At 36.7% G+C, this 68,740-nt stretch overlaps 2 protein-coding genes and 1 pseudogene across 2 annotated transcripts; 1 reads left to right on the top strand and 2 right to left on the bottom strand.

Annotated features, from left to right (window-relative positions):
* Nucleotides 1-22,139: 22,139 nt before the first annotated feature.
* LOC104748632 (uncharacterized) lies at nt 22,140-24,568 on the bottom strand (annotated as a pseudogene).
* A 6,282-nt stretch (nt 24,569-30,850) lies between these two features.
* LOC147926790 (uncharacterized) lies at nt 30,851-33,067 on the top strand. The gene has a single exon (XM_087489566.1). It carries the CDS (start codon nt 31,136-31,138, stop codon nt 32,900-32,902), a length of 1,767 nt encoding a protein of 588 aa, XP_087345692.1. The 5' UTR covers nt 30,851-31,135; the 3' UTR covers nt 32,903-33,067.
* Nucleotides 33,068-35,310: 2,243 nt separating this feature from the next.
* Nucleotides 35,311-39,899, bottom strand: LOC104747252 (DNA replication licensing factor MCM5). Its single transcript, XM_087488738.1, has 18 exons — nt 39,490-39,899; nt 39,064-39,207; nt 38,794-38,973; nt 38,609-38,707; nt 38,386-38,522; nt 38,185-38,290; nt 37,726-37,860; nt 37,562-37,639; nt 37,257-37,361; nt 37,047-37,138; nt 36,827-36,959; nt 36,643-36,738; nt 36,417-36,508; nt 36,239-36,329; nt 36,036-36,145; nt 35,829-35,958; nt 35,649-35,750; nt 35,311-35,569 (listed from the first exon to the last, which is right to left on the bottom strand). The coding sequence occupies exons 1-18, from the start codon at nt 39,757-39,759 to the stop codon at nt 35,486-35,488; spliced, it is 2,184 nt and encodes a 727-aa protein (XP_087344864.1). The 5' UTR covers nt 39,760-39,899; the 3' UTR covers nt 35,311-35,485.
* Nucleotides 39,900-68,740: the final 28,841 nt, after the last annotated feature.

Below are 68,740 nucleotides of genomic sequence, written 5' to 3'. Positions count from 1 at the left end.
ATCGAAATAACGACTGATTTATATTAATATGAAGGTACAACATAAATGAAATTAAAAAAAAAAAACAAAAAACACAAAATCATAGTTCATAGTTCATAGTTCATATAGAAGACGACATGAAAGTACAATGAAAATCACTTTTTGAAACCGACGTCATCTGGGCCAAATTCTTCAAACATATTGACCAAATCATTCCAATCTATGCTAGTCAGCATCTCGGGTTTATTGCCACCACTCGCCCATATCCTCTTGAGAGCATGCATCTGGGATCTGAATAACGTTCTAGCCACCAAAATTAAACTGCGTCCAGACCGTTAAAGTATGCTTTGGATCCCACATGTATTTACGATACAATTAAAGGAAAGAAACGATAAGAGTACAGAATAATATCAATATGGTGATTTGTTTTAGTGATCTTACCGCGAGGAGGAGAAACCACCGTCTCTTAAAGTGGAAGGGAATCAAGCGGTACGTCGGCCACGCATGGTGCCAGTTGTGTTGAAGTATTCCTCCAATCGCGATAGAGAGAACGTGAAGGAACTTGAACCACGTAACAGTGATTTTGTCAACCCAGGAACCCATACCAGGGTTTAGAACCGAAATATTCTCCCGACCATTGGCGCAAATGATCACTTCGTCATCTCTAAAAAACTATCCATCGATATGAGGAACAACTTCCATGTCGATAGGAATACGAAAGGTAGACAGATCTGTGATTTAGGAGAAGATAAAGAGAAACGAAAAATGAAATGAAAGAGATGAAAGAGAGTCAGAAATGTGAATGATGAGAATATAAAGGAAAAACAATAGGAAAACGAAAGGTCACGTCTATTATTAGGTTAACTTATGGTTTCCCGCCAAAATATCACTTTACGGCTAAGTTATAATATTTACGAAAAAATGAAAAGTCATGTGACGGCTGAGTTATTGAAACGACCGACCTTTTTTTTTTTTTTAATAAATAATAATAATAAATATAATATAATAAATAGAACTACAACTAGTGGTCCCATACCCACTAGCCACCTAACCACAATCACAAACATCAGCGGAAATAACAATACCAACATAATATCCAATAATACTCCAATAAAAACCAATAACCATAACCATCAACAATAATCAATCCAAACAACAAGGAACAAGGAACCAGCAACCTAGCAATGTTTCTAATGACCCAACTCTAGCAACCTAGCAATGCCAGACAACATCCAATCGAGTCCCTAGAACATCCTCCTCTTCATTGCCTTGATTCCACGATCACACTTTGCCTTTACCTGCACCACAAACACAAATTGAGATGCATGAGTATTTGATAAACACTCAGTGAGGTAATCCTCCCATCTACTGGGCTATACACACAAGCAATAAGATCTCTACATGCCACAAACAACAACCAATAAAACAAACCAGGCAATATACAAAGCATGCGACGTCCATCGTAACTGAACAAGGGGTGTCGACCGACACCAGATGGTGTCGATCGATACTGAACATCTGGTGTCGACCGACACCAAACTGGTGTCGACCGACACCCTGCCCGACACTCCCGGAAACCCTAGTTTGCATCGACCGACACCTCCACATGGCATAGTTCGACACTCGCTAAAATCCCGAGCCGTCCTCGCGTTGGTGTCGACCGACACCCCAACTGGTGTCGACCGACACCGATGCCGAGCAGCGATTTCCCTCGATCAGAAACTCCGAATCTCGCCTACAAGCTTCTCCAATCCGCTCCTTGCACTCCCAGAAGCCAAACCCAGCCCAGACAGCAACGAAATATCATAGAGAACTCAAAGAAACAACCACATAAGCACCAAATCACATAGAATCTAGAGATCTTAGCTTAGATAAGCCATGGTCATGCACTCACCTCTTTGCAGGAAGTTTCTGACCAATAAGGACGAATTCCCTCACTCCTAGCAAGCTTTTAACACCTTCCCAGCCTTAGATCTCCCAAGAACAGCAAGAAAATCTCCCAAAAACTCCCAGGAACTCAAGAACAAAGCTTTCCTCCTCTTTCTCTCTGTTTTTGACAAAAGCGGCCAAGAGAGGAGAAAAACTCGAGCTCCCTCCTTAAAAACCCGAGCTAGGGTTTTCCCTAAACCAACTCCGCAAACCGGACAATTAAAATTGAACCGACCAAACCGGCCACAACTGGTGTCGATCGATGCCTCACTAGAAGGTGTCGATCGACACCCTTACCAAAATACCAAAAATTGGTTTGCGGGTGTTACAATTCTCCCCCACCAAACTAGATTCGTCCTCGAATCTCAAACAACCATCAGTCAAGGACTCCCGTGCAACCGTCTCCACGGCCCGCACTCCTCCGACTGATCTACAGAAGGTCACCTCTAGGCGATAGACTCACGCTCCAGGCGTCATTTGCTCTTGACTTTTTGGACTTTCCTTTACTCATAGGCCTAGACCTTGAGTTTCATCGGCTCATCATCAGACCTAAGTCTGCATGCCAATGTTGGCTCCTCATCAGGCCTAAGCCCGCATGCCATAATATATAAGGAAAAGCCCAAACTCGTCTCTCGGGTTGCCACCCTACAGCGCGCCCCCGGATCGTCATCCGAAGTCGATATACCAACCATACTCCCGAGCCACAAAGTCTCTGAATATAGCAGTACTAGGAGAACCTAAGTCCCCCAAGAGTCGCGAGCAAACGATTCTGAACACGTCTGAGTCCTATCCCTACCCAGGTTTCCTTCCCGTGGCTCGCGTAGAAACATCTCAATGTCCTACCAACCACATATCCCCTCACCGGGATACCTCATGACCACACAAGGATCATACACACGCCACAAGGGCCGCCACAAAGGCCAACAAAATGTCCTAACGAGGACCGCCACCAAGGCCAAAACAAATGTCCTAAAGAGGACCGCCACCAAGGCCACTCGTCCCGAAGGACCGTCACAAAGACCATCTGTCCCGAAGGACCGTCACAAAGACCGTCTGTCCCGAAGGACCGTCACAAAGACCATCTGTCCCGAAGGACCGTCACAAAGACCATCTGTCCCGAAGGACCATCACAAAGACCATCTGTCCCGAAGGACCGTCACAAAGACCATCTGTCCCGAAGGACCGTCACAAAGACCATCTGTCCCGAAGGACCGTCACAAAGACACTCTGGCTAAACAGCCCGCCACAAAGGCCAACAATTGGCTAAAAGCCCGCCACAAAGGCCACACAATTGGCTAAAAGCCCGCCACTAAGGCCACACACACTGTCTAAAAAGACCGCCACACACATGCACCCTGACTCGAAAGTCCGCCACAAAGGCCACAAAACCCCTCCGAGGCTTCCCACCGCTAAAATGGACAAATTCTAACTCCCGTAAAACTTTCCATATTTAGCACTTTCCACTTTTGGAAGCTTCCCACTTTTGGAAACTCTTTTTCCAGGAAACTTAACTTCGCAACCCCGCCTCACGGAAACTTTGTACCCCAACACCACCTCATCTTGTTACTGAGTCGCACAACCAACCACCCCAAGCGACCGAGTAACAAGAGAGATGGGCTGGAATACTCCATTCCCGCTCCAGCCACGGATTACAGATGGGACCAGGCTAAACAAGCTCAAGTCGCGGCTTGCTTCTCATACCACTTCTTGAACCTTGCCTTCATCCTTGCCTCAGTCTCCCAAGTCTGCTCCTCAACACCATCACAGTCCCACAGGACTCTCATCAAAGGAATCTTCTTCTTCCGAAGTTCCTTGATCCTCCTCTCGAGAACCCTCACTGGTCTCGCCTCCAAAGTCATGTTAGGCTGAAGATCCTCAGGAATCTTAGCCAACACCTCCTCTCCCTCGCGGAGACACTTCCGCAACATAGACACATGGAAAACCTTATGGAATGCACGCATCACTTCAGGTAACTCCAATCTATATGCCACTGGTCCAACCCGCTCAATCACTCTGAATGGACCCATATACCTCGGACTCAACTTAGTCTCTGACAATGACCTGTTCGGACCCCGCAACATAGCCTTCTTGAGGTACACTCTGTCTCCTACCTGAAACTCAAGATCTCTCCTCCTCTTATCAGCATAACTCCTCTGCCTATCCTGAGCCTCCTTCATGTTCAGCTTGAGAACCCGAATCTTCTCTGAGGTCTCCTGAACAAAACTAGCACCAAACATGCTCCTCTCCCCCACCTGAGTCCAGCATAATGGTGTACGACATGGTCTCCCATACAAAGCCTCATAAGGAGCCATCTTAATACTCGCCTGATAGCTGTTGCTGTAAGCAAACTCTACCAGGTTCAGGTGATCTGCCCAATGGCCACCCCAATCCAACACACACATCCTCAGCAAATCCTCCAGCGTCTGGATCGTCCTCTCAGACTGTCCATCTGTCTGGGGATGATAAGCTGTACTCATATGCACCTTAGTGCCCATCTCTGCCTGAAATGCCTTCCAGAACACCGAAGTGAACTTAGAATCCCTATCAGACACAATGCTCGCTGGCACCCCATGCAACCTGACAATCTCCCTCACATACTTCTTAGCCAAGACCGCTGCTCCATCAGTCTTCTTAATGGCCAGAAAATGTGCTGACTTAGTCAACCGGTCCACAATGACCCAAATAGCATCAAAGGTCCGTGACACTGGCAAACCCACCACAAAATCCATGGTGATCATATCCCACTTCCACTCAGGAATGGGTAAACTCTTCAGTAACCCGCCCAGAACCTGATGCTCAGCCTTCACTAGCTGACACACATCACACCTCGAAACCCAACTAGCCACATCCTTCTTCATCCCGACCCAATGATAGTACCTCTTGAGGTCACGGTACATCTTAGTCGCTCCTGGATGAATGGATAACTTGCTCGCATGAGCCTCTCTCAGAATCTCCTGTCTCAACTCCTCATCCTTGGGCACACACACACGACCGTGCACCAAGATAGTACCATTATCTGAGACCTGATACTCTGAATCCACATCCTTAGAGGCATTCACCAGCCCCAAATCGTTCTCCTGAGCCAACCGCACTCTACTCAGAAGATCTGCTCTATCTACTGCTTCCAAACCCAACGGTTCCTGTGAAACAGCACATAAGCTCAACGCACTGATCTCCCTACCAGAGACTCCATCTCCTGCTCCTGAGCCGAAGCTACCCTCTTCCGACTCAGAGCATCTGCAACAGTGTTAGCCTTACCAGGATGATAGGCTATCTCCAAATCATAATCCACCACAAGCTCCATCCACCGCCTCTGCCTCAAATTCAACTCAGGCTGAGTGAATATATACTTCAGGCTCTTATGATCTGTGAACACCTGCACTTTTGCACCATAAAGATAAGATCTCCAAATCTTCAGGGCAAAAACTACAGCACCCATCTCCAAATCATGAGTAGGATAGTTGCCTTCATGCACCCGCAACTGCCGCGAAGCATAGGCAATCACCTTCCCATGCTGCATCAGAACACAACCCAACCCAACTCTAGATGCATCTGTATAAACCACATAGGGTTCTCCCTGCTCAGGCAAAGCCAACACTGGCGCAGTAGTCAACATCTCCTTCAGGCTTGCAAAGCCTTCCTCACACTCTTCTGACCAGACAAAAGGAACATCCTTCCCTGTCAACTTAGTCATAGGACGTGCTCTGCTTGCAAACCCCTGCACAAATCTCCTGTAATAACCTGCCAACCCAAGAAAACTTCTGATCTCTGTGGCATTCTGCGGTCTAGGCCAATCTCTGATAGCCTGAATCTTCTCTGGATCTACAGAAACCCCCTCTGCAGAAACAATGTGACCCAGAAAGCCCATCTCACGCTGCCAGAAACTACACTTGCTCAACTTGGCAAACAACTTCTGCTTCCGCAGCTTCTCCATAACCGCCCTCAAATGCACTGCATGCTCTTCAGGACTCTTAGAATAAACCAGGATATCGTCGATGAAAATGATGATAGATACATCCAGAAACTCCTGAAACACACTGTTCATCAATCTCATAAACGCTGCTGGCGCGTTAGTCAATCCAAAAGGCATCACCACAAACTCATAGTGCCCATATCTCGTCCTGAAAGCAGTCTTCCTCACATCTGCCTCATCTATCGGTATCTGATGATAACCCGACGCCAGATCTACCTTGGAGAACCAAGTAGCACCCCTCAACTGATCCAACAACTCATCGATCCTAGGAAGAGGATACTTGTTCTTCACAGTGACCCGGTTCAAACCCCGATAATCAATACACAACCTGAAACTCCCATCCTTCTTCTTCACAAACCCCGATAACTAATACCTCCCTCTACAGTGAACTCTCAACTCATCACGTAGAGCTCTCATAAACCTCCTAACCTGAGCCTCCTCAGGCTCCATGGCTCGACCCCCATAACACAGAAGTCGACTGAACTCCAAGTCCAGCTCCCGCACTGACCGTGTCCCCTGAGACAACTGAAGGAACTGAACCTCCAACCGATCCAATGCCTCTCTCGGAAAATACTTGCGGTTGAACTCCGAAACGAAGTCAGCCCAAGTCATCTCCCGCTGCACTCTCCTAGCAGCCACAGATCTCCACCACAACTCAGCATCTCCAGTAAAAAAGTAGACCCCTATGTCCACCCAGAACTCCTCAGGACATCTCAAGGTATGGAAGTTGCGTTCCACCCTCGTCCTCCACGCATCCGCAGCAGTAGGATCCACACCTCCCGGAAACTGCTCGGTACGTAACTTACCCATCTCTGACAACATGCTGAGATAACGTGCATGAACTCCCACATCCGCAGCCACTGGCTGCCGCTCCTCCGCCACCACTGGTGGCACTACCTGAGCCTGAGCCGGCACCACAGGTGGTAACCGCTCCAACAACTGTGCTAGCATAGCCACAACGTCAGTACCAAGGACTCCACCCGCTGGGACTCCCACACCCGGGACCCTAGCATCACCGGCCACTGGAGCATCAACACCGCCCCCTCTTGCCACACTCACGGAATCCCCTGGAACATCCTGTGACTCGCCAACACCCTCAGCTGTCACGCTCTGGTCTTCGGTCTCACTAACCACTGGGGCTCTGCCCCTACCACGACCACGTCCGCGAACACGTCCGCGTCCACGACCTCGACCAGTCACAGCATCCTCTCTAACCATCTGCACTACCATGAACAGAAGGCTAAGCAAACAATTTCTAATATAACACAGAAACATAAACTCACCGTGGAATCACACACTCGGCTCGAAGAGGATGTTCTAGGACTCCATGCCACACACAATTGACTAACTCACATAATCAATCAAGACATGCAATCCCAAACATCTACAACAGAAACCTAGTGAACCCAAGCCTAGAACCGTAAGGGCTCTGATACCAAACTGAAACGACCGACCTTTTTTTTTTTTTTTTTAATAAATAATAATAATAAATATAATATAATAAATAGAACTACAACTAGTGGTCCCATACCCACTAGCCACCTAACCACAATCACAAACATCAGCGGAAATAACAATACCAACATAATATCCAATAATACTCCAATAAAAACCAATAACCATAACCATCAACAATAATCAATCCAAACAACAAGGAACAAGGAACCAGCAACCTAGCAATGTTTCTAATGACCCAACTCTAGCAACCTAGCAATGCCAGACAACATCCAATCGAGTCCCTAGAACATCCTCCTCTTCATTGCCTTGATTCCACGATCACACTTTGCCTTTACCTGCACCACAAACACAAATTGAGATGCATGAGTATTTGATAAACACTCAGTGAGGCAATCCTCCCATCTACTGGGCTATACACACAAGCAATAAGATCTCTACATGCCACAAACAACAACCAATAAAACAAACCAGGCAATATACAAAGCATGCGACATCCATCGTAACTGAACAAGGGGTGTCGACCGACACCAGATGGTGTCGATCGATACTGAACATCTGGTGTCGACCGACACCAAACTGGTGTCAACCGACACCCTGCCCGACACTCCCGGAAACCCTAGTTTGCATCGACCGACACCTCCACATGGCATCGTTTGACACTCGCTAAAATCCCGAGCCGTCCTCGCGTTGGTGTCGACCGACACCCCAACTGGTGTCGACCGACACCGATGCCGAGCAGCGATTTCCCTCGATCAGAAACTCCGAATCTCGCCTCCAAGCTTCTCCAATCCGCTCCTTGCACTCCCAGAAGCCAAACCCAGCCCAGACAGCAACGAAATATCATAGAGAACTCAAAGAAACAACCACATAAGCACCAAATCACATAGAATCTAGAGATCTTAGCTTAGATAAGTCATGGTCATGCACTCACCTCTTTTCAGGAAGTTTCTGACCAATAAGGACGAATTCCCTCACTCCTAGCAAGCTTTTAACACCTTCCCAGCCTTAGATCTCCCAAGAACAGCAAGAAAATCTCCCAAAAACTCCCAGGAACTCAAGAACAAAGCTTTCCTCCTCTTTCTCTCTGTTTTTGACAAAAGCGGCCAAGAGAGGAGAAAAACTCAAGCTCCCTCCTTAAAAACCCGAGCTAGGGTTTTCCCTAAACCAACTCCGCAAACCGGACAATTAAAATTGAACCGACCAAACCGGCCACAACTGGTGTCGATCGATGCCTCACTAGAAGGTGTCGATCGACACCCTTACCAAAATACCAAAAATTGGTTTGCGGGTGTTACAGTTATCCCCCATATATTAATAGAGAAACATTCTCTTGAAAAAGCTGATGTGTCGCCGCCAGAGAGCTTGAGACACATTTAGCTATTTACCCTTATTATGATTTATTATTTATAGCTATATGCCATTAAGTTTTTAACAAAAAAAAAACATTTTAACAAATGTGTTATTGCTAAAAACTTTATCAAATAAATTTATTAATATTAATTAAGTTTAATCTTTAAATATATTCTATATATATATATTAGAAAAAAATGATTTATTGAATTGCATGTGGGTTATTCGTGGATCTCACGAATTCAAGCGGGACGAATACAAAGACATTTTAAAATATTTAAATCTGTTGCGGGATGGCTTAGCCAACGGGTTTGACACGGTTAACAATTTTATTTAAATCATCTGGTTCATGAATTTTTTTTATTTTTTTTTTATTTTTTTTTGCGGTTTTTATCTACGGGATCACTAATTCAGTTCACATTTGATCCATATTCGTCATCATGTAAATCTAAAATTTATGGTGAAACGATTACTATTTTAAATTTTCATAAACGGAATGAATTCAAACTAATAGAAATTTGTATTATAAATGTTATACTAAATAAATATATTTACAAATGTTCAAACAAAAATTTCATCCCGTGCAACAGCATGGATTATTATCTAGTAGTGATTTATGGCTGAGTTAACACAAGAAAGAATCTAAAAGTAAATGGATGATATATATGAATTTACGGCTGAGTTATAATATTTACAGGAAAACGAAAGGTCATGTGACGGCTGAGTTATAGTGAGTTATGGCTGAGTTATCACAAGAAACAATCTGAAAGTAAATGAATGATATATATGACTTTACGGCTGAGTTATAATATTTACGGGAAAAAGGTCATGTGACGGTTGAGTTATAGTGAGTTATGGCTGAGTTATCACAAAAAACAATCTGAAAGTAAATGAATGATATATATGCCTTTACGGCTGAGTTATAATATTTACAGGAAAACGAAAGGTCATTTGACGGCTAAGTTATAGTGAGTTATGGTTGAGTTAACACAATAAACAATCTGAAAGTAAATGGATGATATATATGAATTTACGGCTGAGTTATAATATTTACAGGAAAACGAAAGGTCATGTGATGGCTGAGTTATAGTGAGTTATGGCTGAGTTATCACAACAAACAATCTGAAATATGGATGATATATATGACTTTACGGCTGAGTTATAGTAATTTATAAATCCTTAATGGCTGAGCTATCGTAATACTGGCTGATTTATATTAATATGAAACATTACAAAAAGAAATGGAAAAAAAGTTCAGTGTTCATAAAAAAGTTCAGTGTTCATAAAGAAGACTGTACATCGAAATTCACTTTTTAAAACCGATTAAGAGGAGGAGGAACCATGAACTTTTAGTTTAAACCAATCAAGAGGAGGAGGAACCACACACTGTTCAACATCGGCCTCTGCAATCTCTCTCATCTCCTCTAACCTCTTGTGCTCTGTCTCTAAGTCGACAAGTTCTCCACCCAAGATTTGATTCAGTTGGGATGGTTGAGCGTCGATTAGTTCCACTTGATGCTTGAGGGCGGTCTTATCTTCCTTCTTCTTCATATGATAATCCATCATATTCAGAATTGTTGTGTAGTGATCAATTGTCTCCGCCTCGGCCGTGACTCTCGTCTGAGTAAAAGCTTCGAACACGGCCAATAGTGCTTCCTCTTCCCACTCGAAATCTGCATTTCTTGCTGGACATTGGAACTTGCACCGGCCATGTTCATGGGTGATATTGCTTCGTCTGCCTTACGTTTTAGACGTCTACTGGAACCCTCTCCGTCCATAGCTTGGCTATCAAAATAAAAACAACCGTCACCAATTGATAGGTGCAATGATCGGAAAATATGCAATAGATTGAGAGGGGATGGAGAGGAGACTTACATATGCAATGATCGAAGGAAATGCAATATATTGATATTGGATGTAGAGGAGATTTGTAGGTGCAATATATTGTGAGGGGATTCAGAGGATATTTATAGGTGCAATGAGCGGAGAAGAAGGAAACGATACAATGAATATAGTGATGAAGATGAAGAAACCGAAACGATAAAATGAATTAAGAGAATATAAAGGAAAAAATTGGAAAACAAAAGGTCACGTCTATTATTAGGTTAACTTATGGTTTTCCGGCAAAATATTGCTTTACGGCTGAGTTATAGTTTTACGAGAAAACGAAAGGTCACGTCGATTCATGTAATGGCTGAATTATAGTGAGTTATGGCTGAGTTATCACAAGAAACAATCTGAAAGCAAACGACTGATTTATACGACTGATTATATGGCTGAGTTATAGTTTATGACGGCTGAGTTATCGTTTAGGGTATTCTCAATAATATGAAAACATATTCTTCTTTCTTTCTTTCCTGAGTCTTTCGTTCTGACAGATTCGTAATAAATTATCTAATTAAAACATCTCTCGATATCACAAAAAGTGTTGTTAGGGAAACGCGAAAAATCACTAATTATGTGTTTTCTCAAATCCACACGCATAATAAATTCATAAAGTGAGCTTTTCACAATATATTATTCAAAATAATTAAATAATTATTATTCGAATTTTAAATTTTATTTTTGTAAAAGTATTTCTCCAACAATTGACTAACATGGCTGAGTTATTGACTTAAATGTCTGACTTATATGATATTTGACGGCTGAGTTATAGTTTTACGGGAAAACAAAAGGTCTCGTCCATTCATGTGACGGCTGAGTTATATTGAATTATGGCTGAGTTATTACACAAAATAATTAGATAGGGTAAAACGAAAGTTCTCGTCGATTAGTATCTCCCTAACTATATAGCGCAAGTTTTCACATTGTGCCCAACTTGCTTACATCGCGAACATGCGTGTTGCTTCCTAGGGCGTTTATTTTTAATGGCAACTTCCAAAGATGATTTAATCATACGCTTCTTGGGCCTTCCTGGCTGGTTCACAACAATCGGAGGCAAGCACTTCTGATTATCCACAGCTTCAGGAGCAGGGAATGATTCATCTGGAGGCATGATTGAACCAGCCCATCCGTTAACCAAATCGACACTCCTAAATTTCGGATCGCACATGGATATACGAGACACATCCATATGCTCTGCAACTGCGATTGCATGGATGGTATTTTCTCGTGGTCGAAACGATGGCATATGCATGTTTTTAGATCCAAATTTACAACATGCAAAGATAATCCATATCTCACTTGCACACGTACAACATCAATCGTTAGTACCTCCATAAGTCTTGATGCGGTGACACGGTCTAGTAGGGAGTAGAACAAAAAAAACGTTTTAGGTTGAATTATGAAAACAATAATGGCTGAGTTATGAAAACAATTATGGCTGATTTATGGAACTATAATGGTTATGGCTGAGATATGGAAACAATTACGGCTGAGATATGAAAACTATTGACGACTGACTTATGTAAACTTACCTGTAACAGTTTCTCAACACCTCGAGTGAGAGTTGTTAGCTGCGATTTCGCATCCTCTCTCCGTTCAGAAAACCATCTGGTCATCATATTCCGTATCGATTCAAGCAGTTGGACTATGGGAATACTTCTAGCATTTGACAGTGCATGGTTCATTGATTCTACAATATTCGTTGTCATTAAATTGTACCTTTCACCCGGAAATGCACACGCGCCCACATTCGGACACCAGCTCGTTGGAGGTATCCATGTAGTTTGTGATGACGTGCTTCAATCTCATTGAGAGCCTCATTAAAATTAGACAGCCTAAAACACCTTGCCGCTTTTTTCACCAGAGGAAACAAATGTTTTCCTTTGAACTTCACCAAGATGTTCTTATACACATGGTAAGTGCAAATTCCAAGCGAAGCCAACGGATACCCATGACCAATCGCTTTCCCTATTGACCTATGTCTGTCGGAGATTATCGCAAGATCCTTTTCGTCAAGAATGACAACTTTGAGTTGTGTAAAAAACCAACGCCAAGACTCATCATTTTCAGTGTCGACAACAGCAAAAGCTAATGGGAAAATTTGAAAGTTACCATCCTGAGCTAGGGCTGTTAGAAGCGTCCCTTTATAACTACCATGGAGAAACGTTCTGTCGACAACAACAACTTTGCGCATGAAAGCAAACCTAGCAATACTCGCTCCAAAAGCAATAAAAACATATTTGAATCTTTCTTCATCATCTTTGAAGACGCATGACTATATCCAAATTTTCCCGTCTGAACTTGTATTTGTAATAAGGTAACTCGCTTAAACTATCCTCATAAGTTCTCTGATCGATCTGCCTTGCATTCAGCAGCGTTCGATATGCCTTCCAATAACCCATCTGTTGACACCAACAAATTAATAAATCAGCCTTAATATATAGATAACTCAGCCGATACATTCAAATAAGTCAGCCGTAAATAATCAATAAATCAGCCGTAACATGTAAATAACTTAGCCTATACATACCCATAAGTCAGCCATAAAGAATCAATATGTAAATAACTATCAATAAGCCAGTCGAAACATAGTAATTACCTTTAGACTAAATTGCTTATTGAAAATGATTCCGACACTTTTAGGTTTAACTTCCGGACCAAGATCACCAAGATAGTCCTTGTAAATATCTGCCAATACATCAGCTGTTGATTGGCGGGATCTAGTAGAACGTTCCGTCACAGAACATGTGTGTTCTGAATCGTATAATTTAACATGAAAATCCGGGTCATCCCCTTGTACAGATGCACGAACTCTCCAAAGACATCCTTCAACCCAGCACCTATAAACCACTTGTCTTGGATTTGATACTGGTATATTAAAATCGAATCCATCCCTAACTGAAATAAGTTTCACGTGATTCCTGAACTGCTTTTTGCTCTTGTATCGTTGTCCTACAGCAATTTTTAACGTTGACACCTCCAACCTAATAGCCTCCGGATTCATCTTTGATCCGGCAAAGTTATCATCTTTATGAGCTTTCTTCTGAGGAGGCGGAGTAGGTGGGTCTTCCTCTTTACTCCAAGGCTCGCCCAATACAGAAAATCTCTCGTCATCAGATGACTCACCATCGAAGTCATCGAAAACATCAAATCGTCTTGAAAATTCATCGTCTTCTTCTTTGTCAGATGCTACTTCGACATCTTCTTCTTCTTCGTTTTCTTTGTCAACGATCTTACCATAATCAAAATAATTGCCTTCAAATCCCCCACTGTACACTTCGTATGTAGATTCTACTTTCGAGTCACTGCTTGGCCGAATCATACTTCCTCTAGCTCCACTAGTTTTTTTAGACTCTTTCGCCGAAAACTCTACACAGAGACGTAGCTGATCGGTTTTCCATAGCCCCAAAAAAACATTGCAACTGTCGATCATTGGAGACAAAAACTGGTGGAGTATCATGCACCATATGTTTTGGTGACTTGTTCGAGAACATGTAGCTCAACTTTAGCTCATGGCTAAACGCGTCCAATCCGTAGTCTTCAAGAACAAGCTTCACAAGCTTGTCGTGTGTTGTGCCTCCAAATATCTGCACAACTATACACCCTCTATCGTCGGTGTTAAATACATATCTCTGTGTCTTTACCCAATTACCGGAAACAACTAGAACCAGAACTGGATCCATGAAAGAAAATGAAGAACAAGGTGAAGAAGAAGTAGAAGAACAAGGTGAAGAAAAAGTAGAAGAACAAGGTGACGAAGAAAGTGAAGAAGAAGTATAAGAACAAGTAGAAAAAGAAGGTAAATAGTTCAATTATTAACCAGTTGAAGAACAAGAGTCAAACGACGTTTTGTATTTCCGGAGAAAAAAATAATGACATGGAATGCTGACATCGATGTTGGGTCCGACGTGTCAAGTCAGCCATCAAACAATTAATAACTGAGCCTAAATAAAACTCAGCCATCAAATAAATTATAACTCAGTCACAACATGAAAAACATACAGTAATTAAAAAGCAAAATAAATTGCTGCCAAATTCAGCCGCTTCATCAACTGAAAATATGTAACTCAGCCGTATCGTTTAATAAGTCAGCCGTAACTGAATAAAATTCTAGTAATTAATCTTTTGCTACTAAGCCAGCCGTCAAATGAATGAGTTGTACGATAAGTCAGCCTATCACGGCTGAGTTATAGTTTTTAACCATAACTCAGCCGTAACAACATCTCATAAGTCAGCCGTTTTTCATAACTCAGCCAGTCGGAAAATGGTAATTCAGCTGTGTCGAAGTGATAACTCAGCCAGTCGGAAAATAGTAATTCAGCTGTGTCGTAGTGATAACTCAGCCAAAATTTTGACAACTCAACTATCGGGTGAAAACTCAGCTGTAAACACGGCTGAGTTAGAGCATAACTCAGCCAGATTTTAATAAGTCAGCCGTAACTCTTGGCTGAGTTATGCTCTAAGTCAGCCGTCCGCTCTTAGTCAAATGTTTTTTCCATAACTCAGCCGCAACATACCTATAACTCAGCCGAGACATAGTTATGGTTACACGTCACCGATTTCTGACGTGGCGTCTAACGTGGCAATGACATTTTTGTAATTACTTTTTTCCGGTAACATAAAACAAGGGTACGCTGGGTATTTTGAAAATACCAAAAATATTCTTGTAATAAAATATTTTTTTGTAGATTCTAGTAATATTACCTAAAATGTGTAACATTTGAGTAAATGACCCCTAATATTTTCAGCTTGTTTTTTGTATTAATCTAGTGTTATTACATATACATGGTCATTGTTTGTAGTTTAAGTAGTAAAATAGATAATATAGTTTAAGAATAACAATTGTAAGTTAAAATTTGATTTAGTTAATATTTGAAATAGTTTAGTTTCTGAATAAAACTTTGTATGTAAAATAATCAAAATTTGTTTTCGTCATATAACTTCTACTTATTCTAGTTTTCTCAAACCTTCGAACAGTTACATTGGGTTGTGGTTAAAATATGCATCTAAAAATTTAAATTAAAGCTTCAGTATAATAAAATTATTTATACTAAAACTCTCAGATTATATTGCATTTTGTACATATTGCATTTGTTTTTGGATACACCCCCGTAGTTTCAAATGCAAGTTATGAAATAATAATCTTTACCTTAATTGTAGTTGTTATACTTCTAAAATATCAAACGAATTTAGTTATCAAAAATTGAATTAGTTTAATATGTAATATGGTTTATATCTATATCCAAATAAAAGACTGGTAATCTTAATGGTACAATATGATTGTTAATGTAAATTTGATTTTATTCTATATTAGTTAAGTTTTAACCCGTGTTCTTGCGGACAAATATCGGTCCAACACAAAATTTTAATATATTTTTAATTTATCAGCTTAAATTACGAAACTTTGGGTGAATCTGAATTTAAGAATTCTGTTATGTAGATTAAAAAAAACTCTTAACAGAGCAGTCAGTATACATAATAACTCCCCTGGTATGGTCGATGGTAGATTTTAAGGTATATTCTTCTAATTTTTGAAATATTAACCATAATTAATTTTGGTAATCAAATCGTGAAAGAAAATATTTTTGGATTTTGTTAATATAGGATAATAAGTAATGAGATTTTCGATTTTGCAATCAATTAGGTGACTAAAATTTAATTAGGTGCAATTTGAAAGCAAATATCTTTGTAACTAAATGATATTTCTATAACTAAGAATTGCGTAGTAAATGTTTCAAAATTGTATAGTAAATTGTAGTTTTATAATTTAAAATACCCTAATTATAGTTTCCAGAATTGAAGGTTGTCGATGTCGACTAACATAACACGAATTTATGTTTGTTAGTTTCCTAAATTACAGGAACCAAACATATTCTCTTAACTACTATAGTTTTGTTTTCAAAAATTATTTAAGTTTTCATTTAGTGTTTACGATGTAAATTTAAAATAAATTACCCGATAACTCATTTATAACGTCGCATATATTTTTCACCCGAATCTGAATCCCTTAATTTCGGGTTATTTTTGCAAAACTGACCCGACCCGAAAGAACTTTTGTACTTCTCTTTTACTTATATAGGGATCGGGAACTTTTGTAATCTTCGGTGTGAGTCCAAACCGATCCATCAACTGATCTGTGTATGGCAGGTGGATTATTTACTTGGAGACAAAGCAACCCGTTGAAGTTGGCATACATGGTTGGTTACTATTTAGGATCTACTAACATGAAGACAATCATGCATTTGGAATAGAGAACCGACAAATATTTGTTATATTTTGTGTTTGTAAAAATTGTATAAAGGTTTTTATTCCTTATAAAGTAAATATAGTCTATTATAGTTTAATAATGTTACGGACATATAGATATATTAACAATACAAAAAATTATATTTATTAAAATCTAAATATATTTACAAATACATATGTAATTTATTCATGTAGTTATTTTAGCAAATTTGATTTTAATCATAGTTCATTGTATTTTTGAAAGTACACATATTTATCGTTCTTTCAAAGTCAACCCATATAATATTATTGACAAGTACTGTTAATTATTGTGAAAACACCAAAATCTATAATATGAAAGTTGGCTAACTCTCTCCCTCAGTATGCCACTTCAGCATTTTAGATAAACCTGAAGCTGACACCTAATTTAAAACAGCTAACCAATCAAAATATAACAATTAATACAGCTTAGATTTTTAAACCAATGTTAATTATTCTCGGTTCAATGTCACCTTGTCTCTACTCTGGCGGACCGAATCAAAAAAAGTAAAAAGTCTCGCTCTTCTTCTTCTTCTTCTTCACACCATATGTTTTTCTTCCTCAACCCATAGAGAGAGAGAGAGAGACAGAGAGAGTAGCGGCAGATGTGTTCACGTTATATCAGATACTCCGTGTATCACCACCAACATATCCTTTAGAATTGTCTCAAGCTGTAGCGTAAATGTAATGGATTTGCCATAATTTTCACCAAAGTAGAAATGCAATACATTTGGCGAGTTAGGCTCTCTCTCTCATCTCCTCTTTCTCTCATCTTCGGATATCTCTCTTTGATTCTCTAATTTCAGTCAATTTTCTATCACACAACCAGATAAGAAGTTTTTGAGATGGAGGTAATTTGAGTAGAAGCAAAACCAAATATTTCTCTTTTCAAGTTAGTTTCTGTGATCAAAGATTTGCACCCAACTCACAAACTTGGTGAAGATGGATTTTGACCCGTCTTATAGGTAATCCCAATTCTGACATGCAGGATCTTAAAGTTTCCTCTTTTAAGTGTATCTTTAACCATTTTGTTGTTTGTATGTGGTTTGTATTGTATTGATTTCTGATATTTTTGTGTAGCAACTCGTAATACAATAGCTTGATCCAGAGTATTGGATATGATGAGATTATGTTGAACATTGCTATGGTATATTATAGTTGAGGTTCTTTGAGGATTTTTCTATTGGGGTGTATGTAGGTAGCCTCATCAAATATTAGAAGCAACCTCACTTTCTCAATCTAAAGTCAAATTAATAACAAAACACAAAAATCTCACAAATCTTTTCAAAAGTCTCTCGATGTTGGCCCGGCTGAAGGAGGTGGCAAAATCCAAGGGTCCACTCCCAAATTCAGAGGAAACCTTTGAACAAAGAGGATCCAGAAAAAAAAATTATGTGAAAGAGGTCAAAAAAATTTAGTTCACCTATGGTCTAAAAAATATTGAGACGGGATGTTGGTTAGTGAAGTTTGTTTGTTTTTGTGAGGACTCTTGCTTATTATTTTCGAGTGGACTATACTATTTCAGATGATGTTTTTTTGTATTTGGGTGTTTTTTGTTCTGTTTTTTTTTGTTTTTTTTGGTAATTTCAGATAATTTGATGATGGTTGGACATTAATGGATTTGGATTTCTAAGCTCCCACCCAATTCCACTTTGAAGACCTCGATCAAAAATACACTTGATTCTATCTGCTACGACTTTAGTCACAAACATCTATTGGTATCCTACTACTCTTCAAATATCTATTGCAGAATATAAAACAACGGTTGAGACGACTGCTATTAAAAACACATAATTTAAAAATCTACTCAAAACATCCTATAAACAAACGTCAAAATACAAAACTACGAAACAAAAAATAAACAACACAAACTAAAACAACAACCCGCGCGTAGCGCGGGCACTCATCTAGTATATATAACAGTGTAACATTAATATTACAAAACAAAGAAATTTACTATGGGATAAATTTTGCAAATACAACAACATACATATAATATTGTAATATTTATATTAACTAACAAAAAAAGGGCAATTGACAAAAATGGCACAAATTTAGGTTTTTGTTCCAAAATTAGCACTGGCTCTTAAAAACAACAAAATTAGCACAACAACTTATTTATTCTGTAATATTTAATTATAATAGGAATAAGAAATGAAATTGGGAGAACCGAAGACTCTATCTTCCTCCGGCGAGAGAGAATCGGGGAAATGTGAATCCGGCGAGAGAGAATCGGAGAAATATCCAGCAAACAAAATTGAATTTGAAGTGGAGGTAAATCGTAACCTGAAATGAAGGAAGCAAAGGTGACATCACTGGCGAATGAAGAGCTATGGTTCAGATCTCGTCGAAGATCTTCGAGCTCTGGTTCAAGGACCAGAGAGATCTTCGAGCTCTAGTTCAGAAAAACAAGCTAGCCAAAGCTTCGCAACTCCTACTCTCTATCTCTAATTTGAATTTGGACTGTCTTCATCTCTTGTTGTTACCTATTGTTGATGATGGTATTTAGATTTTCATTCATTGCTGTAGGAGAATTATTTTACAATTTAAGCTTAGTCGCAACAATTTTAGAAAACGGTAGTGATGATTTTGATTCATGAAAATGATTTTTTTGTTTATTTTGTAGTTGAACTAGCTGCTCTGTAGCTTTTCGTTATCTAATTTGTTATATAAGATCATATCCTGCAGTTGATCAATAGAATAACTGGTACATTTGTGGAGGAAGTCTAGATTTTCAATATGGTGCTCTCTGTTTTTAGCAATGAGGTTATTAAATCCTAGTTATAGTATTATATTCCCAGTATGTAATCCAAATTCAACAACAACTAGATTTTAACCCGAGGTACCACAGGATAATTTTTTATATTAAAAATATAGAATTTTAATTTCTATTTTTTTGTTTTATTTAGTTTGCTTTGTTTAATGTTAAATTATATTTGGATTGTTAATTTTTAAAAAAAAATAAGTAATTTATAAGCTATTATCTGATTAAATCACAACATTTGCTAATGATTTAATTATTCTACACAATTTTAGTTAAGTCAACTTGCTTTGATATGCATAATATTACATAAAATATCCAACTTTGGTAGAAACCCGTCATCTTCGATTTGACGAAGAAGAAATTGAGCATAAACACATAGATTCTGGTAGATCGAAGAAGAAGAAAGCACCATGTCGAAGACGAAATAACAAAAACGGCGACGAAGAAGGAGAAGAAATCCAAGAGAAGATAAAACACTCTCTCCTTCGTTTCTCTTTTGTTTTCTTTCTGAGTAAAATCAGGTGAGCTGTATTAAAGTTATAATTTGATAGGGTAGAGGTTTTTACTGAGGTGTCAACATCTGTTTCAATATTGAGGCTGATGTGTCAGAACCTGGAGAAAAATACCTCCTTTTATTGTATTGAAACTATGAAATCTTCACATTTATATACCAAATTCAAACAAAAACTTTAAAGTTTAACTAAAGAATTTAAAACATTAAATTAATTTATCATGTGTTTCGTCTTAATATACCGGATATATAATCCAATATTTTTGATACTTTACCTTTTCTATAACTTTTCCCAAGTTCAATAACACATACAACTAAGTATTCAAATTAAAAAAATATATAAAATATATAACGCTGTAATATATATATATATATATATTCAAAATCAAAGAAAATCTATTTACCTAAAATACAAAATCATCTAAACTGTATATTAAAAATTTTAAAAAATAATTATCACATACCACGGAGTAAATCCTAGTATAACTGTAGAAAAGTTTAATTCTTTAGAAAACTACATACCCAAAATTTTTGTTTAATCGAAAATCATACTTTTCATATTGAACCGATCTAGAACAGATAATCCTTTAATCCGGTTTTCTTTGAGCCGAATTGAATAGATTCTTACCAGCTTTTAACCGAATTGACAAAAAAAATGATTTAACAAGATCAGAGAAAATTGAAAAGAGTTAATTATGAGATATGCATTTTTTCTCAAGGGTATTGTCTAATAAGGACTTTTTGTCCGTGATTATAGATTTAGGCTTTTTTTGCTACAGAATGATGAAACTGCTCTGCTCACAAAAGACGATCAACTCACTTTCTCTCTCGCTTTGAACCTTTGTTCCTCTCCCCTCACCCAAAATCAGAAAAAAAAATCAGATCTTGGCTGCTCCGCAAAGAAGATTATCTTATGTACTTTTGCCCATGCCGGAAAAACCTTGAGAGGATTTAGCTTTCTCCATGTCTCTGTTCTTTTTCTCCTCTACTGCAATTCTCTCTTTTTCTCAGTTTTTGCAATTAACAATGGAAATTGGGCGATGATGAATCTCGATTCTCTCTCATCACCATGACCTTTGGGAAGAAACTTCATAAGAGATAGTGTCGATGATGAGATCCAGTGATAGTCATGTTTTTTTTTTTTTTTTGGGTGGTGAGATCTCTACTTAAGAACGGCAATGTAGTGCCACGACGATGATGGTGATGAATTATCAATCACAAACATGTAGTTTTGAAATTCACTTTAGATTTGAAGATGAGTTGGAAATTTTGATTCACTTTGTAAAGAATAACATAAATTTTTTGCGTTTGTTGTTAAAAAGTTTAAGGAAAAAAATCTTAATTGATTCGATCAATGTCTAAAATTAGAGCCCTTGGGTTCAACATTATCCCCTTAGGGTTTAGATTCCTTTATTCAAAACACAATCAATTGAATATATTGGGTTTATCGGAGTAGATGGTGTTGGTGGCGGAGATGTTTTGTGAAATAGCGGTGATGAGATCCACTGACAACGGCGGTTTACATGTGAAGATGAATTGGAAGTTTTAATTGGCACCCTTGGGTTCAATAGTTAGTATCTTATTAGGGTTTTAGTTTTCTTTATTAAAAATCAAGGGTAATCGCTGGAAAATCAGATTGTGTTCAGAAAAGCACCGTATGAATCCAAAAAAAAAAATCAGCGAAGCACCGTCGTTATCCAGAGAGAAAGCAAAAAAGTGACACAGAAAGCAGGGTAAAAATGTCATTTTCGATCTGTAAAAAGGTCTAATTCCAATGCTTTCACGACCGGACCGGAAGGCGAACCGGACTACCTTCTGGGTCACCGGATCATCGGTTCAACCGGGTTCGACCGCGGGTCAATTGATTATGATTTGTTTACTATATTTATAGAAATTATATAGTTTTAAAAAATACTAAAATAAAAATAATCATACCATAGTTAATAAACCAATAAAGTGAATGAACCTTTTGAATAGAAAAAATAAACACTAAGTAAACGATAATCACTAAAATATATTAAAGAACATCATCTCAACCAATCTTCGTGTTCTTCAGGTGGCATAGTAAAGTCTTCATCAAAATCTGAAACATCTAGAAATCACATAGTTTAATCAAATATCGTAGGCAACTAAGAAAATTCTAAAAGTGAAATGGACAGTTTTAATTTTTATAGATACCATTAGACTTTTCATGGTTTGTGTCTTCGTGGTCTTTGGGATATTCTTCAGCAAGAGAATTCTCTAATTCATCATATTCAAGTTCACCTGTTTCTTCTTCTTCAACGATCCAAAACTCTGTTTTATCAATAGATTCATAATCAACAGGATCATATGATCTTTTTCTTTTTGACCTGTACATGTAAAACAAAAACGAGATCATTACGTCGAGAACAAAGACTCACGAGATCATATTATTTAATGATAGTATGATACTCACCTTTGTTGCAACCGTAAATTGTAATGAACAAAGACGAGATCGTTAAGTCGTTGATGCTCTAATCTATTCCTCTTCTTGGTATGGATCCACTCAATCACACTCCAATTGCGCTCACATCCAGATGAAGAAGCAGTTTGACTAAGAATTCTTATTGCTAACTTTTGCAAATGAGGAGCATCATAACCAAAATATCTCCACCATTCATCTAAAATATCAATGGAATTATATCACACTACTTTATATATATAACGTAAAATGCAAGTCCAATCGATGTTTAATAACATACCTGGCTGAGATGTTTTGCTGCAAGTAAGAGCCATATCAGGAGAAAAGCTGCCTTCACGTTCTCTGTAAGACCTAAGCTCTTGAACGAGCTTTGTTTTGCTGTCCTCTGTTTGCTTTCCAATTAAGCTCATCAACCCACTCATAACTTCAGGCTTCTCATAAAATGAAGTTTGATCATACATGAAAGCTGGGTTCAAATAGTACGCTGCATCATGAAGATCATGGCGCAACATACGATCCCATCTTCTATAAATGATGTTTGTATAAGGCTGGTAGAAAGGTTTTTTTTTCTTAACATCGTTTTAATTCCTAATCTTGCTCGAGACATCCCTTCATACACATATGGCAAAAGAGGCTTCTCATCAGCATCACAAATGCGTAACAGTCGAATGATAGGAGTCATAATCTTGACAATTATCAAGCATTCATTCCACATTCGCTCATCTAGGATAATAAATTTAGCTTCCTTTGCTTTAGACGTCTTGAAAAGCTGCTTGAGTTCAGCATCTGTACTTGTAACCAAAGCTTGTAGATCTTCTTTATGTTGATAGAGACTTTGTAGAGCAATGAAAGTTGTGTAGCAAAACGTGTTTCTCCAGGTCGAATGATCTCTCTCCAACCAGGTCTTTTTCTGACCCAATTTAAAGTCGACTTATGGTTGTAAACAAAAATGGTTACCTTAGACATCCAATGTGCTAAATTGTGAACAGAAGGTAGTTTTGTCACATCTTCAAAAATCAGATTGATACAATGAGCTGCACATGGAGACCAAGCAATGGTCCGAAACTTTTCAGCGAGAAGCTTTCCAGCAGCTTTGTAGTTGGGTGCACTATCAGTTACAAAATAAACTACATTTTCTGGACCGACCATACCCACAACTTCAACAAACAAGTTGCATAAATTCTCAGCACTTGCATAGATATCAGAAGCATCAACTGACTTGAGAAATGTGATTCCTTTAGGACAATAAACTAAGAAATTAACTAGTGGTCTTTGTCTTGTGTCCTTCCATCCATCTGCCATAAGAGTACATCTAGTAGTAGCCCAAGTACTCCTAAACTTATCAATGATCAAAGAAACTTGCACCTTAGAATCACGCAACAATCCAACACGTAGAGCATGGTATGAGGGCCCCACATATCCATGACCCATACTTGCTACCTTATTCATCATAGGCTGGAAAAGTGGAGAATTCACGGCATTCATTGGAATACAAGCGTCATAAAACCACAATGCAACAGACATGTCCACATCATGTATTCTCTCTTTACTTTGCATACAAGCTTTTATAGTAGGTTGGGTCGGATCATGCACACCTCTTTTAAAGTATTCATGTAGATCAATACCTTTTTTCTTCCTCTTTTGAGTTGGGCGAACATCACCTTCGATATCATCTCCATCACCATCTTGAATTTCAGGACCATCGTTCGTATCATCTAAAACAAGCTTTTTCTTCTTCCTGTTCTCAATTTCTTTCAATGTGTTCAATATCTTAAATCGTACATCTTCTGGAATCTGCGAACACGCATCTGTATTTCCTTTCACACCAGCCAGATGTTGTTTCATCCTATTAATTCGACCTCCTAATTTTCTTTTGTGACAAAATGAGCATTCCAAAACTGTTTTCCCTCTTGCATCATTTGATTGAATCACATAGGACCAAGCTATGTCATTTTTTCCTCGGACTGAACGGTTTGCAGCTGCTATTTCTTCATAGTCTTCTTCAGTTTCCATTACTTGTAAAATACACAACTACACAAGAAAAGAAAAACAGAGTTCAAACATAATACTATAACAGATTCTTAAAAGATGCACAACACATGAGGGTCAGTTATTTATAATACAAGTATACGACATAATCGATTGCTATATATACAAACACGATGATGAATTTATGATTAACTATAATAGTTTCAGAAAACAGATCCATGATTATGTCTTTTATTTAGAGACATAAAAAATTCTAAATAAAAGAGAAATTGAAAACCAACTGTTTGCTAAGCACTACGAGAGATGAGGACTGCGAGAGAAGATGAGGCGAAGCGACAAGAGGTTCTCAATAACTAAACCCTATATTTGGTCTTAAAATCGAAAAGAGGTTCTCAGGAGCCGGTTCGGTCCGAATCACCGGGTCATGGGTTTATAGCGGTTTTTTCTGGGTTTTACCGGTTTTAAGAATTCCGGTTATTAGTAGTGGACCCAAACCGGAGAACTGTCCAGGTCACGGGTCAACCGGTCGGACCGGCCGGTCCGGTCCCGTCGTGAAAACATTGCCTAATTCCGAGAGTATGGATAAAAATGCTCATTTTAAAAGTTTTGGGCCAACAAATGCCCATTTAGACAATAACCCCAATTAAAAAAGAAAAAGGAATTAATATTTCTTCTTCTTAAAATAAAATAAAATAATATATTAGTTACCCTCCACGAACATTTGACAATTAGAACTGGCTTTACGCCGTAAAAATCATACCCTGCCAAACTTGTCCAGTCACCGAAACCTTAACTAAGCAGATCTGAGAACTCTAAGATCCACCATCTTTTTTTTTTTTTTTTTGACAACCAGACCCACCATCTTCTTATAACCAAAATCTTCGTTGTAGATACCTTAGACTATGTTCAATGGTTATCAAATTCAACACCCTCCACCTCAACTTTTGTGACAAGCCGTCCCGTTAACCCCACTAGCCCACCGCTAGCTTGCCCCCATAGGCCCGAAGCTGGCCCTACAGGGCATCGATCCTAACCCCTCACAGTGGATAGAAACTATTCATCCAAATTCACCAATAGGTTATTGGTGCGCCAGGCGTTCCTCGAACCCTGGTCCCCACACTTTAACAACCTTCCCAGAGGACAGGCTGTCACAATTGATCGTTACTTCTACCGTCCCGTTCTTCATTATACTCTTCTTCTTCATCTTCCTCATCAGCTTCCTCACATTCTTCCACTGAATCATTTAAACCCTTTTTTTGAGATTACCACACAACTTGTTAACCCATGAAACTCTAATACCAAAATCATTGCCTCTTATCTCGTAAAATTTATGCAATTTTACGGACCACCTTAGTCACTACATGCACCCAATTATTGATACTTTTACCTGTATACTTACTCAGTTTAGATCCACACATATTGAAACTTTTCAAACCAAAAATCTTAATACTACAAAATTGCAAATTACTTGTAGTGAAAGTAATATGAACACATGTATAGCTAATAAAACATGTGTACTTGTCATCGATCCTTCTATTTTAAACCTCAAAAATTAACTCAAACAACATCAAATCAAGATCTTGCGATGTCAATCTTTCTTCCTTTGACCCAAAAGATAGTTTTATAGAAACAATATCAAATCATCTAAAGTCATACATAAAAAGATGTTTTAAATTTTTGAGAGTTAAATATTAATAATACTTAAACTTCTTATAAAGTTTTAATATTTATAATATTTTAAACTTTTATAGAGGTATTTATAATATTTTAAACATCCTATAAAGTTTAAATATTTATAATATTTGAAATTTTTAAAAGCTTCAATAATTATAATATTTTAAACTTTAAATTTTTTAAAATTTGGAAGCCTGATAAGTTAAGCTTCCTGCTCATTCGTAGTTGGAAGCATATTAGTCTTATCTATAATGGTGCTCAGCCATTGTCTAAATTTTTCTAGCCGATGTGGGATGTTATAAATACACTTATTTATAAGTATTTTAATATAGTATTTTAACATAATTTCAAAAATGTTAAATATTGGGTTGTCTGATCTCAATTGGTCGTTTAATATAGAAAATTTTAGAAATTTAAAACATATTAATGAATGACATGTCGAATCACGATTGGATGTTTTAAATATTTATAATATTTTTAAACATCCCATAAAATTTAAATATTTATACTGTTTGAACTTTTTAAATATTTTTAGAGTTAGATATTAATAATACTTAAACTTCTTATAGAGTTTAAATATTTATAATATTTTAAACTTTCTATGGAGGTATCTATAATATTTTTAAACATCCGATAAAGTTTAAATATATATAAAATTTGAACTTTTTAAAAGTTTAAATAATTATAATATTTTAAACTTTTAAAATTTTAAAATTTGGACGCCTGATAAATCAAGCTTCCTGCTCATTCGTAGTTAGGAAGAATATTAGTCTTACTAGATGAGTACCCGCACTATGTGTATATATATATATATATATATATATATATATATATTTATTGCAATACCTTCTTTGTTTCTTATATTTTCACATTTGAAAGATTAAAAATTATATTATAACAAACAAATCTAAGATTTTTTTTTTTGTGAGGAGGCAAAGAATACTAAATTTTGTTTAAAGCTAGATCTTATTCTAAAGTGATTTTTGTAGATGAAAACTATTAGCATATTTTTTTAGGAAGTAAAATAATCATACCATTTGCACATTTTATTGGTAGATAAAAACATTTAAACATTCTACAATTCTTGTTTAAAACTTAGGTATTTAGATATATTTGTATTTTAGTTTCTCAGCTAAATACCATGGAACTCTCTAATTCTCTTTTATCAAAAATATTTTCATGCAGCTTGGTTAACTCTTTAATGGTTATAATTAAGTTAGACAACTTCCCTTCCTGCTAGCTATTCAATTTTTAAAATATAACTCTAGAATTTAACTTAATTTCCTTTTTTTTCTCTCTCTGTATTTTCCACAACCAACATTATATCATTGATTTAACTATCTTTCATTCGATAGTGAACAAAACTCAAAACTCCGATCTTTTCATATTAAAAAATTTATTTATCTAAGGACACACTTTCATGAGTTTCTCTACAATATTAACTAAATTCCCAGTCACTGCTGCAACCATTTAAATTGTTGAGAAAATTCTAACGCTAAACCATATGTTCATATCTTCATATGGTTTACCCTAAGAGGACGAAGCAAATCTTTGGTTTTACTCTCGATACATTTTTATCTTTTGGGGATGCATCTACTTACTTAAAGAATACATCAACATGATCTAAGCCTCTCTAGATTTCTTATAGGGCTGCATGTATGAGGCCCCCTGTAAAATAGGGTTTCAACTCGTGTACCCCTGTACTATTACGCTCTACCTATTTCCCCTAGACAATATTTATTCTTCCCAATTCTACCTAGATTAATTGAATTCTATCTAATTAACCAAAAATAATTTAAGCTTTAATAAATCAATGTTTTGCGTTTTAAATATGATAATTCACGATTACTGTACCGCAATTGGCTTAACCCGACCAAAAATATTAGACCCGAAATTATTTTCTTTACCCGTTATGAAATCTAATAAAACCAAATCGATTTGGAGAAAAATATAAATTAGGGTTGTTTCTTCTTCTCTTCTCTTCTTCTTCTTCTTCCTCGAGACCAAGAAAATCGAGTTCTTCTTTCTCGATTCAATTTCTTCTTCTTGGGATCCTCTTTGAATCAAGAAAGAAGAACTCGATTTTCTTATAGCTCCTACTTTTATTTAGAATATACTAGGTTTTGAACCCATGCTATGCGTGAGTTTCTTAAAATATTTTTAGATAAAATTATATATAATTAATGATAGTTATGAAATATTATATTCTGATAATTTAAGTTATTACTAAGAAAGTAATTTTATTTTAAATATACAATTTAAAAGTATAAAATCAATTGTTTTAAAAAATTAATTCTAATCAAAAGAATCATGAACCGGTTGTCAAAAAAAAAAAAAAAAAAAAAATCATGAACCAGTTTTAGTTTCTCATATTCAATGGAACACCACCACTTATGTCTTTGTGTTTTTTTTTCATTTACTCTTTATATTATTTCTTGTCATCTTCATTTTCAATTTTGTATGGTAGTTGTCATCGTTACTTTCACCATCTACTTCTTCGTTATACTCTTATTCTTCTTTTTTCTTGTCTGATTTTTCACTTTCTTCTACTGGATAATCGTTGAGAACAATTTTGTTTTAAATTAACAAATAACTTTCGTCCGCTTCTTCGTTATACTTTTATTCTTCCTCGTGCTCGTCCGCTTCCTCATTTTCTATCACTGAATAATCATTCAGTACTACACAACTTACTTATTGTTGGAAATTTTATTATTGTCTAAAATAAAGAACCGGAAATCAATTGTATATGTAATCTAAATTGTTGGAAATTTTATTATTGTTTAAATATTAAAATGTTTAAATTCTCTAAAATAAAGAACCAAAATAAATTGAATAAAAATTTTAAATTTGGATGCCTGATTAATCAAGCTTCCTTTTCATTTTTAAATTTTGTAAAAGCTAAGAACTTTTAAAAGTTTCAATATTTATAATTTTTTAAAAATTTTTAAAATTATAATACTTAGAAACTTTTTAAATATTTTTATTTTCTCAAATAAAACATCAGATTACACCGAAAAAAACTTTTAAAATTGGACGCTTGATAAATCAAACTTTCCTGTTCATTCGTTGTTGGAAGCATAATAGTCTTATTTATAATGGTTCTAAATCATTGTTTAAAATTTTTCTAGCCGATGTGGGATATTATATATATGTCTTTTATTTTTATAGATTTAAATTTGTCCATTTTCTAAAAAACTTAATAATATAGAAAACTACTATTTTTCAAAAATGTTAACAAGTAAGATGTCTAATCCCTATTGGTTGTTTTAAATACTATGTGGACACTTTAATCAAAAATGTTAATTAGTGTGATGACTTACTCATATTGGTTGTTTAAAAGCTTATATCTCATACCTTTATAAGTATAGATGATAGGAAATAGAAAAAAGTCTGAGAAAGTACGAGTAAGAAAAACCATAAACATAAATAGATACTTGATAGCAAGGCGAAGAAAGCGATTAAGTACGAAAACCGCTTCTGAACACGATGGCTCTGCAGATTAACAACCATCCCCAGCTAGAAGATCATGGAGCCAAGAAGGCCGTCCCAAAGCAAGATACGACTGAAATCTTCTGTCATTTGTAATGCTCCCTGCAATAACCCTCGCAGCCTTATTTGCCGAGGTAGCAACCTGTTTACTGATAAGCTCATAGTCTATATGAATGAGACTAAAGAGAACGTGTGAGGAGCATGTGAGGAGCTTACTTGAAGAAGCAGAAAATATTTTGATAACTCAAAATATCTGCAACAAACTCTTTCTTAGTATAAATAGATTCTATCATTGTAAAGAGATCTTTATGTTGATTGATGTAGAAGCTTCTCATGCGTGAGAATGATGGATGGTGAGCTAACAAATATGATGTGTTAGCCATCTCCTTGGGTTTGTACATTGATTGACAATAAGGAATAAGATTGAGTTTGCGTACTCTGTTCTTATCAAATGGTACGTTCGTGTGCTCGGATCGTCTCAATTCTAGTTTCCACAGGTGCGAGATCTGATTTGCGTTCCTGGCTTGATTGGACGGAGAATCGTTTTGTGTTGGGAGATTACCCAGATTTTGAGAAACTATGCCTTGCTTATGGCTTCATCGAAGGAGACGCAGTCGATTTTGTTCGTGATATAGAAGCCGTGAGTCCTTACCAGAGTTGGATCGCGATGAAGGAATCGTTGATGTGTGCTTTTGGTACCAATGATGATCCTGAGAGAATCGTCTTTGAGTTGGAGTGTGAACGACGATGGGAGGAGTTCCGACAATCGTTTATGGTGAAGTATACGTCTCAACATCGATGGGAATCACAGCCACATGGTGAATCGCAATCGCTGGACGTCGCAAACGCTCAGGCCCGGCCCTTGACACATTCCCAAGATACATTGGTATTGGTCGTCCAAATTTTTTGAGATTTTTAGTAACTAAAATAGGTCTCAAAATATATTTGTATTGTAAAAATATGCCTCAGTTTTATGAAAACTTATAGATTTGGTCACAATTTGTAATTTTATCTATTTTGTTATTGCATAAATAGACCTCAATTTTTAAAATTTTAAGATTTAGTTTCAATTTTAAATTTTTATCTATAAAATTCATTTAAAAAAATTTTGTTTTGTGTTGGGCCTCAAATTTCACTATACCAGCCCTGCAAACGCTAACGCAAGTTTGCCCCTACCACAGGTACACGTTTCTGATTTAGAGCTTGTGATGAACATTGAACATAGGGAAGTGAATTCAGTATTGGAGAATCAAAATTATGTGGTGTTGGACGAGAATATGGAGCGAGAAACGATTCAGAGTAACATCCTGAGTGTTCGGGTTCAACGTGATGCTGAGAGGTCTCATTTTGGTTGGTATCATCACTAAAGAAGTTTCTGCATACAAGGTGTTCGACAAAAGGACTCCACAGGAAGAACGACTGAAATAAATGAAGAAGAGATGTTTGAAAGCTTGGAGGTTCAAATTCAAATCTAAAAACAGGACAAAGTCAAGAAGTATGAAACAACGTTTTAATGTTGAAATGCAGAAACCTGCATTTCTATGTTATGATGATTCAAGAACTGTTCAAGAACATAGAGTGGGTTCACAGATGCAGTCACCGGTTGTGGAAGCAATGGATGCACAAATGGTTGCTAGTGTGTCATCTCTGTTGCAACTATCTTGCTATCCCAACCTGTTTTCCTCTAAGCACAGTAATTGGGACGCTATCACGTTGTCTCCTGCTGTGACTGAGATATTGCGGTCTTCTTGTGCACATCAAATTTTTGCTGGCAGTACTTACAGACAACTAGGTAGAACGGAGAAGAGGAAGTACTTCAAATCTTGGAGATTTAAGTTAAAAACCTGGACTCATGGAAGAATTTTGGTACACATTGGAGACTGCTACATGACAATACTCATGGGTTTATTGCAGAAACTAAATTACATGCTGTGTTTGAAAATCTTTTACAAAGACTTGAGAGAAGAACGGGTTCAATACGTTCTGCTTGTGACAACTCCATCAGATGTGAATATGGATTTTGTCGAAGGCTTACCAGCGTCTCAGGGGTTCAATGCGATACTGGTCGTGGTGGATCGCTTGAGTAAGTATGGCCACTTCATTGCCCTGAAACATCCCTTCTCTGCTTCTGATGTGGCTCAAAAGTTCGTTGCGGAGATTGTGCGTTTACATGGATTTCCTGCTTCTATCGTTTCGGACCGTGACCGGATCTTTTTGAATCATTTTTGGAAGGAAAGTTTTAAGCTTGCTGGTACGAAGTTGAAGTATAGTACTGCGTTTCATCCGCAGACGGATGGTCAGACGGAGGTTCTTAACAGGTGTATGGAGTCTTACTTACGTTGCTTTGCGTCTGCCCATCCTCGCACTTGGTACAAGTTTTTATCTTGGGCGGAGCTATGGTACAATACGTCCTATCATACGGCGTTGAAGGCTACTCCTTTCAAGGTTTTATATGGCCGTGATCCTCCTGCCCTGTTGCATTATGAACCTCTTTCTACTCAGAATTGCGAACTGGAGAAAATGTTGCAGGAACGTGACCGCATGTTGGAGGATATTAAGGGTCATCTTGTGCATGCTCAGCAACTTATGAAGAATAACGCGGATAAACACAGGCGGGATGTTGAGTTTGCTGTTGACTCGTGGGTGTATTTGAAGCTGCGACCTTATCGACAACATTCGGTGGTGAAGAGAATTTGTCAGAAGCTGTCTGCTAAATACTTTGGTCCTTTTCGGGTGCTGGCACGTTTTGGAAAGTCTGCATATAAGTTGCAGTTGCCGGCAGAGTCAAAGATCCACCCTGTTTTTCACGTTTCTCAGTTGAAACAGGTGTTGGGTGTGCATCACCAGGTGTTGCCGCTTCCGGACTCATTTTCGGATGCTGGTGAGTTGGTTTTGGCACCTGCAGCTGTCTTGGAGACTCGTTATAACGATCAGGGGGTGTGGGAGGCGTTGGTTTCGTGGCAGGGTCTTCCGGAACATGAGAACTCGTGGGAACCTGTGCGGGCGCTGCAGCAGGAGTTTCCCGACTTAAAGCTTGAGGACAAGCTTGGTGTTGCAGGGGGGGTATTGATAAGCTCCATCGTGTGTACGTGCGTAAGAAGAAGCCACGTGAGACTGGCACGTGCGAGGAGAGTTGAGAAGTTGGATAAGGAAGACAAAAGGAATAAATATCTGCAACTAATTGTTTACAGTTAGAGAGTATAAAGTCTTCTTCCTCTCATTCATAAACATTTCATGTATGTGGTGTATAACTTTCTCCTGCGTGAGAACTTAAGAGAGATAGCGAAGGAGAATATGATGCTCTAAGCTTCTCTTTGTAATATTCAGAGTATTATTCAGATCTACAACCTTGTTCTAACATGGCCCATTTCCAGCAGTGACTTGTTTGCAGCAAGTTCCGGTTTGGCTGTCCTTTCCTCATGACTTGTACTCGGCATGGATGTTCAAAAATAAACCAAAGACAAAGAGAATGAAGAGACTGCATACTCAGCTGAAGTACAAACACTATTCGTTTCCAGCCTCTACGTTCTTCATTCATAGGTATGTTAATGGAAAAAGAGCACGTCGTACATGGAAGCAAAGCAAGGCTTTGAATTCCTGGAAATTCAAGTTCAAGCTTCACTGTGGGCTAAGAGAAGAGGGCATCAAGCAACTGACTGTTCCTTTGTGGTACAACTGCTAGTTGAAATTTAAAGATGGGATTAAAACTATGAGTAGAAAAGCAAGCTGGGAGGAGAACACACTCGACATAGTGAGGGTTTTGAGGCTACATTGGCATTGTCAAGAAGACACAAGTGTGACCCGCCCAACGCCGAAGGTCACGTCAGTGCAGCAACATCATGTTGTTTACAGAACTGGCATTAAGTACATGGGGGTCGCTGAAAGATCAAGGGGGAGTGAGCAAGCGACCAGGCTTCAACAGGTGCTGCCTGCGTGTGAAGAAGGGCCAAGTATGGCAGTCGAGCTGGCACAAATACTTCAAAAAAGAGACTTGACGCAGCTCCTAGTCCGACAACAAAATCTTCAAGCTCAAGAATATACATGGAAGCCTGCTCATAAAGCAAGAGAAGACAAAGTGTGTTTAGTGGGGGATTGGCATTCTTTCTTTTCGGTGTGGCATCGTTGGCGAAACAGGGATTTGTATCAGTTTCAACGGCTTCTTCAACAATCTCTGCAACAAGTTGAGGAGTATACAGTGGCTGGAGAACATTACATATAAGATGGCATATCAAGCTGTTTCACCTACAACAATTGGTCATATTGCATAGTTGTCACATGTCCATGAACTTCAGAGAAGGGATCATCACATTTTGCACGAGAATTTTCCATCTAGACATGGAGACATAGCGCAATGTCTGATCTTATCAGTTTTTGACATTGGAAGATCACTTTGTTCTGTTTGGCACCTATGGAAAAGCAAAAGAAGAGAAAAACTCTAGCCATTGTACTTTCTCAGAGGAAACAGAGGAAACCTTTAAGGGCTGCAAAATCTTACGCTCACTGCCACTACAAGCTCTTGGGGAGGAAGACATGTACATTTCAGCTTCAGCTGCCCCTTCTTTAGTGAATATTTGTTGAAGAGTGATTTTCTGCATATCGACGTGGCTTGAAAACAACCTGCAGTTGTTATCAGCAACGCTTGAGGACAAGCTTGTCTAAAAGGGGGGAGTATTGATAAGCTCATAGTTTATATGAGACTAAAGAGAACATGTGAGGAGCATGTGAGGAGCTTACTTGAAGAAGAAGAAGATATTTTGATAACTCAAAATATCTGCAACAAACTCTTTCTTAGTATAAATAGATTTTATCATTGTAAAGAGATCTTTATGTTAATTGATGTAGAAGCTTCTCCTGCGTGAGAATGATAAATGGTGATGTTTGCGTACTCTGTTCTTATCACTTACACTCCCAAGAGGTCAGACTATATGAAATTCTACAAATTTCCCGCAAAAGTAAGCAGAAACGGGGCCAATCCTGAGGAGAGTTGATAGCCTTTACCACCACCGCGCAGTCTATCTCCAATATAATCTTATCAACGTGCAGGGTTTGTAAAGCCTCAATCGTCCATTGAACACAATGTAGACCCGCCAAGATTAGTGATTCACAACTACTAAAAGCCTCTCGAGCGTGAAACACTACCTTGCCGTGTTCATCCCTAGCAATCCAAGCACCTCCAACCATCGAGGAACTATTAATCCAAGAGACAGCCACATTGCATTTTACCACTCCTGATGGTGGTTTGGTCCAATTAACCTTCATTATGTTTTGCTTTCTGTCCCATAAAGAGACAGATGTTGTAACAGCTTGTTAAGCTTCTCTCCACAGCCGAGCGTCTTGATACGCCTTCATCACCAAACCCCTTACATCACCTTGTTTCCCTTGAAAGACCAACTTGTTCCAGTATTTCCACACTTCCCATAAATTTTTAAACTTTTTATGGTGATATATTAAGCGACAAAAAAGTTGTGTAGGAAATATGAGAAAGCAATATGGGAATAATGCGACAATCCTATAATGATTATAGTATAATCATCAACTAGTCTTCCCTACAATAGATTACCATTGGGAAATTCCGACCATTTGTGGAAATTGGAGAACATATATGTCTGGAAAAGCATAAAAAGTTAACCAAGAAAGAATCTTCATCAAATACACATGACATCATAAGCTTTTTGTTATAGGTATTTTTAGCCTACAAGTTAAACTTAATAATGCTAAATATAGTTTTTTTTGGTTTTGTTATCGTTGAATTATCCTGAGATTGTGTGCCTTAGACGATCAAGCTTTGCGGACAATGGAACGTCTCTCTCGCTGGTACTCAACTTCACCTCTCTGGTGCATTATTAACAAAGCCCTCCTCACCTGCAATTTTAACATTCACATACTCAAACCCCCAGTCCGTTTACTGAAAATTAAACAACAAAGATGTTAGCTTAGGTACCATTGAATCGTTCATTCCCATCCTAGCCAGATCTTCTATAAGTCTTCTCTCTGATAACCGAGCTCCAATCCCCATTCTTCTCTTTATCTGTGTTTCAGCTTGCTGTTTTTCACACCAAAACAATCGAGTGGTTACATCTCCAAAAGATATGACTGATTATTTCTTCCCACAAGAACTAACCTTGATCTCATTAGCCATTTCGCCTGTTATGTTTATCTGTTGATTTATCCCTGATCTTGCTGCATCCATGGTTGAGGTATCAAAAAGTTTAAAGGCTTTGCCTACATCATCTTCTGTGGCCTCGTGTGACCTGACATATTTAAAAATGTCAATGCACGGCACATCCCATCAAGTTTCAGGAATATCTATGTTCATAAGATTACTTACAGTCTCATTTTTGCAAGTGACTCGCTCAGTCTGATAATAGCTTCGAGTTGTCTCACTGTGATAGGTATCGGAGCAGCCTCTCCTGTTTCATGTGCACGTCTCTTCATATCCTGTTTAACGGAAAAAATTATATTGAGAGACCAACTTTTTTTAATTTCTTTTTATCATCTTATTGTCAAATGTTCTAATGTGATGACAATTACCATTCTGATCGTGACATATTTCTGCTGCAGAATCTCAGCAGCGGCTTTTGAGAGACGGGGATGGCACCTTGCCCGACAGTATTGTATATACCTAATGTGACAAGACCATTATATTTTAAAGTCATAGTTTCGAATAGAAATATGCAAGAACAAGTTGTCTTGACGAATGAAATCATACCTTTTGAGCCAATTATCTTCTTTAGCATCTGTGTTTTCACCGGAAAAATTTTCCGCAGATGCATGAACCCTTATAATATGGCTGGCTATTTCCTGTCAAATGATAATTCCAACATTAATCATGTAACGAAGCAAACTTTCCCACTCACAGTGATCTACGTGGTTAATCTCTGTTTCTCTCTGTACTACATTAAATTTCTGAAAGAAGTGTTTCTTTGCTTGCTTACCCTGTCTTGGGAATATTTCCTGATGTCCTTGACAATGAAGATAAGATCAAATCTAGAAAGAATTGTTGTTTGCAAATCAATATTGTCCTGTGCAGTCTGCAAACCCAAAAAAACCGTCCCCTAAGAATATTGCAAACAAGAATCAGGAAAACATCATGTTGACAAAGGATATCAGATTTCAAACCTTAAGGTCATCATATCGACCAGATGGCGGGTTAGCAGCAGCAAGCACCGAGGTTCTAGAGTTAAGGACAGTTGTTATTCCAGCTTTTGCAATGGAGATTGTCTGCTGCTCCATTGCTTCATGTATAGCAACCCTAGAAAAAATATAAACAAAACATTCCATCATTCAACTCATCAAGAAGAATTGGATTCATCAACACTATGATTCAGATTTGAGTTACCTATCTTCCGGTCTCATCTTGTCAAATTCATCAATACAGACGACACCTCCATCAGCCAAAACCATAGCACCACCTTCAAGATAGAACTCTCGCTGCAGAGAAAATATTGTGTAAAATAACTGAGAATCTGTTGTAAACTAATTTTGAACATCTCATATAACAGAAAAAAAGAGAATGTGGCAGAAAAACACTGGCGAACATAGGACATACTGTGCTGCTATCTCGAATCACCGACGCCGTGAGCCCAGCAGCCGAAGATCCTTTTCCAGATGTATAAACAGCTATTGGAGCCGTCTTCTCCACAAATTTAAGAAACTGGAAAGATATATATAAAAAAAAAGAAGCAAATTGGGTTTCAACATGTTAGCTACAGGTGTTGAAAATACCACTGAATTTTTGTAAGGACTGTAATCTAACACGAGAACAAAAGGTTGTACGATGAATATCGGGCTAATAAGAGAGGCATAGAAAATATAAAAACACTATCACTCTTATTTTAAATCATTGATACAAACCTGTGATTTTGCAGTTGATGGGTCACCCAGAAGCAGAACATTAATATCACCTCTTAGTTTCACTCCATCCGGCAGGCTCTGAATTGAAGATAGAAATGTATATAAATATGTCAAAAATACATCCAAGTGTACAGAAAATGAAAACTGAAATCATAGTCACCTACCTTCCTTGATCCTCCAAAGAGAAGACACGCCACTGCTCTCTTCACATCCTCATGACCAAAAATAGAAGGAGCGATCTTGGTGCAAATGTTTGCATATACATCTTGACTATCACCAAACTTTTTGAATTCTTCCTCCTAACGTAACATTGTGAAAGACAAAACTGATTTATGAAATTGTACACAAGGCTGCATAAAGCGATGTTCCAAGCAGACCTAAATGGTTTATGCTAAACTAAAAGCACAAAAGCACAAAATAGTTTTGCTGAACACCATCACAGTCACAGCCAACAGCAACTCAAGGCATTTGGTTTTTAGTGATGAACTAGAATATTGACAGCCCAGGAACCAGAATAGCTCAGCTATGATGACTTTAATAGTTCATTGTGAAACCATAACAATATCACAGGCTATCAAATGAAAGAAAGGAAAAAAAAAAGATTCAAATGATGCATTACTAACTTCGTCAGGAGTGAAGTTGGCAGGGCCACGAGAACTCGCTTCATTTGTGTCTTCCAATGCAACAACTCTTATGTAAGGCTGTCGAATTGCAACTGCACCTTTATGCCTACATCAGAAGGTTAACAAAAAAGTTCATTACTATTGGTGCAACTTTACTAGAAAACAATCTACACTCTCATTTGACATAAACTAAAAGCTTACGAGTTAGATGATGATGAAGCTTGGAAAATGCTGTAGATACCCATTACTGTCAGTCTGGTTCCAGGTACAATTGTTTGTACAAGATGACGATCAACTGAGAGAAGCATATTCCTTGGAAGTTCTCCAGTAGGAACATCCTTCAAAGTCAGAAGCATTTCATATAGAACTGCTTACACTGAAAAATGATACCGAAGAGATAAAAAAAAATGCAACAGATATATACCTCCGGATTCTCCTGTAGCTTTAATGTCTGCTGATCAACATACTGGCTCCTATCAGGAACCACCATCCATGGATCAAGAGGGCAAGGTTCTTCCCCAGGCTAAACAAAATCCAGTTGGTCTTATCAAAACTCAGGATAATTTGCAAACATAGATTACCAACGAATCAAAGAAATCTTAAAAGTACCTGTGGAATATTATCACATGATCGAGGAACAATTGCCCCACCAAGACCCGGGCGACATGGAACTTCCCTTGTTTTTTTACAATTCTTACATACTAAAAATACGTAAGTGGCCTTTGCTTTCACTCTCGAAGCTGCAATGCTGATCCCAGAGATTTTAACCAATTTTGAGATGTACTGGGCCTGTGGAAAGCTAAAGTAAATCTCCAGACTAACGAGAAAACACATAACAGATAACATTTAAATCAGACACTAATCAAAACAAAGACATACCCCAAGTAACCGCATTGACACTGGATCCTCTCTTGAAGTCAGTAAAATCTGAACATCCTTTGGCAAAGGTTCCTCCATTTCCCCTCCCTCATTAGCCTCCCTCATTTTCAATCCAGCCAACACTTCACCAGCTGCTTTCTCAAACTGCAATATAAATGATTGATTCGTGCCAACTTTTCTCAGATCTAAGAAATCTCTCATGTGCAAATAGACACTCGTAAACTGAAAAGTTATGAATCTTTCTGTAACACTCAAACACAAATGTTTTTCCCAGGCCCGTAAACATATCTAAAAGAACTAGATAAGCAGTACAGAGCTTGATTCAGCCAAAATTTTCTAAACACTAAGAAATCTCATAAAAACAGCAATACTTTTAGGAACCCTAATATCTTTAATTCAAACGGTGAAGAAGAATTGCGGTCATACCACAGGGAGATAATCAGCAGGAGCGGATCGGATTAAAGACGGGAGATCAGAATCGAAGGCCAGTAGATCTTCGAGGTGGACAAGAAGTCTCTTAGGGTTATCGATGAGAGCTTCTCTGTAAGGGAAGCAGTTCTGCTCGATCTCGAAATTTCGAATGAATTCCTTAAATTTGGTTAAGACGGCATGGGGGCTGACGGTGGCGGCGTCTCCGGCCTCCGGGAACTGCGGCTGGTCGCTGAAGTAAACTGCTCCTTCGTCCCAACCTGACATCTTTGCTTCGTCTCTGTATCTCTCTCTCCAAAGTTATGAGGGAAAAGGGGTTTTTACTCACGATGACTTTTGGAGGGAAGAGGGTGGCGGGAAAACGTTGGGCCGGGCCCAAATAACCTATGAACGGATTTTGTTGGTTTGGTTTGCTTATTTTCGGCTAGTATATATATTTCAAATTTATTTTAAACATCGATTATATTATTTAGATGAATACTAGATTCGGACCCGCACATACGTGCGTGGTTGATTTTAAAAACTAAATTTACTAACACATTTATAATTTATTACGTACATGCGGATTATGTTTGTAAACATATTTTTAATAAATGTTATTAACATTCATAATCCAAACTTTTTTTGTATCAGTTTAGTATTTGATTTATTTTTAATTCGGTTTAGACAAAAAAATGATCAAATTTGTTTTTGTTATCAGTAATAACAATTATATTAAAAATAGTAACAGAAAGATGGTATGTCTAATTTAGGACATAAAATCTATCATGTCTTGTATATGTCTTATAACTATCGTTGATTTTTTTTTTCTTATCTATTATAGAACATAGTTTAATGTTTTTTCTTTTTCTTTTGAATATTTTTTTGACATTTTTGTGTTAGATAAATTGAAAAATATGTTACATAATATATTGGAAGAATTAATTTATTTTAATTCTAACATGATCTTGGATTTTGATTTTTGAAATTTTTTAATCTCATCTTATTCCTCCTTCCATCCGGTTTCTGTCCCATTATTCTTTTCTCATTTCCTCAAAATCATGTTCCTACATATTTAGCACACAAACACGTAATAGTTTGATTCAAAACAAAATAAAGTATTTGATGAAGAAAAATAATTTCTTTGAAACATTCAGTTAATAGAATCACACATACATGCCGTGTCAGTTAACATTCTTTCATCTCTTGTTTTGTACATGCTTATGCTAGATAAGCTGAAGAAAAAAAAAACATATTTAAAATACTGTTGTTTTACTTTAGTTGTAACATGTTTTCGGATCCGCACATTTATGCATTGATAAAATGATAAGTTATAAGTAGTTTCAAACGTATGTATATTTAATTCAGTATCCAAGATTTAAACATATTGTATATATGTAATACATATGTTTGAAATCATAATATAAAATCATAAATATTGTTACAGATATCTCACAATATATAACCAAATTATATTTTTATACATATATACAATTTTGTATTTAATTGCTCGATTTAATAGATACCGATTTAAATTATTTCTATAAACATTTAGATGATTTTGTATATTAGGTAACATCATAATTTCTTGTTTCCGGATATATCTCAAAATATAAAATCAAATTAAATAAGTTTACATATATACAATTTTGAAATTAATTGCCCAAATTAAACATATACATAAATATCAAAATTATTGTTTCATTAAATTGTTTACGCAAAACTACTTACCTTTTTTGAATTTTATTGCAGATACTTGTTTCGATTCTGTTTGGATACGGGAGTATGAAAAACAGCCCTGAACTGTTAATACATGATCCGAACAGAATTAATCCAGGGCATATAGGATCCGTGCATTTTTATTATCAAATTTACTTTAATGTCCCTCTTGTATTGTATGCTTTTTAATTTATTCAGGGTCATTTTATGTCATATATTTCAGGATTCATTTTGCCTTGTAAATAATGCTTCTCTTTTAATAGTATAGATTGCGTGTAATAAAATTTCGGATCTGAACCGAAAAACCAGATATCCAATTAGGGTAGATCTAAATCTAGATAGTAATTATTTGAATCTGCCAGATATGGATCCGGATCCGGATCCAAATGACATTAAAATATGTGGCCGAATATCTGGATCACATAGTAATATTCAATGTTTAGTTTTATGTTTTATTGGGTTTAAATTCAAAATTGTGTTAATTTCCTGCCAACAAAAAAAAAACTAATCGCCACAACCCATCTTCATCTACTAATCCTCCTCACCTTGTCTCAATACCCATCAACTCAACCAACAAAGCACCAAATCATCTTCACCCTTCACCAAAGAAACCATTGTTGTCGCCATCTCATGTTGGAGTCGCTGAATTTACTGTTCGTGGTAAATCTATGCTGTTTTCAGTGATCAATCAAGGAGGATTCTGAAACACCCTATCCCTCGGCCACAGACCATGAGGTGATATGGTCTCACCGGGGACTAAAGTTTTCGGCCAGGCTTTGGGTGACGATTCAACGTCACACAAAGCACGTTAAAACACAGCTTAACTAAAGCTAAACATTACTTACACATTTTAAAGCAATAAAACATTAACTTACAAACATATTTACCTTATACATTCATAGTCTCTGACTCATCCATCTCCGAATGGACATTTACTAATGAGGACATCAAGTCATCATCAACCAAAGTGCAGGGAGGAAACACTTGTCTTATTTGAACCTTTTGGTTTTAAGAGGCTTCAGTCTGATGTTTGGCATCCAGGTTAGTATCTATTACAACTAGAGACTCCTAAGAAGACCTCAAGCTTCATTTTCGCCTTGGATCAACTGGATTTAATCTCACCCATTTAACCTTCAACACTTTCCATATCCAGCGCCAAGAGAATTTATACTTGGAGCAATTGATCTCCAACAGTTCTTTTCCTTTCGAGAACTTGACAAGCACGATTTTGAAAGACTCTACACAAACCAGAGATTCTCAGCAAGATACAAGGCGTTCACTCACTTAACATATTTGGCCAAGCAATCTACTCCAACGTCCATATGCATTAAGTTTGATTTATTTGTTTATTAATTTACTTATTTAGAAGGTCATAATAACATTATTTTTTGAGTCAATATAAGCTTAGTTTGTTCCCCCTTGCTGTAAACAGTTTTGTTAGTGTTTCTAGGGTTAAAATGTGTCTTAATCCAATGCAACTGACTAATTATAAGAGTTTGAGATGGATTTGGAGAGTTTAAAAAACACTTATACCCATTTTATCCCAAAACAGGCAAAAACCGAGAAAACATTGCTTAGAAGTTGTAAAAAGCTTTGTTAGTGTTTCTAGGGTTAAAAAGGGTCTTAATCCAATGGATGTGGAGAGTTTAAAAGCCACTTATACCCATTTTGTCCCAAAACAGGCTAAAACAAAGAAAACATTGCTTAGAAGCTGTAAACAGCCTTGTTAGTGTTTATGGGGTTAAAATGTGTCTTAATCAAATGCAACTAACTAACTATAAGAGTTTGAGATGGATGTGGAGAGTTTAAAGTCACTTATACCCATTTTGTCCCAAAACAGGCTAAAACCAAGAAAACATTGCTTAGAAGCTGTAAACAGCTATGTTAGTGTTTCTGGGGTTAAAATGTGTCCTAATACAATGCAACTGACTAATTATAAGAGTTTGGGATGGATGTGGAGAGTTTAAAAGCCACTTATACCCATTTTGTCCCAAAACAGGCTAAAACTTGAGAAAACAATGCTTAGAAGCTGTAAACAGCTTTTTTAGTGTTTCTGGGGTTAAAATGTTTCTTAATCCAACGCAACTAGCTAATTATAAGAGATTGAGATGGATTTGGAGAGTTTAAAAGCCACTTATATCCATTTTGTCCCAAAACAGGCTAAAACCAAGAAAACATTGCTTAGAAGCTGTAAACAGCTATGTTAGTGTTTCTCAGGTTAAAATTTGTCTTAATCCAATGCAACTGACTAATTATAAGAGTTTGAGATGGATGTGGAGAGTTTAAAAGCCACTTATACCCATTTTGTCCCAAAACAGCCTAAAACCAAGAAAACATTACTTAGAAGCTGTAAACAGCTTTGTTAGCGTTTCTGGGGTTAAAATGTGTCTTAATCCAATGCAACTAACTAATTATAAGAGTTTGAGATGGATATGGAGAGTTTAAAAGCCACTTTTACCCATTTTGTCCCAAAATAGGCTAAAACCAAGAAAACATTGCTTAGAAGTTGTAAACAGCTATGTTAGTGTTTCTGGGGTTAAAATGTGTCTTAATCCAATGCAACTGACTAATTATAAGAGTTTGAGATGGATGTGGAGAGTTTTAAAGCCACTTATACCCATTTTGTCCCAAAACAGGCTAAAACTTGAGAAAACATTGCTTAGAAGCTGTACACAGCTTTGTTAGTGTTTCTGGGTTAAAATGTGTCTTAATCCAATGCAACTAACTAATTATAAGAGTTTGAGATGGATTTAGAGAGTTTAAAATCCACTTATACCCATTTTGTCCCAAAACACGCTAACACCAAGAAAACATTGCCTAGAAGATGTAAACAGCTATGTTTATGTTTCTGGGCTAAAATGTGTCTTAATCCAATGCAACCGACTAAATAAAGAGTTTAAGATGGATGTGGAGAGTTTAAAAGCCCCATATACCCATTTTGTCCCAAAACAGGCTAAAACCAAGAAAACATTGCTTAGAAGCTGTAAACAGCTATGTTAGTGTTTCTGGGGTTAAAATGTTTCTTAATCCAACGCAACTAACTAATTAGAAGAGATTGAGATGGATTTGTAGAGTTTAAAAGCAACTTATACCCATTTTGTCCCAAAACAGGCTAAAACCAAGAAAACATTGCTTAGAAGCTGTAAACAGCTATGTTAGTATTTCTCGGGTTAAAAATTGTCTTATTCCAATGCAACTGACTAATTATAAGAGTTTGAGATGGATGTGGAGAGTTTAAAAGCCACTTATATCCATTTTTTCCCAAAACAGCCTAAAATAAAGAAACATTACTTAGAAGCTGTAAACAGCTTTGTTAGTGTTTCTGGGGTTAAAATGTGTCTTACTCCAATGCAACTGACTAATTATAACAGTTTCAGATGGATGTGGAGAGTTTAAAAGCCACTTATACCCATTTTGTCCCAAAACAGCCTAAAACCAAGAAAACATTACTTAGAAGCTGTAAACAGCTTTGTTAGCGTTTCTGGGGTTAAAATATATCTTAATCCAATGCAACTAACTAATTATAAGAGTTTGAGATGGATATGGAGAGTTTAAAAGCCACTTTTACCCATTTTGTCCCAAAATAGGCTAAAACCAAGAAAACATTGCTTAGAAGCTGTAAACAGCTATGTTAGTGTTTCTGGGGTTAAAATGTGTCTTAATCCAATGCAACTGACTAATTATAAGAGTTTGAGATGGATGTGGAGAGTTTTAAAGCCACTTATACCCATTTTGTCCCAAAACAGGCTGAAACTTGAGAAAACATTGCTTAGAAGCTGTACACAGCTTTGTTAGTGTTTCTGGGGTTAAAATGTGTCTTAATCCAATGCAACTAACTAATTATAAGAGCTTGAGATGGATTTAGAGAGTTTAAAATCCACTTATACCCATTTTGTCCCAAAACACGCTAAAACCAAGAAAACATTGCCTAGAAGATGTAAACAGCTATGTTTATGTTTCTGGGCTAAAATGTGTCTTAATCCAATGCAACCGACTAAATATAAGAGTTTAAGATGGATGTGGAGAGTTTAAAAGCCCCATATACCCATTTTGTCCCAAAACAGGCTAAAACCAAGAAAACATTGCTTAGAAGCTGTAAACTGCTAGGTTAGTGTTTCTGGGGTTAAAATGTTTCTTAATCCAATGCAAATAACTAATTATAAGATTTTGAGATAGATGTGGAGAGTTTAAAAGCCACTTATACCCATTTTGTCCCAAAACAGGCTAAAACCAAGAAAACATTGCTTAGAAGCTGTAAACAGCTATGTTAGTATTTCTCGGGTTAAAAATTGTCTTATTCCAATGCAACTGACTAATTATAAGAGTTTGAGATGGATGTGGAGAGTTTAAAAGCCACTTATATCCATTTTTTCCCAAAACAGCCTAAAATAAAGAAACATTACTTAGAAGCTGTAAACAGCTTTGTTAGTGTTTCTGGGGTTAAAATGTGTCTTACTCCAATGCAACTGACTAATTATAACAGTTTCAGATGGATGTGGAGAGTTTAAAAGCCACTTATACCCATTTTGTCCCAAAAGAGGCTAAAACCAAGAAAACATTACTTAGAAGCTGTAAACAGCTATGTTAGTGTTTCTGGGGTTAAAATGTGTCTTAATCCAATGCAACTAACTAATTAAAAGAGTTTGAGATGGATTTGGAGAGTTTAAAAGCCATTTATACCCATTTTGTCCCAAAACAGGCTAAAACAAAGAAAACATTGCTTAGAAGCTGTAAACAGCTTTGTTAGTGTTTTTGGGGTTAAAATGTGTCTTAATCTAATGCAACTAACTAATTATAAGAGTTTGAGATGGATTTGGAGAGTTTAAAAGCCACTTATACCCATATTGTCCCAAAACAGGCTAAAACCAAGAAAACATTGCTTAGAAGCTGTAAACAGCTTTGTTAGTGTTTCTGGGGTTAAAATGTGTCTTAATCCAATGCAACTGACTAATTATAAGAGTTTGAGATGGATGTGGAGAGTTTAAATGCCACTTATACCCCTTTTTCCCAAAACAAGCTAAAACCAAGAAAACATTGCTTAGAAGCTGTTAACAGCTATGTTAGTGTGTATGGGGTTAAAATGTGTCTTAATCTAATGCAACTGACTAATTATAAGAGTTTCAGATGGATTTGGAGAGTTTAAAAGCCACTTATACCCATTTTGTCCCAAAATAGGCTAAAACCAAGAAAACGTTGCTTAGAAGCACTAAACAGCTTTGTTAGTGTTTCTGGGGTTAAAATGTGTCTTAATCCAATGCAAATAACTAATTATAAGATTTTGAGATAGATGTGGAGAGTTTAAAAGCCACTTATACCCATTTTGTCCCAAAACAGGCTAAAACCAAGAAAACATTGCTTAGAAGCTGTAAACAGCTATGTTAGTGTTTCTCGGGTTAAAATTTGTCTTAATCCAATGCAACTGCCTAATTATAAGAGTTTGAGATGGATGTGGAGAGTTTAAAAGCCACTTATACCCATTTTGTCCCAAAACAGCCTAAAACCAAGAAAACATTACTTAGAAGCTGTAAACAGCTTTGTTAGCGTTTCTGGGGTTAAAATGTGTCTTAATCCAATGCAACTAACTAATTATAAGAGTTTGAGATGGATATGGAGAGTTTAAAAGCCACTTTTACCCATTTTGTCCCAAAATAGGCTAAAACCAAGAAAACATTGCTTAGAAGCTGTAAACAGCTATGTTAGTGTTTCTGGGGTTAAAATGTGTCTTAATCCAATGCAACTGACTAATTATAAGAGTTTGAGATGGATGTGGAGAGTTTTAAAGCCACTTATACCCATTTTGTCCCAAAACAGGCTAAAACTTGAGAAAACATTGCTTAGAAGCTGTACACAGCTTTGTTAGTGTTTATGGGGTTAAAATGTGTCTTAATCCAATGCAACTAACTAATTATAAGAGTTTGAGATGGATTTAGAGAGTTTAAAATCCACTTATACCCATTTTGTCCCAAAACACGCTAAAACCAAGAAAACATTGCCTAGAAGATGTAAACAGCTATGTTTATGTTTCTGGGCTAAAATGTGTCTTAATCCAATCCAACCGACTAAATATAAGAGTTTAAGATGGATGTTGAGAGTTTAAAAGCCCCATATACCCATTTTGTCCCAAAACAGGCTAAAACCAAGAAAACATTGCTTAGAAGCTGTAAGCAGCTATGTTAGTGTTTCTGGGGTTAAAATGTTTCTTAATCCAACGCAACTAACTAATTAGAAGAGATTGAGATGGATTTGTAGAGTTTAAAAGCAACTTATACCCATTTTGTCCCAAAACAGGCTAAAACCAAGAAAACATTGCTTAGAAGCTGTAAACAGCTATGTTAGTATTTCTCGGGTTAAAAATTGTCTTATTCCAATGCAACTGACTAATTAAAAGAGTTTGAGATGGATGTGGAGAGTTTAAAAGCCACTTATACCCATTTTTTCCCAAAACAGCCTAAAATAAAGAAACATTACTTAGAAGCTGTAAACAGCTTTGTTAGTGTTTCTGGGGTTAAAATGTGTCTTAATCCAATGCAACTGACTAATTATAAGAGTTTGAGATGGATGTGGAGAGTTTAAATGCCACTTATACCCCTTTTTCCCAAAACAAGCTAAAACCAAGAAAACATTGCTTAGAAGCTGTTAACAGCTATGTTAGTGTGTCTGGGGTTAAAATGTGTCTTAATCACAATGCAACTGACTAATTATAAGAGTTTGAGATGGATTTGGAGAGTTTAAAAGCCACTTATACCCATTTTGTCCCAAAATAGGCTAAAACCAAGAAAACGTTGCTTAGAAGCACTAAACAGCTTTGTTAGTGTTTCTGGGGTTAAAATGTGTCTTAATCCAATGCAAATAACTAATTCTAAGATTTTGAGATAGATGTGGAGAGTTTAAAAGCCACTTATACCCATTTTGTCCCAAAACAGGCTAAAACCAAAAAAACATTGCTTAGAAGCTGTAAACAGCTTTGTTAGTGTTTATGGGGTTAAAATGTGTCTTAATCCAATGCAACTGACTAATTATAAGAGTTTGAGATGGATGTGTTGAGTTTAAAAGCCACTTACACCCATTTTTTCCCAAAACAGCCTAAAACCAAGAAAACATTACTTAGAAGCTGTAAACAGCTATGTTAGTGTTTCTGGGGTTAAAATGTGTCTTAATCCAATGCAACTAACTAATTGTAAGAGATTGAGATGGATTTGGAGATTTTAAAAGCCACTTATACCCATTTTGTCCCAAAACAGGCTAAAACCAAGAAAACATTGCTTAGAAGCTGTAAACAGCTATGTTAGTGTTTCTCGGGTTAAAATGTGTCTTAATCCAATGCAACTGACTAATTATAAGAGTTTGAGATGGATGTGGAGAGTTTAAAAGCCACTTATACCCATTTTTTCCCAAAACAGCCTAAAACCAAGAAAACATTGCTTAGAAGCTGTAAACAGCTTTGTTAGTGTTTCTCCGGTTAAAATTTGTCTTAATCCAATGCAACTGACTAATTATAAGAGTTTGAGATGGATGTGGAGAGTTTAAAAGCCACTTATACCCATTTTTTCCCAAAACAGCCTAAAACCAAGAAAACATTACTTAGAAGCTGTAAACAGCTATGTTAGTGTTTCTGGGGTTAAAATGTGTCTTAATCCAATGCAACTAACTAATTGTAAGAGATTGAGATGGATTTGGAGAGTTTAAAAACCACTTATATCCATTTTGTCCCAAAACAGGCTAAAACCAAGAAAACATTGCTTAGAAGCTGTAAACAGCTATGTTAGTGTTTCTCGGGTTAAAATTTGTCTTAATCCAATGCAACTGACTAATTATAAGAGTTTGAGATGGATGTGGAGAGTTTAAAAGCCACTTATACCCATTTTATCCCAAAAAACCTAAAACCAAGAAAACATTACTTAGAAGCTGTAAACAGCTTTGTTAGTGTTTATAGGGTTAAAATGTGTCTTAATCTAATGCAACTGACTAATTATAAGAGTTTGAGATAGATGTGGAGAGTTTAAAGTCACTTATACCCATTTTGTCCCAAAACAGGTTAAAACCAATAAAACATTGCTTAGAAGCTGTAAACAACTATGTTAGTGTTTCTGGGGTTAAAATGTGTCTTAATCCAATGCAACAGACTAATTATAAGAGTTTGAGATGGATGTGGAGAGTTTAAATGCCACTTATACCCATTTTGTCCCAAAACAGGCTAAAACCAAGAAAACATTGCTTAGAAGCTGTAAACAGCTATGTTAGTGTTTCTGGGGTTAAAATGTGTCTTAATCCAATGCAACTGACTAATTATAAGAGTTTGAGATAGATGTGGAGAGTTTAAAGTCACTTATACCCATTTTGTCCCAAAACAGGTTAAAACCAATAAAACATTGCTTAGAAGCTGTAAACAACTATGTTAGTGTTTCTGGGGTTAAAATGTGTCTTAATCCAATGCAACTAACTAATTAGAAGAGATTGAGATGGATTTGTAGAGTTTAAAAGCCACTTATACCCATTTTGTCCCAAAACAGGCTAAAACCAAGAAAACATTGCTTAGAAGCTGTAAACAGCTATGTTAGTATTTCTCGGGTTAAAATTTGTCTTCCAATGCAACTGACTAATTATAAGAGTCTGAGAAGGATGTGGAGAGTTTAAAAAGCCACTTATACCCATTTTGTCCCAAAACAGCCTAAAATAAAGAAAACATTACTTAGAAGCTGTAAACAGCTTTGTTAGTATTTCTCGGGTTAAAATTTGTCTTATTCCAATGCAACTGACTAATTATAAGAGTTTGAGAAGGATGTGGAGAGTTTAAAAGCCACTTATACCCATTTTGTCCAAAAACAACCTAAAATAAAGAAAACATTACTTAGAAGCTGTAAACAGCTTTGTTAGTGTATATGGGGTTAAAATGTGTCTTACTCCAATGCAACTGACTAATTATAACAGTTTCAGATGGATGTGGAGAGTTTAAAAGCCACTTATACACATTTTGTCCCAAAAGAGGCTAAAACCAAGAAAACATTACTTAGAAGCTGTAAACAGCTATGTTAGTGTTTCTGGGGTTAAAATGTGTCTTAATCCAATGCAACTAACTAATTATAAGAGTTTGAGATGGATTTGGAGAGTTTAAAAGCCATTTATACCCATTTTGTCCCAAAACAGGCTAAAACAAAGAAAACATTGCTTAGAAGCTGTAAACAGCTTTGTTAGTGTTTTTGGGGTTAAAATGTGTCTTAATCTAATGCAACTAACTAATTATAAGAGTTTGAGATGGATTTGGAGAGTTTAAAAGCCACTTATAACCATTTTGTCCCAAAACAGGCTAAAACCAAGAAAACATTGCTTAGAAGCTGTAAACAGCTTTGTTAGTGTGTGTGGGGTTAAAATGTGTCTTAATCCAATGCAACTGACTAATTATAAGAGTTTGAGATGGATGTGGAGAGTTTAAATGCCACTTATACCCCTTTTTCCCAAAACAAGCTAAAACCAAGAAAACATTGCTTAGAAGCTGTTAACAGCTATGTTAGTGTGTCTGGGGTTAAAATGTGTCTTAATCTAATGCAACTGACTAATTATAAGAGTTTGAGATGGATTTGGAGAGTTTAAAAGCCACTTATACCCATTTTGTCCCAAAATAGGCTAAAACCAAGAAAACGTTGCTTAGAAGCACTAAACAGCTTTGTTAGTGTTTCTGGGGTTAAAATGTGTCTTAATCCAATGCAACTAACTAATTATAAGAGTTTGAGATGGATTTGGAGAGTTTAAAAGCCATTTATACTCATTTTGTCCCAAAACAGGCTAAAACAAAGAAAACATTGCTTAGAAGCTGTAACCAGCTTTGTTAGTGCTTTTGGGGTTAAAATGTGTCTTAATCTAATGCAACTAACTAATTATAAGAGTTTGAGATGGATTTGGAGAGTTTAAAAGCCAGTTATACCCATTTTGTTCCAAAACAGGCTAAAACCAAGAAAACATTGTTTAGAAGCTGTAAACAGCTTTGTTAGTGTTTCTGGGGTTAAAATGTGTCTTAATCCAATGCAACTGACTAATTATAAGAGTTTGAGATGGATGTGGAGAGTTTAAAAGCCACTTATACCCATTTTTTCCCAAAACAGCCTAAAATAAAGAAACATGACTTAGAAGCTGTAAACAGCTATGTTAGTGTTTCTCGGGTTAAAATTTGTCTTAATCCAATGCAACTGACTAATTATAAGAGTTTGAGATGGATGTGGAGAGTTTAAAAGCCACTTATACCCATTTTTTCCCAAAACAGCCTAAAACCAAGAAAACATTGCTTAGAAGCTGTAAACAGCTTTGTTAGTGTTTCTCGGGTTAAAATTTGTCTTAATCGAATGCAACTGACTAATTATAAGAGTTTGAGATGGATGTGGAGAGTTTAAAAGCCACTTATACCCATTTTTTCCCAAAACAGCCTAAAACCAAGAAAACATTACTTAGAAGCTGTAAACAGCTATGTTAGTGTTTCTGGGGTTAAAATGTGTCTTAATCCAATGCAACTAACTAATTGTAAGAGATTGAGATGGATTTGGAGAGTTTAAAAACCACTTATATCCATTTTGTCCCAAAACAGGCTAAAACCAAGAAAACATTGCTTAGAAGCTGTAAACAGCTATGTTAGTGTTTCTCGGGTTAAAATTTGTCTTAATCCAATGCAACTGACTAATTATAAGAGTTTGAGATGGATGTGGAGAGTTTAAAAGCCACTTATACCCATTTTATCCCAAAAAACCTAAAACCAAGAAAACATTACTTAGAAGCTGTAAACAGCTTTATTAGTGTTTATAGGGTTAAAATGTGTCTTAATCTAATGCAACTGACTAATTATAAGAGTTTGAGATAGATGTGGAGAGTTTAAAGTCACTTATACCCATTTTGTCCCAAAACAGGTTAAACCCAATAAAACATTGCTTAGAAGCTGTAAACAACTATGTTAGTGTTTCTGGGGTTAAAATGTGTCTTAATCCAATGCAACAGACTAATTATAAGAGTTTGAGATGGATGTGGAGAGTTTAAATGCCACTTATACCCATTTTGTCCCAAAACAGGCTAAAACTTGAGAAAACAATGCTTAAAAGCTGTAAACAACTTTGTTAGCGTTTCTGGGGTTAAAATGTATCTTAATCCAATGCAACTAACTAATTATAAGAGTTTGAGATGAATTTGGAGAGTTTAAAAGCCACTTATACCCATTTTGTCCCAAAACAGGCTAAAACCAAGAAAACATTGCTTAGAAGCTGTAAACAGCTATGCTAGTGTTTCTAGGGTTAAAATGTGTCTTAATCCAATGCAACTGACTAATTAAAAGAGTTTGAGATGGATGTAGAGAGTTTAAAAGCCACTTATACCCATTTTGTCCCTAAACAGCCTAAAACCAAGAAAACATTGCTTAGAAGCCATAACCAGCATTGTTAGTGTTTATGGGGTTAAAATGTGTCTTAACCCAATGCAACTGACTAATTATAAGAGTTTGAGATGGATTTGGAGAGTTTAAAAGCCACTTATACCTACTTTGTCCCAAAACAGCCTAAAACTAAGAAAACATTGCTTAGAAACTGTAAACAGCTTTGTTAGTGTTTCTAGGGTTAAAATGTGTCTTAATCCAATGCAACTAACTAATTATAAGAGTTTGAGATGGATTTGGAGAGTTTAAAAGCCACTTATACCCATTTTGTCCCAAAACAGGCTGAAACCAAGAAAACATTGCTTAGAAGCTGTAGACAGCTATGCTAGTGTTTCTGGGGTTAAAATGTGTCTTGATCCAATGCAACTGACTAATTAGAAGACTTTGAGATGGATGTGGAGAGTTTAAAAGCCATTTATACCCATTTTGTCCCTAAACAGGCTAAAACCAAAAAAACATTACTTAGAAGCTTTAAACAGCTTTGTTAGTGTTTCTGGTTTAAAATGTGTCTTAATCCAATGCAACTAACTAATTATAAGAGTTTGAGATAGATGTGGAGAGTTTAAAAGCCACTTATACCCATTTTGTCCTAAAACAGGCTAAAACCAAGAAAACATTGCTTAGACGCTGTAAACAGCTTTGTTAGTGTTTCTGGGGATAAAATGTTTCTTAATCCAATGCAACTGAGTAATTATAAGAGTTTGGGATGGATTTGGAGAGTTTAAAAGCCAGTTATACCCGTTTTGTCCCAAAACAGCCTAAAACTAAGAAAACATTGCTTAAAAGTTATATACAGCTTTATTAGTGTTTTTGGGGTTAAAATGTGTCTTAATCCAATGCAACTGAGTAATTATAAGAGTTTGAGATGGATTTGGAGAGTTTAAAAGCCACTTATACCCACTTTGTCCCAAAATAGACTAAAACCAAGAAAACATTGCTTAGAAGCTGTAAACAGCTTTGTTAGTGTTTCTGGGGTTAAAATGTGTCTTAATCCAATGCAACTGACTAATTCTAAGAGTTTGAGATGGATGTGGAGAGTTTAAATGCCACTTATACCCATTTTGTCCCAAAAGAGGCTAAAACTTGAGAAAACAATGCTTAGAAGCTGTAAACAACTTTTTTAGCGTTTCTGGGGTTAAAATGTGTCTTAATCCAATGCAACTGACTAATTATAAGAGTTTGAGATGGATGTGGAGAGTTTAAAAGCCACTTCTACCCATTTTGTCCTAAAACAGGCTAAAACCAAGAAAACATTACTTAGAAGCTATAAACAGCTATGTTAGTGTTTCTGGGGTTAAAATTTGTCTTAATCCAATGCAACTGACTAATTATAAGAGTTTGAGATGGATGTGGAAAGTTTAAAAGGCATTTATACCCATTTTGTCCCAAAAGAGGTGAAAACCAAAAAAACATTACTTAGAAGCTGTAAACAGCTTTGTTAGTGTTTTTGGGGTTAAAATGTGTCTTAATCCAATGCAACTGACTAATTATATGAGTTTGAGATGGATGTGGAGAGTTTAAAAGCCACTTATACCCATTATGTCCCAAAATAGGGTAAAACCAAGAAAACATTATTTAGAAGCTGTAAACAGCTATGTTAGTGTTTATGGGGTTAAAATGTTTCTTAATCCAATGCAACTGAGTAATTATAAGAGTTTGAGATGGATTTGGAGAGTTTAAAAGGCAGTTATACCCATTTTGTCCCAAAACAGCCTAATACTAAGAAAACATTGCTTAAAAGTTGTATACAGCTTTGTTAGTGTTTTTGGGGTTAAAATGTTTTTTAATCCAATGCAACTGACTAATTATAAGAGTTTGAGATGGATTTGGAGAGTTTAAAAGCCACTTCTACCCATTTTGTCCCAAAACAGGCTAAAACCAGGAAAACATTGCTTAGAAGCTGTAAACAGCTTTGTTAGTGTTTCTAGGGATAAAATGTTTCTTAATCCAATGCGACTGAGTAATTATAAGAGTTTGAGATTGATTTGGAGAGTTTAAAAGCCAGTTATACCCGTTTTGTCCCAAAACAGCCTAAAACTAAGAAAACATTGCTTAAAAGCTGTATACAGCTTTATTAGTGTTTTTGGGGTTAAAATGTGTCTTATTCCAATGCAACTGAGTAATTATAAAAGTTTGAGATGGAGTTGGAGAGTTTAAAAGCCACTTATACCCATTTTGTCCCAAAACAGGGTAAAACCAAGAAAAAATTGCTTAGAAGCTGTAAACAGCTTTGTTAGTGTTTCTGGGGTTAAAATGTGTCTTAATCCAATGCAACTGACTAATTATAAGAGTTTGAGATGGATGTGGAGAGTTTAAATGCCACTTATACCCATTTTGTCCCAAAAGAGGCTAAAACTTGAGAAAACAATGCTTAGAAGCTGTAAACAGCTTTTTTAGCGTTTCTAGGGTTAAAATGTGTCTTACTCCAACGTAACTAGCTAAATATAAGAGATTGACATGGATTTGGAGAGTTTAAAAGCCACTTATACCCATTTTGTCCCAAAACAGGCTAAAACCAAAAAAACATTGCTTAGAAGCACTAAACAGCTTTGTTAGTATTTCTCGGGTTAAAATTTGTCTTAATCTAATGGAACTGACTAATTATAAGAGTTTGAGATGGATGTGGAGAGTTTAAAAGCCACTTATACCCATTTTGTCCCAAAACAGCCTAAAACAAAGAAAACATTACTTAGAAGCTGTAAACAGCTTTGTTGGTGTTTCTGGGGTTAAAATGTGTCTTAATCCAATGCAACTGACTAATTATAAGAGTTTGAGATGGATGTGGAGAGTTTAAATGCCACTTATACCCATTTTGTCCCAAAACAGGCTAAAACCAAGAAAACATTACTTAGAAGCTGTAAACAGCTATGTTAGTGTTTCTGGGGTTAAAATTTGTCTTAATCCAATGCAACTGACTAATTATAAGAGTTTGAGATGGATGTGGAAAGTTTAAAAGGCATTTATACCCATTTTGCCCCAAAAGAGGCGAAAACCAAGAAAACATTACTTAGAAGCTGTAAACAGCTTTGTTAGTGTTTCTGGGGTTAAAATGTGTTTTAATCCAATGCAAATGACTAATTATATGAGTTTGAGATGGATGTGGAGAGTTTAAAAGCCACTTATACCCATTATGTCCCAAAACAGGGTAAAACCAAGAAAACATTATTTAGAAGCTGTAAACAGCTATGTTAGTGTTTCTGGGGTTAAAATGTTTCTTAATCCAATGCAACTGAGTAATTATAAGAGTTTGAGATGGATTTGGAGAGTTTAAAAGCCAGTTATACCCATTTTGTCCCAAAACAGCCTAATACTAAGAAAACATTGCTTAAAAGCTGTATACAGCTTTGTTAGTGTTTTTGGGGTTAAAATGTGTCTTAATCCAATGCAACTGACTAATTATAAGAGTTTGAGATGGATTTGGAGAGTTTAAAAGCCACTTATACCCATTTTGTCCCAAAACAGGCTAAAACCAAGAAAACATTGCTTAGAAGCTGTTAGCGTTTCTGGGGTTAAAATGTATCTTAATCCAATACAACTAACTAATTATAAGAGTTTGAGATGGATTTGGAGAGTTTAAAAGCCACTTATACCCATTTTGTCCCAAAACAGGCTAAAACCAAGAAAACATTGCTTAGAAGCTGTAAACAGCTATGCTATTGTTTCTGGGGTTAAAATCTGTCTTGATCCAATGCAACTAACTAATTAAAAGAGTTTGAGATGGATGTGGAGAGTTTAAAAGCCAATTATACCCATTTTGTCCCTAAACAGCCTAAAACCAAGAAAACATTGCTTAGAAGCCATAACCAGCATTGTTAGTGTTTATGGGGTTAAAATGTGTCTTAACCCAATGCAACTGACTAATTATAAGAGTTTGAGATGGATTTGGAAAGTTTAAAAGCCACTTATACCCATTTTGTCCCAAAACAGCCTAAAACTAAGAAAACATTGCTTAGAAACTGTAAACAGCTTTGTTAGTGTTTCTGGGGTTAAAATGTGTCTTAATCCAATGCAACTAACTCATTATAAGATTTTGAGATAGATGTGGAGAGTTTAAAAGCCACTTATACCCATTTTGTCCCAAAACAGGCTAAAACCAAAAAAACATTGCTTAGAATCTGTAAACAGCTTTGTTAGTGCTTCTGGGGTTAAAATGTTTCTTAATCCAATGCAACTGAGTAATTATAAGAGTTTGAGATGGATTAGGAGAGTTTAAAAGCCACTTATACCCATTTTGTCCCAAAACAGGTTAAAACCAAGAAAACATTGCTTAAAAGGTGTAAACAGCTTTGTTAGTGTTTCTGGGGTTAAAATATGTCTTAATCCAATGCAAGTGACTAATGATAAGAGTTTGAGATGGATTTGGAGAGTTTAAAAGCCACTTATACCCATTTTGTCCCAAAAGGGGCTAAAACCAAGAAAACATTGCTTAGAAGCTGTAAACATCTTTGTTAGCGTTTATGGGGTTAAAATGTGCCTTAATCCAATGCAACAAACTAATTATAAGAGTTTGAGATAGATTTGGAGAGTTTAAAAGCCACTTATACCCATTTTGTCCCTAAACAGCCTAAAACCAAGAAAACATTTCTTAAAAGCTGTAAACAGCTATGCTAGTGTTTCTGGGGTTAAAATGTGACTTAATCCAATGCAACTAACTAATTATAAGAGTTTGAGATGGATTAGGAGAGTTTAAAAGCCACTTATACCCATTTTGTCTCAAAACAGGCTAAAACCAAGAAAACATTGCTTAGAAGCTGTAAACAGCTTTGTTAGTGTTTCTGGGGATAAAATGTTTCTTAATCCAATGCGACTGAGTAATTATAAGAGTTTGAGATTGATTTGGAGAGTTTAAAAGCCAGTTATACCCGTTTTGTCCCAAAACAGCCTAAAACTAAGAAAACATTGCTTAAAAGCTGTATACAGCTTTGTTAGTGTTTTTGGGGTTAAAATGTTTCTTAATCCAATGCAAGTGACTAATTATAAGAGTTTGAGATGGATTTGGAGAGTTTAAAAGCCACTTATAGCCATTTTGTCCCAAAACAGGCTAAAACCAAGAAAACATTAGTTAGAAGCTGTAAACAGCTATGTTAGTGTTTCTGAGGTTAAAATGTGACTTAATCCAATGCAACTAACTAATTATAAGAGTTTGAGATGGATTAGGAGAGTTTAAAAGCCACTTATACCCATTTTGTCTCAAAACAGGCTAAAACCAAGAAAACATTGCTTAGAAGCTGTAAACAGCTTTGTTAGTGTTTCTGGGGATAAAATGTTTCTTAATCCAATGCGACTGAGTAATTATAAGAGTTTGAGATTGATTTGGAGAGTTTAAAAGCCAGTTATACCCGTTTTGTCCCAAAACAGCCTAAAACTAAGAAAACATTGCTTAAAAGCTGTATACAGCTTTGTTAGTGTTTTTGGGGTCAAAATGTTTCTTAATCCAATGCAAGTGACTAATTATAAGAGTTTGAGATGGATTTGGAGAGTTTAAAAGCCACTTATAGCCATTTTGTCCCAAAACAGGCTAAAACCAAGAAAACATTAGTTAGAAGCTGTAAACAGCTATGTTAGTGTTTCTGGGGTTAAAATTTGTCTTAATCCAATGCAACTGACTAATTATAAGAGTTTGAGATGGATGTGGAAAGTTTAAAAGGCATTTATACCCATTTTGCCCCAAAAGAGGCGAAAACCAAGAAAACATTACTTAGAAGCTGTAAACAGCTTTGTTAGTGTTTCTGGGGTTAAAATGTGTTTTAATCCAATGCAACTGACTAATTATATGAGTTTGAGATGGATGTGGAGAGTTTAAAAGCCACTTATACCCATTATGTCCCAAAACAGGGTAAAACCAAGAAAACATTATTTAGAAGTTGTAAACAGCTATGTTAGTGTTTCTGGGGTTAAAATGTTTCTTAATCCAATGCAACTGAGTAATTATAAGAGTTTGAGATGGATTGGGAGAGTTTAAAAGCCAGTTATACCCATTTTGTCCCAAAACAGCCTAATACTAAGAAAACATTGCTTAAAAGCTGTATACAGCTTTGTTAGTGTTTTTGGGGTTAAAATGTGTCTTAATCCAATGCAACTGACTAATTATAAGAGTTTGAGATGGATTTGGAGAGTTTAAAAGCCACTTATACCCATTTTGTCCCAAAACAGGCTAAAACCAAGAAAACATTGCTTAGAAGCTGTTAGCGTTTCTGGGGTTAAAATGTATCTTAATCCAATGCAACTAACTAATTATAAGAGTTTGAGATGGATTTGGAGAGTTTAAAAGCCACTTATACCCATTTTGTCCCAAAACAGGCTAAAACCAAGAAAACATTGCTTAGAAGCTGTAAACAGCTATGCTATTGTTTCTGGGGTTAAAATCTGTCTTGATCCAATGCAACTAACTAATTAAAAGAGTTTGAGATGGATGTGGAGAGTTTAAAAGCCAATTATACCCATTTTGTCCCTAAACAGCCTAAAACCAAGAAAACATTGCTTAGAAGCCATAACCAGCATTGTTAGTGTTTATGGGGTTAAAATGTGTCTTAACCTAATGCAACTGACTAATTATAAGAGTTTGAGATGGATTTGGAAAGTTTAAAAGCCACTTATACCCATTTTGTCCCAAAACAGCCTAAAACTAAGAAAACATTGCTTAGAAACTGTAAACAGCTTTGTTAGTGTTTCTGGGGTTAAAATGTGTCTTAATCCAATGCAACTAACTCATTATAAGATTTAGAGATAGATGTGGAGAGTTTAAAAGCCACTTATACCCATTTTGTCCCAAAACAGGCTAAAACCAAAAAAACATTGCTTAGAATCTGTAAACAGCTTTGTTAGTGCTTCTGGGGTTAAAATGTTTCTTAATCCAATGCAACTGAGTAATTATAAGAGTTTGAGATGGATTAGGAGAGTTTAAAAGCCACTTATACCCATTTTGTCCCAAAACAGGTTAAAACCAAGAAAACATTGCTTAAAAGGTGTAAACAGCTTTGTTAGTGTTTCTGGGGTTAAAATATGTCTTAATCCAATGCAAGTGACTAATGATAAGAGTTTGAGATGGATTTGGAGAGTTTAAAAGCCACTTATACCCATTTTGTCCCAAAAGGGGCTAAAACCAAGAAAACATTGCTTAGAAGCTGTAAACATCTTTGTTAGCGTTTATGGGGTTAAAATGTGTCTTAATCCAATGCAACAAACTAATTATAAGAGTTTGAGATAGATTTGGAGAGTTTAAAAGCCACTTATACCCATTTTGTCCCTAAACAGCCTAAAACCAAGAAAACATTTCTTAAAAGCTGTAAACAGCTATGCTAGTGTTTCTGGGGTTAAAATGTGTCTTAATCCAATGCAACTAACTAATTATAAGAGTTTGAGATGGATTAGGAGAGTTTAAAAGCCACTTATACCCATTTTGTCTCAAAACAGGCTAAAACCAAGAAAACATTGCTTAGAAGCTATAAACAGCTTTGTTAGTGTTTCTGGGGATAAAATGTTTCTTAATCCAATGCGACTGAGTAATTATAATAGTTTGAGATTGATTTGGAGAGTTTAAAAGCCAGTTATACCCGTTTTGTCCCAAAACAGCCTAAAACTAAGAAAACATTGCTTAAAAGCTGTATACAGCTTTGTTAGTGTTTTTGGGGTTAAAATGTTTCTTAATCCAATGCAAGTGACTAATTATAAGAGTTTGAGATGGATTTGGAGAGTTTAAAAGCCACTTATACCCATTTTGTCCCAAAACAGGCTAAAACCAAGAAAACATTGCTTAGAAGCTGTAAACAGCTTTGTTAGTGTTTCTGGGGATAAAATGTTTCTTAATCCAATGCGACTGAGTAATTATAAGAGTTTGAGATTGATTTGGAGAGTTTAAAAGCCAGTTATACCCGTTTTGTCCCAAAACAGCCTAAAACTAAGAAAACATTGCTTAAAAGCTGTATACAGCTTTGTTAGTGTTTTTGGGGTTAAAATGTTTCTTAATCCAATGCAAGTGACTAATTATAAGAGTTTGAGATGGATTTGGAGAGTTTAAAAGCCACTTATAGCCATTTTGTCCCGAAACAGGCTAAAACCAAGAAAACATTAGTTAGAAGCTGTAAACAGCTATGTTAGTGTTTCTGGGGTTAAAATTTGTCTTAATCCAATGCAACTGACTAATTATAAGAGTTTGAATTGGATGTGGAAAGTTTAAAAGGCATTTATACCCATTTTGCCCCAAAAGAGGCGAAAACCAAGAAAACATTACTTAGAAGCTGTAAACAGCTTTGTTAGTGTTTCTGGGGTTAAAATGTGTTTTAATCCAATGCAACTGACTAATTATATGAGTTTGAGATGGATGTGGAGAGTTTAAAAGCCACTTATACCCATTATGTCCCAAAACAGGGTAAAACCAAGAAAACATTATTTAGAAGTTGTAAACAGCTATGTTAGTGTTTCTGGGGTTAAAATGTTTCTTAATCCAATGCAACTGAGTAATTATAAGAGTTTGAGATGGATTGGGAGAGTTTAAAAGCCAGTTATACCCATTTTGTCCCAAAACAGCCTAATACTAAGAAAACATTGCTTAAAAGCTGTATACAGCTTTGTTAGTGTTTTTGGGGTTAAAATGTGTCTTAATCCAATGCAACTGACTAATTATAAGAGTTTGAGATGGATTTGGAGAGTTTAAAAGCCACTTATACCCATTTTGTCCCAAAACAGGCTAAAACCAAGAAAACATTGCTTAGAAGCTGTTAGCGTTTCTGGGGTTAAAATGTATCTTAATCCAATGCAACTAACTAATTATAAGAGTTTGAGATGGATTTGGAGAGTTTAAAAGCCACTTATACCCATTTTGTCCCAAAACAGGCTAAAACCAAGAAAACATTGCTTAGAAGCTGTAAACAGCTATGCTATTGTTTCTGGGGTTAAAATCTGTCTTGATCCAATGCAACTAACTAATTAAAAGAGTTTGAGATGGATGTGGAGAGTTTAAAAGCCAATTATACCCATTTTGTCCCTAAACAGCCTAAAACCAAGAAAACATTGCTTAGAAGCCATAACCAGCATTGTTAGTGTTTATGGGGTTAAAATGTGTCTTAACCTAATGCAACTGACTAATTATAAGAGTTTGAGATGGATTTGGAAAGTTTAAAAGCCACTTATACCCATTTTGTCCCAAAACAGCCTAAAACTAAGAAAACATTGCTTAGAAACTGTAAACAGCTTTGTTAGTGTTTCTGGGGTTAAAATGTGTCTTAATCCAATGCAACTAACTCATTATAAGATTTAGAGATAGATGTGGAGAGTTTAAAAGCCACTTATACCCATTTTGTCCCAAAACAGGCTAAAACCAAAAAAACATTGCTTAGAATCTGTAAACAGCTTTGTTAGTGCTTCTGGGGTTAAAATGTTTCTTAATCCAATGCAACTGAGTAATTATAAGAGTTTGAGATGGATTAGGAGAGTTTAAAAGCCACTTATACCCATTTTGTCCCAAAACAGGTTAAAACCAAGAAAACATTGCTTAAAAGGTGTAAACAGCTTTGTTAGTGTTTCTGGGGTTAAAATATGTCTTAATCCAATGCAAGTGACTAATGATAAGAGTTTGAGATGGATTTGGAGAGTTTAAAAGCCACTTATACCCATTTTGTCCCAAAAGGGGCTAAAACCAAGAAAACATTGCTTAGAAGCTGTAAACATCTTTGTTAGCGTTTATGGGGTTAAAATGTGTCTTAATCCAATGCAACAAACTAATTATAAGAGTTTGAGATAGATTTGGAGAGTTTAAAAGCCACTTATACCCATTTTGTCCCTAAACAGCCTAAAACCAAGAAAACATTTCTTAAAAGCTGTAAACAGCTATGCTAGTGTTTCTGGGGTTAAAATGTGTCTTAATCCAATGCAACTAACTAATTATAAGAGTTTGAGATGGATTAGGAGAGTTTAAAAGCCACTTATACCCATTTTGTCTCAAAACAGGCTAAAACCAAGAAAACATTGCTTAGAAGCTATAAACAGCTTTGTTAGTGTTTCTGGGGATAAAATGTTTCTTAATCCAATGCGACTGAGTAATTATAATAGTTTGAGATTGATTTGGAGAGTTTAAAAGCCAGTTATACCCGTTTTGTCCCAAAACAGCCTAAAACTAAGAAAACATTGCTTAAAAGCTGTATACAGCTTTGTTAGTGTTTTTGGGGTTAAAATGTTTCTTAATCCAATGCAAGTGACTAATTATAAGAGTTTGAGATGGATTTGGAGAGTTTAAAAGCCACTTATACCCATTTTGTCCCAAAACAGGCTAAAACCAAGAAAACATTGCTTAGAAGCTGTAAACAGCTTTGTTAGTGTTTCTGGGGATAAAATGTTTCTTAATCCAATGCGACTGAGTAATTATAAGAGTTTGAGATTGATTTGGAGAGTTTAAAAGCCAGTTATACCCGTTTTGTCCCAAAACAGCCTAAAACTAAGAACACATTGCTTAAAAGCTGTATACAGCTTTATTAGTGTTTTTGGGGTTAAAATGTGTCTTATTCCAATGCAACTGAGTAATTATAAGAGTTTGAGATGGATTTGGAGAGTTTAAAAGCCACTTATACCCATTTTGTCCCAAAACAGGCTAAAACCAAGAAAAAATTGCTTAGAAGCTGTAAACAGCTTTGTTAGTGTTTCTGGGGTTAAAATGTGTCTTAATCCAATGCAACTGACTAATTATAAGAGTTTGAGATGGATGTGGAAAGTTTAAAAGGCATTTATACCCATTTTGTCCCAAAAGAGGCGAAAACCAAGAAAACATTACTTAGAAGCTGTAAACAGCTTTGTTAGTATTTATGGGGTTAAAATGTGTCTTAATCCAATGCAACTGACTAATTATATGAGTTTGAGATGGATGTGGAGAGTTTAAAAGCCACTTATACCCATTATGTCCCAAAATAGGGTAAAACCAAGAAAACATTATTTAGACGCTGTAAACAGCTATGTTAGTGTTTCTGGGGTTAAAATGTTTCTTAATCCAATGCAACTGAGTAATTATAAGAGTTTGAGATGGATATGAAGAGTTTAAAAGGCAGTTATACCCATTTTGTCCCAAAACAGCCTAATACTAAGAAAACATTGCTTAAAAGCTGTATACAGCTTTGTTAGTGTTTTTGGGGTTAAAATGTTTCTTAATCCAATGCAACTGACTAATTATAAGAGTTTGAGATGGATTTGGAGAGTTTAAAAGCCACTTATACCCATTTTGTCCCAAAACAGGCTAAAACCAAGAAAACATTGCTTAGAAGCTGTAAACAGCTTTGTTAGTGTTTCTGGGGATAAAATGTTTCTTAATCCAATGCGACTGAGTAATTATAAGAGTTTGAGATTGATTTGGAGAGTTTAAAAGCCACTTATACCCATTTTGTCCCAAAACAGGCTAAAACCAAAAAAACATTGCTTAGAATCTGTAAACAGCTTTGTTAGTGCTTCTGGGGTTAAAATGTTTCTTAATCCAATGCAACTGAGTAATTATAAGAGTTTGAGATGGATTAGGAGAGTTTAAAAGCCACTTATACCCATTTTGTCCCAAAACAGGTTAAAACCAAGAAAACATTGCTTAAAAGGTGTAAACTGCTTTGTTAGTGTTGCTGGGGTTAAAATATGTCTTAATCCAATGCAAGTGACTAATGATAAGAGTTTGAGATGGATTTGGAGAGTTTAAAAGCCACTTATACCCATTTTGTCCCAAAAGGGGCTAAAACCAAGAAAACATTGCTTAGAAGCTGTAAACATCTTTGTTAGCGTTTATGGGGTTAAAATGTGTCTTAATCCAATGCAACAAACTAATTATAAGAGTTTGAGATAGATTTGGAGAGTTTAAAAGCCACTTATACCCATTTTGTCCCTAAACAGCCTAAAACCAAGAAAACATTTCTTAAAAGCTGTAAACAGCTATGCTAGTGTTTCTGGGGTTAAAATGTGTCTTAATCCAATGCAACTAACTAATTATAAGAGTTTGAGATGGATTAGGAGAGTTTAAAAGCCACTTATACCCATTTTGTCTCAAAACAGGCTAAAACCAAGAAAACATTGCTTAGAAGCTGTAAACAGCTTTGTTAGTGTTTCTGGGGATAAAATGTTTCTTAATCCAATGCGACTGAGTAATTATAAGAGTTTGAGATTGATTTGGAGAGTTTAAAAACCAGTTATACCCGTTTTGTCCCAAAACAGCCTAAAACTAAGAAAACATTGCTTAAAAGCTGTATACAGCTTTGTTAGTGTTTTTGGGGTTAAAATGTTTCTTAATCCAATGCAAGTGACTAATTATAAGAGTTTGAGATGGATTTGGAGAGTTTAAAAGCCACTTATACCCATTTTGTCCCAAAACAGGCTAAAACCAAGAAAACATTGCTTAGAAGCTGTAAACAGCTTTGTTAGTGTTTCTGGGGATAAAATGTTTCTTAATCCAATGCGACTGAGTAATTATAAGAGTTTGAGATTGATTTGGAGAGTTTAAAAGCCAGTTATATCCGTTTTGTCCCAAAACAGCCTAAAACTAAGAAAACATTGCTTAAAAGCTGTATATATTGATCAAGAATAAGCCTATGGCGTCCGTACAGTCCGTACCGTCCGTACGTGCAAGCAATAAGGCCGAGTGAAGCACTAAGGCCGAGTCATCTATGTGTGAGGATAGTGAGGAGGCCTGCTTACCTTCAGCCCATGAGAAGGATCGAGAATCCCTTGTGTAGCCGTTAGGGAGAAAGCGCAAGTGGACAAGAGTGGAAGACTAGGACAAGTCGCTATCACCGATCACCTACCCCCTCTCTCTCCTAATTGTCAATTCCTTTTGTTTCTATTTTAGGTCATGTGGTCGCCCTAGCTGCCCCCCTATTTAAAACCTTTGTCATGTGTTGTATTTGTTACATTCTACCTAATTCTAATCTATTATCACTCTCTTTCATACTATTCGCCACCAACTCTTCTTCTTCATTCTAAACCTCTCAAATCTCTCTAAGTCTTCCGCTTATTTCAACATGGTATCAGAGCCAGGTTGTCGTTCTTGATAACCTATCTCTTCTATTCTTCCATTCTTCATTCTTGTTCACTCGATTCTCAGTCCTATTTCTCTTTATTCTCCGGGTAAAAGCTTTGTCCATCGGTCCATAGCGGTTAAACCATGGAAAACGCCAAACCCATTGTCATGCCGGTTGTTCTCAAAGGAACAAACTACTTGCTGTGGACTAGAACCACAAGAACTGCCCTTGGAGGTCGTGGTCTTTGGAGTCATGTCGAGAGTGACTATGCTCCAAAACAAAACCTCAAAGGAGAAGATGAAGGCGCTTCCGAGGAGGAAGTAGAAGAAGAGAGCGAGAGGAAGGCCAAGTGGTTCCAAGAAGACCAAGTTGTCCTATCTGTTCTCCAAAACTCTCTTGACACACCAATCCTTGAGGCCTACTCATATTGCGAGACGGCCAAGGAGTTGTGGGAGACACTTAAAGGTGTCTATGGCAATATCTCCAACTTGACTCGGGTCTTTGAGGTCAAGAAGGCCATAAATGAGCTTAACCAAGATGATGTGGAGTTCACTAAACACCTTGGCAAGTTTCGAGCTTTATGGTCCGAGCTTGACATGTTGCGGCCGAGTACACTCGATCCGAGTGTGTTGACTGAAAGAAAGGAGCAAGACAAGATCTTTGGTCTCCTTCTTACTTTAAACCCATCCTTCAACGATCTCTTGAAGCACATCCTCAGGGCAGAGAAACTTCCCTCTTTTGAAGACATTTGTTCACAAATCCAAAGAGAGCAAGGTTCTCTTGACTTGTTTAGCGGTAAGGGGGAGCTTGCTACGGCTAATAAAGGAGTGTACAAGCAAGAGGAGAGGAAGGTGTGGATATGCGACCACTGCAAGAGGCGGGGTCACCTGAAAGACAAGTGCTGGGTCCTCCACCCTCATCTCAAACCGGCCAAGTTCAAAGCAAACCTCTCAAAGGAAGCGGTTAGCGACAAGGGAGCCGGGCCGTCAAAGCAAGGAGATGAGGCAGCCATGACCGCAGCCTATGGAGAAGTGGTTAGGAAATCAGACCTTGAGGCGCTCATCCGTTCCATTGCCTCACTCAAGGAGTCTGGTATCTCTTTCTTTACCTCTAAGCCTAGTAAATCTCTTGTCATAGACTCGGGTGCTTCTCACCACATGATTAGTAATCCTAGTCTAATTGACAATATAAAACCGGCTTTAGGAAATGTTATAATTGCAAATGGAGAACAAATACCAGTGAAAGGAATAGGGGACTTGAAACTATTTGATAAAACCACAAAAGCTTTCTTTATGCCTACCTTCACATCTAATCTTCTATCGGTTAAGAGAACCACTAATGATTTGAATTGTTATGCAATCTTTGGTCCTAATAGTGTTCATTTTCAGGATATTGAGACTGGAAAAGTTCTTGGAGAGGGACAAGGGAGTGGAGATCTCTATGTCCTAGAGAAAACCTCGCCAAGTTTATCTACTAAATCTTGTTTTGTTGTTAATTTGGATAGTGTGTGGCATGCTAGATTAGGCCATCCTCATTCTCGTGCCCTTGCTTTAATGTTACCAAGTGTTTCTTTTGATAGTTCAATGTGTGAGTCTTGTATTCTTGGTAAACATTGCAAATCTATTTTTCCCAAGTCTAAAACTATCTATGAGCATTGTTTTGATTTAGTGCACTCGGATGTGTGGACTTCACCATGCCTTTCTAGAGATAATAACAAATATTTTGTGACTTTTATTGATGAGAAATCTAAGTACACATGGATTACTTTGTTGCCTTCAAAGGATAGAGTGTTTGATGCTTTTATAAACTTTCAAAATTATGTTACTAATCATTTCAATGCTAAAATTAAGGTACTTAGATCAGACAATGGTGGAGAGTATACAAGTCACAAATTCAGAGAACACCTAGCAAAACACGGCATACTACACCAAACGAGTTGTCCCTATACGCCCCAACAAAATGGTGTGGCCGAGAGGAAGAACCGACATCTAATGGAGGTGGCACGGTCGATGATGTTCCATTCACACGTTACAAGGCGATATTGGGGTGATGCTGTGATGACAGCATGCTACTTGATCAATCGGACACCAACCAAAGTCCTTAATGACCTATCGCCATTTGAGGTATTGAATGGATTTAAACCATCTCTAGAGCACTTACGGGTCTTTGGGTGTGTTTCTTTTGTACTTGTGCCAGGAGAACAGCGGAGTAAGCTCGATCCCAAAAGCATAAGGTGTATGTTCATCGGCTACTCCACTACTCAAAAGGGATACAAGTGTTTTGACCCAAAGACAAGCCGGCTGTATGTATCAAGAGATGTTCGGTTCTTGGAAAATGTGGGTTATTTTGATAACAAAGACTGGAACAGCTTGAAGGATCTTTCATCATCACCAAATGATAGAGCCTCCAGCCTTAAGTTTCTCCTTGACCATCTCGGAAATCCGCCTACGGCCACAGCCCTTCCTCAGCCAGAACCCAACCCGAGCTCCATTGACCATACGCTCGAGCCGGAAGGTGCTATGCCCGAGATGATATCCCCGGACCATGAGATGCCCGAGCCAAACTCAAGCCTGACCGAGACACGACCTGATGCTGAACCGGTCATCGAAGATGTCACTCAGTCCAGCCAATCAGTGCCGCCAGCTCAACCAGCTCCACGACGAAGCACGCGTGTCCGGTCTCACCCCTCTACATGGAAAGATAAGAGGGTCTACTACAACAGTCAAGCCGTCGCACATCCTATCCAAGCCGTATGTTCGCTCGAGCTGCTTCCGACCGAGCACCAAGCCTTCTTCGGCCAAGTTGATGAACACTGGGTTCCCCAAACGTACGAGGAGGCCAAAGAACATAAGGTATGGGTAGATGCTGTGGAGGATGAAGCTGGTGCAATGATCAGAAATCACACATGGGATGAGGCTGACCTCCCCAAAGGGAAGAAGGCCGTAAGTTCAAAGTGGGTATTCACCATCAAGTTCTTGAGCACGGGAGAGATTGAAAGGCATAAGGCACGGCTGGTGGCCCGAGGGTTCACTCAAACCTATGGAGATGACTACACGGCAACGTTTGCTCCCGTGGCCAAATTGCATACCGTGCGAGTAGTGCTATCGGTGGCCGTGAACCTTTCTTGGGACTTATGGCAAATGGATGTGAAGAACGCGTTCCTCCAAGGCGA

The sequence above is a fragment of the Camelina sativa genome, chromosome 15 (assembly GCF_030686135.1).
Source record: "Camelina sativa cultivar CO46 ecotype springtype chromosome 15, ASM3068613v1".
Taxonomy (NCBI): Eukaryota; Viridiplantae; Streptophyta; class Magnoliopsida; order Brassicales; family Brassicaceae; genus Camelina; species Camelina sativa.
This window is presented reverse-complemented; position numbering and strand designations above follow the sequence as displayed.

Bases quoted from the DNA above. Each gene is read 5' to 3' on its own strand.
- LOC147926790 (XM_087489566.1), top strand. From the start codon at position 31,136: ATGAAGAAGAGATGTTTGAAAGCTTGGAGGTTCAAATTCAAATCTAAA.
- LOC104747252 (XM_087488738.1), bottom strand. From the start codon at position 39,759: ATGTCAGGTTGGGACGAAGGAGCAGTTTACTTCAGCGACCAGCCGCAG. The intron at 37,640-37,725 runs GTAGGTGACTAT...TCTTCAATTCAG, and splicing joins TCTTTGGAGGATCAAGGAAG to AGCCTGCCGGATGGAGTGAA. The intron at 36,960-37,046 runs GTAACTCAAATC...TATTTTTTCTAG, and splicing joins AAGATGAGACCGGAAGATAG to GGTTGCTATACATGAAGCAA.